General features: G+C 38.2%; 2 long non-coding RNA genes across 2 annotated transcripts; one reads left to right on the forward strand and one right to left on the reverse strand.

Moving 5' to 3' along the window:
• The first annotated feature begins 1,560 nt into the window (after positions 1–1,560).
• LOC108497890 lies at positions 1,561–26,077 on the forward strand. The gene is made up of 3 exons (XR_001874997.1): positions 1,561–2,155; positions 5,044–5,094; positions 25,936–26,077. It is a non-coding gene; the product is annotated as an uncharacterized LOC108497890 (long non-coding RNA).
• LOC108497891 lies at positions 24,713–40,431 on the reverse strand. The gene is made up of 4 exons (XR_001874998.1): positions 40,351–40,431; positions 35,288–35,352; positions 27,108–27,147; positions 24,713–24,729 (listed from the first exon to the last, which is right to left on the reverse strand). It is a non-coding gene; the product is annotated as an uncharacterized LOC108497891 (long non-coding RNA).
• Between the last annotated feature and the right edge of the window lie 31,658 nt (positions 40,432–72,089).

The raw sequence follows: 72,089 nt of genomic DNA on the forward strand, positions 1-72,089 counted from the left end.
TTTTGGTTATATTTCAGCCTATCACCCAGAATGCAAATGTGAATACTTGTAGAAAAAAAGGAAGAACATGTGTCAGTAGTGGAAGATTACTTAAGAAGAGTCTGGTGCAGATCACAAATGAATGGTCTGGCTTTTTCTCTCACCCCAAGGCAATGAAACTGCTCACTGTCCTCTACATTCAACTTTAAAGTCAAAATTAATTTCTGAGGGAAATAGCAAAGCCAGAAGTGGCAAAAATTATTCTTGTCATCTTATCCCTTATTTAAAATGGAATCCTTCTCATAGCTATTCAGAAATCTCTCTCCTGCATGACTCTCACTGCCTTGCTCTTAGGAGAGGGGAAAAAAAAACCACAAAAAAACAACAACCCAAAAAGCATAAGTCCTACTTAACCTTTGCTGAGAACAAAGTGCTTCAAGAGATGTTTTTCCCTCTTTTCATTTCTTACTCATTCTCTAAACGATATGCCATCACTGAGAGGAATAAAAGGGTCATTTTATAAGGACAGTGGTACCTCGATGAAAATGTGTTTTACCACTTGTTTCATGAATAACATTTCCAGCTTGCCAAAAATCTCAGGGAGCTTTTCATAAAAGTCTTAAGGTACTTAAAGCAGAAAAAACTGAAGTCCATTCTAAAAATTTTTCTCCTGAGCATAAGTTTTTTTTTGTTCCATTGGATTTCATCTAAAGCAAATAGTAAAAATTTGGGGGATTTTAAAATTCCTGAGACTAAAATCTTCTGTGAAATACACCTGAAAGAGCACAAATTTGTCTGCTTGATCTGCGACCACTTACGAAGTGAACCACACTGTCATAGTATCCAGGCTCAGCTTTAATACTTTTACATGTCAGAGAGCTAAATGATATGGTAACAAGGATAACAAAATTTTAAATGGGATGGGGGTGTGTGGATCTCTATCAATCTGTAGTAAAGCTAAAGGAGGAAGAAGAAAGTAGTATCAATAAGATGGGAAGCTATTCTTGACTAATTTGATTTGACTGGAAGAAATGGTAATCTGTAACTGATACTTGCAATGATATTCATACTTTATTGCAAATTATTGTAAGATTAAGAAACATATTGAGGAATGTAGCTGTACCTACTCGCCAGTATTCTGAAAAAGTCTCCAAGATTCATGGCAAATAGAAAATAGGTACTACCTCCCATGAAAAGCCCCCAAACTTGATGACACACTTGACTACCAGGGTTAGTAGATAGAACAAAGCTGCAGGTATCTTCTGGTTCATGCTCGACAGATAATTTTTAAATTTTATTCCATGATTGTTTCATACAAAATACGTTCAAATTCTTACTTCACAGGAAGATCTCATAGACCATCCTGGATAGTGTTACCAATCACTTAGAAAGTCATTGAATAATCACCTGAGTGGGGTAAAGGTGAGTCATTACAGGCATTTGATAGACATGTTTCACTAAAACAAATAAATGTTGATAAAAATCAGATAAAGGAGTGACTGGAAAATGGGCAAAAACCTCAACAAATCTGTTGGTTTAAACAGTTTGGACCCTTCACTGTCAGAAACTGTATCACTGACATTTTCAGCAGCTGCAGTAAAAGACAATATCTCTCCCTACAAAACGTACCTCATTTGTGCCATATCACTACTGTATTGTTCACCTTCATCGGAAATCCTGCAAATCATAGTCAGGATGAACAGGCTCCAGTACAGCATCACTGATGTTTCCAATACTCTCTCTCACCAGTAGGCTGAGGGTGGGCAAAGTCCTGAGAGGGGACAGCTGACCTCAGCTGACTAAAGGGGCAATTCCATACAATATGATGTCTGCTCAACAATAAAGTAAACAGAAAGGAGGAGGAAGGTGTGGGGGAGGGAGAGTGTGGGCAGGTGTGGTAGTTTAGTCTAGGCCTTCCTCGGTGACCAGTTTATAACCAAGGAAGTACCCAGATTTATCCTGTATTCCCTATGATTTTTACCTAAGCCACGGTATAAGAAGAAGGGAGGAAAGGCCTTCGCCCTTCTTTCCTTCTGGCGGCTTTGGAGGTGCAGGTTTCCCTGCTGTTGAGTCTGTCGTGTTGGGGAGCGAGGCCTGGTAAGGCCTTGCCGACCCTGGGAGGTGGAGGTTGCCAGCAGTCTTTCCAGCACAACTTTCTGTTGTCCCAAGGAGAGTAGTAAGACATTCTTTTGCTAATTCTTTTAGTTGCTAGATCTTGGGCTATTGATCGTGTATATTTTATTTTGGTTTTGTTCCTTTTTTTCCTTCTCCCTCCCCTTTCCCTTTCCCTTTTCCTTCTGAAATTGTATATATATTTAATTGTATATAACTGTAATATAAGTGTAAATATATTTATATATATTACTTTAGCTATCTCTCGTTTTGGTTCTCTTGGGTTTTTTTCTTTTCCCTTGGTTCAGGAGGCAGGGGCAGTTTTTGTGGCGAGGTTTGGAGACTTGGCAGGGAGCCAGCTTCAAACCATATCAGCAGGGCATTCGTAGTTATGGTGCCCGGCTTCCCGAGCAACCACTATGCACACTAAAATTGCTTCCTGGGAAGTGACCAGGCATTGCCTGCTGATGGGAAGTAGAGAACGAAATCTTTTGTTTTCCTTTCCCTTCACGTATGCAACCTTTGTTTTTGCTTTTTTAACTGCCTTATCTTGATCCCTGGTTGTTTTTTTTTCCTGCTGAGTGATAGAGAGACTTGGTGGGCAACTGGTGTCCAGCCAAGGCCAACCCACTACACAGAAATTTTAAACATTTTCCACTGACTGCTATCAACCCTATTTCTTTTGTCCCTTCTTAACTCCATCCATATCCCTTTGCACTTTCTAACTTCCCATTGTCTAGTAGATGACATTTACATGTAGTAATGTAGAACAATGAAATAGAAATGTAGAAGGAAGCTTTGGCAGCTACTGTTTGAGTTTTCTTCAATATCATTAATATTTTGTGTAGGAATAGCAAAAGAACTTCACATTTTGCTTTCCAATTCAGCTCAGATATTTTTCAATCCATTTTTACTCATATAAAAGAAACTTGAAAGATTTTGAACACAGAATCAAAATGCCTTCTTTTTGTGTTGAACACAAGATCTGTCCAAACTACAGCTGTTTTCCCAAAAATCATGTAACAAAGAGCACACTCTAGAGAGGAAAATGAGAAAAGGAAAAAAAACCCAACTAATTTAGAAGAAGTTTTCTTCATATTTTAACTTGTCTATAATATCTTCTCTTACCTTTATGAAACATTTTGAAATAAGAAATTCAACACACTCAAAAAACCAATAAAGCTGCAATAAGAAATGTGTATCAATTTACCTACTTTGTTTTTATGCTATTAATCACCACAGCATCTAAAAGCAACAAAATTAACACCTATTGAGTACAACACATTCAATTTCTCATGTCTCTAAAGACACAGACTTCTGTGAATAGATCTCTTTCAGGATTTTTGTAGGTATATGTGACGAGCCTTGTTTTTAAATATCCACTCTGCAACTGATGTACCTCAATGGTTATGTTTTAGGCTCTAGTTTAGAAACTGATGATGGATGGAATTTCTTGCAGGAGTTTGTCCTAGATAATATTTTGCAAAAATACATAAAATTTTTGTGTCTTTCTTCTGAGGCTCCTAAGCTACTCTCCAATGTTGAATGACTCTCCGTTATTATATATTAGATAGATATGTAGATGTAATAGCTATCGCATTCTTGACCAGAGAAAATGTGATTTTCCTAGCAAAACATATTAAGTCAATGTCAAAATTGGTCTTAGAAAACTAGAATGGTTGCACTGTGCTCCAAAGGATTATTATAGCTCCTATAGAAGTCCTCTTATTTAGGTAGAGAGCTTCAAGGTCAGATAGTGTGTATGCAAAATACAGCAAAGACCTATTTAGTTATTGGGGCAGATGAGAAATTATGTACCAGCTTTGTGTATACGAGAGTGAAAGAATTGCATACTATGTGTACAGATGCACTGTTAAGCACATTGGTTGAAACTATAATTTTTTTGTGTTCAGACAAGGAAGAACTTTGTCTGAACTCCATGTGCAGAGACAATTACATGAAAAGGATCGTTTCAATATGACAGTTATAGAAATTAATTCCTTGATGCTATTACTAGTTATTTGATAATGATAACTAAGTGCATATAATTTTCTCAGAGCTTTATAACTGTTTGATTTTTTACAATTATTATTTTATTATTAAGAATTTCACATTAGTAATATAAATGTACCACAATTAAAGGCAGCAACAGCAGACTGAAAGTTCCCAAAATCAGGAAGATTGCCATCTACAGATTACATACCTGCAGAGATGTTGCAAGGATCAGAGCTAGGGAATTATTAAAATCTTTTATCAATATGCAGAAGTGAATCTCAAATAAGTGTTGATAAAATGTGTGGATGGCAAAAAGAATAGGTAAGAATATTTTACTGTGTTCTGTGATTTTGTAAGCAAAGAAGTAAGACATAATATCTTGGAGAGGGATTTACCTATGGATACAAAGATAATGAAAATTATAGGAGAATTTTGGACACTAAGCAACTCTTAGCAGAAAAAAAACAAACAAACAAAAATAATCAGGAAGCTAAACTTTACAAATTAACATAGCCAATAGACACACTTTTTAACTGTCAGACACTTGAACAAATGATTAATCATTGCAAAAAAAGGGACCAGTTGGTGCTCTGCTTTTTCATGATGAACTGAAAACACAATTTAGAGAAACGAAGTTTCAGGACTTTAGGAATCTTAGGAATGTAAAACAAACATGGAAGGGTTCAGAAGCTGATCAGATAAACTAATGCTCCTTCTGGTCAAACTGCTGAAAATAAAAAATAAAAAATATCTGTAAATTATATACTCATTTGTTTGATGTACAGTCGCCCAGATTCTGACCTGAATGACACTATGCAAATCAAGTGTTTAGGTAAAGAGTAAATTACAATGTGGTTTTATCCGGATTTAATACAACAGGTTTTTATTCAAGTTTCAAACTACTAGACATGTTAAAATAGCAAATATAACATCCTTTAATCTAAATTTTACTTTCAGAAAAGACTACAAAGCCCTTTGCACAGACCAAGGAAGATCTCCAGAGCCCAGGTGAATTTCAGTTCTTCTCCATCTTAATTTTCTATCATTTGCCTTGGGCCAAAGAAGAATATATTGTCAAAGACTTATATTTTTTTAGTTATATAAACTACCAAAATCACCAGGTTAACATAAATAAATATGTATCTCAATGTGCTAATAATTTAAAAGTGTTACACATAAGCGTGTGACAAAAATTACTTATGTGTCCTATAGGTAAGTACAAGAGAACTAGATTGGCTTCATCTGACTGACATATTTTAAGGCAGTAATCCAAAACACTTTTCTACTGTTCAGTGGCACTGGCTAGAAGACAAAAGATTGCATTGCACAGATGGGTAGAATATGAGTTCATGGGAAATCAGAGGAGAATAAAACCTCTCTCAATAATTAAGGATCACTTCAAATCTACAGTTTCTTTTAATTCCCTTCCCAAACAACGCTGCTTGTCACTAACACAAATCTGAGCAGAGAGAGGTGAGACAGGCTGAATGGGGACCTAACTCAGCACTTTGCTACCAGTTGCAAAATTAACTTTAGTATATCATCAGAAGCAGGAGTTACCTCTGGTTCATAGTTACCTCTGGTTCCACCCCTGAGCTAAAGATCTAGCAGGTCCATGAGGACTAAGTGACACCACTACAGAGAGAGCGAGAGTGCTGAGTACAAACCGATACAAACCCTTCCGCAGCCCTCAGTACTCTGGCATTGTTCCCACTGTCACAGCTCATGCCAAGAAAAGTTTTTAGCTAATAGTGGCCCTGGAAAGCACATATGCTGAGTGACTTCTGCACTACCAGCTCCTAAACTAGTCTGTGCAGCTGTGTTTCTCATAACCTTCACTTTTCTAGGAGAATCATATTAGGCTGGAGAGTGATTCAAGAAGGTTCCAATAACCTAATTTTTAGATTCCCATGCAGAAACTGTCACTCAGTCCAGATGTTAGAGAAATCAAACAAACAAAAAAATTTAATTCAAAAAACTTTAATTCAAAAGAATTGATGAACAAAATACAAAAAAAAATATGGCCAAGAAGGTTCAAAGGCTTCCTAGAATTGTATATAAAAAAAGATAATAAATATATATACTTATTCCCTTAGTTATATCAAGATGAAATCCATCAGGTATTTCTTTCCAGCATTCAGCAAAGAAGTTTGAGATGCTTATTAGCCTACATAGTGAAGGTCTTCGTTATGTTGTTTCACGTCTCACATCTGCAATCGTATTTTGTAAAAGAAAATAAAGGAAGTATGTTGGATTTCATACTTCCCCTACAGCTTAAGGTCTGTTTAGGGGTCCACTACTGTTTAAACTCTCTCCTCCTTTTTCTTTCTTTCTAGCACTGACTAATTCTTAAGGAGGCAGATTCAATCTTCTTCCCCTGAACTTCACCTCTTTGGAGTGAAACTGCTAGTGTTATTTAAGTTCAGTTGTTTCCTCTGCTTGACTAAACTACTAATATCTTGTTAAATTACTTAGATAAAGGCAGAAGGTGCATTTCACAATGCAGACCTGAGAGGATATTGACTTGACTTCAATTTTCCATTACAAGCTAACTTTTAAGTCCCAAATCCCTGCAGAATATTCAAGAGCCAGGAGTCAACTCTGTGCAAGGGAACTGTAGGTTTGAACAAGAAGCAGCTTAGCAAGTTTCTGGCAGTGCTTCTCATGGAACTGCCAAACTCATTTGCAAGAAAATTAAAAAGGCCAAAATACTGAGCTCACCTGGGAAGAATATGAATGAGCGCCTTGAACTTGTGTCTGGAAGAGACTTCTTCAATACTAATGAGGATAGGCAGGGAGGGAGCAGAGACTTCTGTTTTCCAGTAAATCTCAAGTTCATAAAGAACTGATAGGATGATAAGACAAAGTCATCAACAAAATCTTGAAGCATACTGAGTAATGAAGGTATGTCCAGTGGTGATTTACAACTATTAATTGCACTGTGACATACAGTAGAGAAACTTCTAGAGTATCGTTTACAATACTTACGGCCTGCGTTCCAAATGCTGAATTCTGACTGAAGCAGATGCTGAGTGAATACTTTATGCAATATGGAGTTCATCTTGTGATCAAAGAGCTAGAGAATGGACTTGTAAAAATTGACAAAACTAAAAGAGACCCTGAGACTTCAAAATACACTAGAAGACAGGGACTGAAAAGATGGAGAATGGAGAGTAACCTCATGCAAAGATGAAATGTACAGAGAGTTTTCTTAGAAATTCAGCAGAAAATGAAATTTGAATTAATTTTCTGTAGAAATTTAAAGAAAATATCTCAATAGCAAAGAAAAATTTAGGAGGCATGTTCCAATTGCAGTTCTGGGAGAAAAAAAAATCTTGTTTTGAGATGGATCTTGATACATTTATTGCTATACGATACAACTGTGTGAAAGCATCAGAGTGGATGAAGTGGCTCAGGATGTTCCTGCAGCTGAAAATTCTCAAGCAATAAAAAGATTCATTACTTTTAACATATATATCTTGTCTAAAAATTCAATATGAGTATCAGTCTTTAAAATGGGGAGGGGCAGTTAGTTCATAGATGTTGCCCATAGATTGCAAAGTATCCACAAAAGATAGCAGCGTAACAAGGCTTTACCTTCCTTTCACATCCTCCAAGGTGTCGCCTCACAGATGTAACCACTAAGTCTATAATTTAGGCACCTCTTGTTCTCAAAATGGTCATAAATAGGACACCTATGCTATGGCTAGTAGCAGGACTTAGGAAGGTATCTAAAAGCTTCTACTAGTTTATCTACAATGAGCTTCTAAGAGCTCAGGGTCAAGGCATTAACCTACAGACCCGGACACAGGATTTTCAAGTGCTATTTCACCTGATTATGTAGATGTGCTCTGAAGATGCCTAAAGTCCAGTACTTGCCAGACTACAGCAAAGGAAGAAGGGAATAGGATGCTGAAGGAATGGACAGCATAAGCATGTGTCCCTACACGAATAAAGACTATGTAGGAAATGAGACACCTGATTTTGAAAGTCAAAACTGTGATCTAAGCACCAGGTTCTCTCCTTTCCAAAATGGGAAAATTAATTACAGAATCACAGAATATGCTGAGTTGGAAGGGACCCACAAGGATCATCAAGTCCAAGTCTTGGCCCTGCAGAGGACCATCCCCAAGAGTCATACCATGTGCCTGAGAGAATTAAATTCATAATGCCATGCTGGTTTAAAACATCAATTTAAGATAATATTTAATCTATTTTTCCCTATTCTAAGCCAAAAATCCATGCTTTATCACTGAGTATTGTTTGAACTCACTGCCTCTGACTATTGGTATTTTTAGTGAAGACTAGGACAAAACCCAAACACCGAACATTGAGCTGTTCTTGGCATCACTTGTTGATACCTTTCAAACAGCTGAGAAACAAATAAAAATGTCTCTCTCTTCCTACAAGAAGGCATAGAATTATATTACTTATTTTTAGTTTCCCTTGCAAGTTACTTCACAGCCTGTGCTTTGGCCTTTGTAATTTTGTCACTAGAAATTCACACTTCTTTTCCCTGTGTTTGAAGTCAGCTCATGAGTTAGCCAAGTTGGCCCCTTACTGTCCTTGTTTTCCTTACTCTCTGTTGGGATAATTTGCATTGTCATCATATCATTTTCTTAAAGAAACTGCCAGGTCTCTTCATTTCTTTTCCCTTAAACCTACATCCTTGGAGACTGCTTTTATCATTTCTCTGAGAGTGCACAAGGAATATGTACATTGAACATGTACATTGAAGCAACAGCTTCACAACTTAACAAGAAGCTGCTAGTAACAGATAATGTAAGAGAAGCATATTGCTCATAGCAACCTGGGGATGCCTAAGGGAAGAGTAAGTGAGAGAAAAAAGGGAAATCTCAGCAGGCATAAGTGCTATATATAGGTACTCCAATCCTATATATCACATGCTGTACATGTATTAAAGATGGCATGCCAGAATGCTCTTTCCTGTTGTGTGGCAGACATCTCACACCCAAGTTCTCACACTTCCAAGGATCGTACACACTATCTTTACAATAGGTTCATGCTGGCCAGACACACTGACTTTCAGCAGCAGTTGAAAGCTGACATACTCCCCTACTGAGTAGGTTTAAAATGGTGTGTATAAAGAAGGTTTAAAGCCCTACAGGTTGATCTGGACAGAGAGTTGGGAATTATTTATGTGTAGAATTGTGCACTTGCAAAAAGAATATAAATTACCCAAAATATTGAAAAGAAAAACTCTACCAATTTTATTCAGCTCAGCAGAATTACAATTTGGAATGGAAAAGAAAAAGCAATATTTTGTCCAGCACAGATAAGCCGCAAACCATATTTGAAAGAAAAAGAAGGAGCTCAGACCTTCTCTGCACAGCAACCACTTTTGATTTGTGACAAGATTTGCCACAGAAGTATGATCAATACAAATCTTTCATGACAAAGAATGAAAACCAGAGCTTATGCCTAGTGCCTACAATGTGATGAAGACAAAGTTGTTCCTCTCTCCTGCACTAGTTACTGGACCACCTTTAGGACATTATGCATCTACTTGTGTCATCTTCAGGTCCTATGTGGAACCTAGCCCAACACCCTGTTGAAATGCACAAACTGAACCTTAACAGTGCTCCAGATGTAAATGCTCATATTCTGCCCTTTCAGATCAACGAGACCATCATCTAATCACTGGAACATTTGCAACTTTTAAGCTCCATTACAAGTTTACTGTTTTGGTCTGCCCTCCCATCCATCATGGCTTTGTACCTGATAGTTTTTCAGGACAAGCAGGATTACCTGTTTACAGATCATCATCTGGGTGCCCATTATCTGCTCAAATGAGCCTGTTTCCAGAGTTTGACACTGTGCTCCTTTAAAGCCAATATTAGTGGCATTACCTCTCTTCTCATTGAATGGGCCTCACCTGCTAACAACTCCTGCTTTCACAATAGATATAGGACCAATTCACCACACATTAAGTAGGGGCAGTTACTTAAAAATTATTACATGAAGTCACAGGCTCAGCAGAGCACACTGGGGGATGTGTTTCTATTCTCCACACATTTTCTAGATCGGGCTTGTTTAACACAGTGCATCTGATGCCTGCATGAACAAAATGTTAATTTATACTGAGAGTAACTGTACACTTAGCTCTGTGCTCCTATTACTACAATTTTATTTTCAGGCAGCTTACTAACCTAATTGTAATTTATAGACCAAATGTTTCAACTTAACAAAAATAACATTTCTTTATTTTTCTCTGATAAAATATAAAGTTAATTTAGGCTTCTGAGTAATAAGGTACCTCCGATATTAGCATATTCCTAGTTCATTTACTTACATGTAGTATGCTTTTTAGACCTAAATTTTCTCCCGCTTGCTTTTCTAAAAAAATAAAAATCTCAGCACATAACTGCATTGTCTTCATGCTGCAAAATCAAAAATAATTTCTTTGCTTGAAATTTTACTGTAACTCTTTTGGGCTGGAAACTCAGAAATGACAAATTTAATTAAAGCTTTGCTTTAAAATACTTCTCAGAACTTATTGGTAGTGAGAAAGTACTTCCCCTACTGTCTGAGTGTTCTGACAGCTGTGCTTAGTGAAATCAGGTAGTTTTCTATTAACAGTGCAAAAATAAAGATTTCCACTTTTGTTGGAGGTGTAACAAACTAGTGAAAATAACACTGGGCATCAAAACAATTCTAAAGGAACATACAACCTAATAATTTAGTGTCACAAAAAAGGTATTTGTATTGTACTTATATTATTTCACTTTCTGTGGCACATATCCATTCTTTCTACAGTTTTTAAGTTCAGCATGATATATTTTCATACTGAGTATTTTTGATAAAGTAACTAACTGATCTTGGGGACAATGTAAAATAAGCTGAACCTACTTAAGCTGAAGCAATCCCTGAAAAATGCCACATGAAAAATTCCTAATCAATATGAATGGAGGGAATGAAAGCAGACACAAAAAGTAAAGAAGGTTGTGCAACAACGGTGCTGCAAAGCAGGCATTACTGAACATTAGGGCCATTTTACGAGATCTTTGGAGGCACAGGGAATGTTGCACTGCAATTGATGGAAGAGAAGTGTTCAGGCCAAGCAGGTGAATACAAAGTCTATTACAAATAGATATCGCATTAATTTTGGAGCAAACTGACTGATTTAGCAGAGCCATTTGTGTTCTCTACAAAATACCAGACTAACAACAACAGAAAAAAATACAAACTCCAGAGGAGAAGAATGTATTGCAAAGGACAATTTTGGAATAAGTCCCATTTGCTTGAATATTAAAATTTTTTAGCTTTAAGAAGAAGATTATGGAACAAGCCTCCTAAGAATTAGGGGAAGGAACATAAAAAGTATCCAAAAGCGACAGGGTAAATTTACATGTGGAGTCACCTTCTGTATATCCCCAATATAATAGAAAGCTACATCCAGTGACCAGTAAATAATTTCTTACTAATATCTAATCTAAATCTACTTACTTTCATCTTAAATCCATTCTCTCTGTCTAATCACTACAGGCCTTTACTAAAAGTCCTTCTCCAGATTTCTTGTAGGCCTCCTCTCTCGTAGGTGCTGGAAAGAGCTATAAGGTCTCCCCAAAGCCATCTCTTTTGCAGGCTGAACAGCACCAACTCTTTCAGCCTGTCTTCACAGGAGAGGTGTTCCAGACCATTGATCTTCTTAGCTGCCTCTTCTGGACATACTCCAACAGGTCCACATCTTTCTTGTGTTGTGGCCCCCAGAGCTGAATGCAGCACTCCAGGTGGGATCTCATAAGAGAAGAGTAAAGGGGGAGAATCCCCTCCCTTGATCTGCTGGTCACGCCTCTTTTGATGTAGCCCAGGATATGGCTGGCTTTTTCGGCTGCAAGAGCACATTGTCAAGGCATGTCAAGCTTCTCATGCACTAATATCCCCAAATCCTTCTCCCCAGGACTGCTCATCCTTCCAGCCTGCCAAGGTCCTTCTGAATGGCACCACAGCACTTTGGGGTATCAACCACTCCTCCCAGCTCTGTATCATCAGCAAACTTGCTGAAGAGGCATCTACCCCTTCCTACAAGTCATTAATGAATAAGTTAAACAAGGCTGGATCCAGTATCAACCCTTGAGAGACACCAATACTTTCAGGCCTCCAACTAGACCCTCTGTCACTGATCATAATCCTCCAAGCCCTGACGTTCAGCCAATTCTCAATCCACCTGACCATCCACTCATCCAGCCTGCACTTCCTGAAACTGTCTATGAGGATATCATGGTAGACTTCCCAGCATATTTCTCTCATTATTTCCCAGGATATTTCCTTTGTTATAAACTGATTTTAGCTTTGGGTTATTTTCTAATAATGAGGTTGGCCCAGAAATTTACTAAATTCATCATTCAATCTTATTATGCACAATACAATGCTAAAGTTTTTTGATTCACAGATGGCCTTGCTTCCTTTCAGCTGGTTCACTTTTGTATATAGATCAATAGGTACAGTATAAATTTCCTTACTTATTTTGTTAGATCTAGCTATAGACTTTGTCCATAAGCCTAGATGTATGAGAAAAATGGTCATTTTTCAAGTATTGCTGAGGGTTGTTTCAGAGTTTTTTGGGGAGAGGGGGAAATAATAATTGTAATTTTAAAAAATAGAATAGACATATTTTTACTCTTGTGATTTTTAGCTTTAGTTCTCCAGAACTAGAAGACATGCTAAGTATGGTAAAGGCAAACATTTGGGTTATTGAACCATGACTGTATTCAATTTTATTTTGACAAATAATTCAAATGTTCAACCCAGAACTATTCTTATATATCATCATTCACAAAAAATGAGATTGCTGCATCACAAAAAGGCCACTTTTTGAATGACTGCTTCAGGCCACTTAAATTCTTCATCCAGTGAACCAGAAGGCATTTATGTCTTTGTGATATAATTTCCTCAGGACTTCGTTGACATTTACAAGTTGTGAATTTCTGTCAGACATACCTGAGTTGCTTCATAAAAGATAGTCCAACTTATAGTTTTTAGTTTATCCTCAATGGACATGTAAGATTTCCTTTAAATTATAATCATTGTAACTTGAAGATTACAGTATAAACTTACTCAAAAAAGTTAGAAAATTATATTCAGAAAATGAGTTTCTCTTTTGAAATGAAAGGCAAAGGGCAAATTGAATAGAAAAAAATGTTTAGTCTGACTGCTAAAGTCAAAATATGAAAGGAAAGCAGTGGATGGAGACAAAGATAGGAGAGGTTAACAACTCTTATTTGTCATTTTTGGACCCCTTTGAATGAATAAATTTCTGCAGAGTCATGTCCTCCCTAAAATCTGAGAATAGTATGGAAGCAAAAAATCCACTAAACTTGAAAATATTGGAACAAATATCAAGTCTCAACAGTGAAGGGCTCTGGAAGGAGCACAGTCCTGATATTCTTTAGAAAGGATGAGAAGAAGTAATCTAAGAACACTTTTTCTTGTCCCTTGTGCCTTGGAGACCTTTTTTTTTTTTTTTCCTATGAACCCCTCCACATCTGGAAAAGACCCTCTTTACAGGATGGGGTAAAGGATATTTTTCATTTTACTCCTTAGTCCTTAGAATTAATCTGCCATAGACTTCTGTTTCTGAAGGAATTTTATCTCTTCTTAGGATATGAACAAAAAACAAATTTAATTTCCTTTCTTTAAAGAGTAATAGATGTTCAAATGAGGCCCTTATATAATTAGCCAGTGTAGGAGTAATAGTCATGAAGAAATTGGAATCAGATCTCTTGTGAAGGTGTAGTAGTTGATATGACATCTGGCTAAATCGGACACTGAGTTTCCAAATATCTTCCTGATCTTAGTTTCTCTGTCAATGCTTAGATTTTATCTGAATTCACATATAGCTCATTGATTCACTGTTAATGTCAGTTGTAGCTTTGCTAATCCTAGATTTCCAAATTTGCAGTTCCCTCCCTTGCAGCTGCCTTTTTCCTGGTCACTGAATCTCAAGTTCACTCAGAAGCTCTCAGTCCTGAAAGTGAACATGGATATGTTTTGCATCAGAAAAGGACAGTGGCAGAAAGAGGAATGACCTTTGGCCAATACAATTCTATAATCCCATTAATAAAAACCCAGAAGACAAGTAAAAGAAGAAGGGTGTGGCACTCATTTGCATGAATATGTTCTCAGCCATCTGAAAGAATTGTTTGCTTCCAGTTTTCACAGATGCATGCAAAACTACTATACACAAACCTTACACCACAAAAAAGCATAGAAAAATTATAAATATTCTGATCCTTCTCCATGTGCCAGGGCACCAGTGAGAGAGCAGCTCCACCTAACACGAAAAAAAATTAATAGAAGAAATGAAGTATGCATCACTGGTTCAAAACTTATCCAAAGTTCGGCAAAACAAGAAATTTTGCCCTTACTCAGACCAACAGGAAAGACAACTCCAAAGCCAAGTTGTGAGGCAACATTTGTTAGGCAAACATTTGTGAAGTATGCCTTGTTTGTACATACAGACTGGAGAATGAGATGCTGGAAAGCTGTGCCACAGAAAAGGACCTGCGGTCCTGGTAGATGTCAGTTGAGTATGGGTCAGCAGTGCCCTGGCAGCCAGGAAGGCCAACCGTGTCCTGAAGGGCATCAGGCAAAGCATCACCAGCCAGTCAAGGGAGGGGATTGTCCCACTCTGCTCTGCACTGGTGTGGCCTCACCTTGAATACTGTGTGCAGTTTTGGGTACCACAGTATAAGATATTTAGTTATCACAGAGTGTCCAAAGGAGGGCAACAAAGATGATCAAGGGCCTGGAGGGGAAGCCATATGAAGAGTGGCTGAGGTCAGTTGGTTTGTTCAGCCTGGAGAAGAGGAGACTGAGGGGACACTTCTTTGCAGTCTACAACTTTCTCTTGAGGGGAAGAGGCAGGGCAGGCACTGATCTCTTCTCGGTGTTAACCAGTGACAGGACCCAAGAGAATGGTCTGAAGTTGTGTCAGGGGAGGTTTAGGTTGGATATTAGAAAAAGGTTCTTCACTAGTGGTTGGGCACTGGAACAGGTTCCCCAGGGAAGTGGTCACAGCACCAAGCCTGACAGTGTTCAAGAAGAATTTGGACGATACTGTCAGGCACATAGTGTGACTCTTGGGGATGTCCTGTGCAGGGCTAAGAGTTAGACTCAATAATGCTTGTGGGCCCTTTCCAACTCAGCATATTCTGTGACTGTGATTCTGCAGATGTTTTCTGTTTAATACCATAAAGCCGCCTTCTCATCTCTCCTTGCTGCACAGAGGTGTTCAGAAAAAAAAAGGACTTTGTATGCAAATAAACAGGATGACACTAAAAATACCTGACTCATAAAACTAAATTTTTCTCTCTATAAATAGCCTAGAAAAGGCCCAGTTATTAGTTAAGTCCACAGATCAAATGGTAAGTAATGTTCCAGACACTGCCCCTGAGTGCTGAAATTTTCCATGCCTAAGGGCTGATTCAAGTTCAATATTTATGCAGAAAGTTCCACAATTTCCATTGTTTCCAAGGTAAAATACATTGCCTTTGACCAAGTTAAAAAACAAACAAACAAACAAACAAAAAAAAAACATCCTTTTCTCTGAGCAGTCTAGAATCTCTGTTTTAGTATAGCATCTGTTGTGAATTTTGTTCAATGTTGTGCTTGTTGTACATGTGAAGAGGAATTTTTGACCTGATAAAATGGGCTTGAGAATAAGGAAGGGAAAAATTATAATTTGTGTAAAAGGAAACTGAGAGCCAGAGGGTTGAGGGAAATCTTGGATTTCTTAGGTTTCTAAATTGGTGCTCAAAGGTCTGATTTGCAGAGACACTAATACTTCACAGCTGCATTGAGAAAGGTTGGGATCTGTTTTTGACCATAGTGGATACTATAGAGAGCTAAGTACTCTACTTGGGGGACGGGGACTGGGACAGAGGGAAACTAAACCACACTAAACCAAACAAAAAAACCAAACAAAAAAAACCAACCAACCAGCCAAAAACCCCCCAAAAACTCTCCACCAAAACCAACCAATCAACTAAATATTTCTGAAGTCCATGGATACCTCAGCAATGACTGCAGTAGCCAAGATGATGAAAGCATTAATATTATTGTATTCACAGAAGGATTTGAGGAACTTGATTTGAAGATTTGGCTGAAGCAGGATTCCTATGGGCAAAGGGGAAAGTTCATATATATAAAACCCATAGTGCAATCCTAATTCTGTAATTTTCTAGCTTTTAAGTTCTAGGCTTCATAGCCTTGAATATATTCTCTTCTGTTGTTGGGTTTTGTCTGCAATATATATAGAAAAAGACATAATGCACATTGTTTAACTAAAAGCAGGCTTTGTTTTCCCTCCTCTTTGTCTCTGGAGGGATGTCCCTAATGCTTATATAAAGCTAATAAAAAAAGAGAAAACTTGAATCCTTTATTATTCACAGCAGAAAACACAATCATATATTTATATAGCACAAGATATAAATTATTTACCTGATGGACCACAGTGGCCACTGAAGAACAATGTTAGCTATCTTACTAATATACTTTGAACACATACCTGGGGGAAAAAATAATAAAAAATCACACAAAATCTTAATCCAAAGCATGCAATTTAACCATACTTCAAAATAAGCATATAGAAACCTTTGATTTTCCTTAAAAACCCCAAACTAATTAGGTTTTCTTAGATACAGTACAACATTCCAAATACTCATGACACTGAAGTTTGAAATTTACTTGAAATCTTTCCAGGATATTTTTTCCCCATTAAATACTTTCAGCACAAATATTTCTATTCTAAAGGGGTGGTTTTTTTACTTTTATCACTTCCCTGATGCATAATAAGTGCACTATGTTATCAATTTCCACCAGTTCCAATACTGTCATAGGAAGAAAATGTATGATTAAATTTAACAAAGTTTTAAATCTAATTCAGATATTAACTGCTCAGTTTACTTGTGGGAGTTTTGCGATAGGAAAACTTTCTTTCCCAAAAGGGTTGTCAGGCATTGGATCAGGCTGCTCAGGGAAGTGGTTGAGTCAGCATCTGTGGGGTATTTATAAAACATGTAGTTGTTGCACTTGGGGACACGGTTTAGCGGTGGACTTGGCAATGCTGGGTTAAATGTTGGACTTGATGACCTTTTCCAATCTTAATGATTAAAGATATTAAATAGGCCTTGGATACCATGGCTAAAAGTGAACAATTAATCTTATTAATTATTTATGGCTTATTGGTAACATAAAGTAGGTTTTGAAAACTTAGACTATTAAAGCAATACTTGTTAATTCAATAACTGTATAATACTTAAAAAAACCCTACCCATACTTGAAGAGAAATTTCTGGTTTTTGTAAATATTTTTAAGTGTATGAACAAGAAAGCAACAAAATGAGAAGGTATAGTCAACTAGGGACTGCTAGGAAAAATTCTGGAGTCTGGTTTTCTCTTATCTGTATTGTTTTTACAGTGTTACTCCTGGAAGCTTAACTAAACTCTGAAATGTATTTTCAAATAAATAAAATTAATTATCAAGGGAGTAAGAAGTAAGTATAGATAACAGGGTCAATTATAACTTAGGAGAAACAACAAAAAAAAAAAAAGAAGAAATTCACAGATAATGCCAAGACTCAGAGGCTGAAGTATTTTATTTCTTTTAGTAAGTTTCATGTTTGTAATAAATCCTAAAAGATACTGAATTGTTGACACAAACAATAGGGCTGCAGAATTTTAAGGAATTAATAGATCTACCGAATGACTGAATTGGAAAAGGTAGGAAAATTATAATATAATATATAATATATGTATTAGAAAAACTAGTAGTTATCATAAAATGAAGCCAGGATCAACCTTTTGTTAAAATTTTCTTGAATTACAGCAGATAAAAATGGCCTGATTCAGAGGACATGTTCAGTAAGATCTGAAAATTCAAGTACTCCCCAGACAGTCTCTCCAAAATTGTTGCAAACCAAAGTCTTCATTCACTTCTGAAAAATCTTATTTAAACACATTATATATTAAAAAAACCCAATAAACAAACAAAAAGTCTGCAAGGAGAATAATCCTGAAAATGGCAACTCCACTAAAATGAAATAACATCTAAATGAAAGATAAAGAATTTATGGCTGCTGAAACACCTTGATGTTGTTACCTGATGAGGTATGCACCCTACTGGGACTGCTTCATTCTTTCAGCTGCTACTCACTGGCTGACTTATCACACGTAAGTCAGTTCAATCCTCCCCATTTCAGCTCCACCATCAGTAAGTGAGGACTGGTACTTCATCTGTTTTATAGAGTGCTCTAACTTCTAATGGCAGAATTCTTAGCTGGTAGCTCAGCTCTGTGACAAATATGAGATTTTTGGCATACAAAAATGGTTACGCTTTTAATGGAATTACAAAATATAATTAATCCTCAAGCTTGGTATTATGTGATAAAAGTAATCAAAATGTGTGACAAATTATCTGGTTTATTATGTGTTATAACATAATTATGTATTCCTAAACTATGCTTCAAAACTCAAGGATGGTTATCTTACCATTGAAAAGATATATCTCTAGTGGGAATTTTTGTTTGTTGTTTTGATCCAAGCCAAGAAAATGTATTCTACCAGGAAAAGCCATGAGGATCCCTTGAACATGTTGTATAGCACTGTGGAAGTCTTTGAACTGTGAGCAAAGATAAATTATAAATTGTGCAATGCTGTTTAAGAGTACACAAAAGTAAAAATGAAACATGTTCTGATGGCAGCAGAGTGTAATTGGGCAAAAATTAATAATTGCTTTGGTGATTATTTGGATATGCAAACCCCTGGTTTGAATCACGTTAAGTTCTTTACAAAACATTGGTAGTGCAAAGTTAAAGAAAAATAATCTCAGGACAGTCATTAGTTTATGACTCCTCTACTGAGTAGTGTTTATTCTGTCATTAAGGAAAGAAATTCAGAAAGCAAGACATGCATCGCAAATACTGGCTTTCTCACTTACAGTCTTATCCATTTTCTTCTGTACACAGTTTCTTAAAAGTTTCTTAACTTGTATACCAAGTGACAAATGAAGCATACAATCTATATCACTAATGCATGTAACTCATGCCCATTCTAACTGGAGATGACTAAATCCATGCAAGAAAAGAATCCATTGAGTGATACTGCATACCAGGACTCACTGCCACTCTGGAAGTCCCTAACTGTGAGTTTCTGAAGGCTAGAAGGTTCTTCTGGGGAAATGTCATTATGTTGTTCATAAACTCTTCTTTGTGTATCAGCTTTTGATATCTATTTACATATGATATTGACCACATCTCTAACATCAAAATAAATAGTTCTCATATTTGAGCAGTAGATGGTAAGACAGCTGCCTGCTTGTTTTAGAGAACGAGTGCAAGTAGCCTTAAGACATGGAGTACATTCAGAATAGTGAAATGAAGAAACTGAATTAGGCAACATGTCAGAGAACAACAGATTTATTGAGGCTCATCGAGATTAGGTAGAGGTTAAAGTCATCATCATCACGGCTAGGCTTCTTGAACGAAGATTTGGGAAGGGCTCTACCCACGTTTGTTACAAGCACGCTGGTGGCTAAAAAGACCAATATGAGATAGGCACATCCGGTTGCAAAAGGCACAGCAGAAAGACTCCTTAGCTGGTAAATTCTGCAAGACACGTTCTTTCTGCATTGTCTTTTCTCCTCAAGAGTGATCCTGGGAAGGGGGCGGCCCCGCCGCGGGACCAGGGGCAGCCCCGTGCCATAAGGAGGTTCTGGCGGGCGGGCAGGTTAAAGTCAAGTCCACTGATTACAGCTTACCCACTAATCCTCTCTTATTGTAGAAGGCAATATGTTTGTTCAGGCAAAATTTAACTATCATAAATCCTTGCTAGTTTCTCACAGTCATCCTCTAGTCCTTCATATAAGGATTGTCACCATAATCTTCCAAGAGCATGAGATAACATTGACCAGCCTTAGTTCCCTAGGTCTTCTTTCCTGGCCATCCTCAAGATGAGTGTGTTGTTTGTTTTTTCTAGTCATAAGGAACCTCTCTCGACCATCACAATATTTAAAACATTAAAAAAGAGCAGCCATGAAATGCGGGTGATAAAACACCGAAACAGGTTGCTCAGAGAGGTGACAGATGTCCCATCCCTGATAGCAACAATATCCTTCAGCTCCCTTAGATGTATTTAGCAGATGGCAGAGACCTGTGTAGGTGGAGCTTAAGTTCTCCATGATCCTTTCCCCTTCAGAATAATACAGCATGATACCATGTCCATCACATACCTGATCAAGCTGAAGTTCACACTTCAGTGTGAAAGTGAGTGTGTTTAGTTTTCAAGTTTAAAAGTTCTAAAGTTCAGAGCCTTTAGTTATGTACTCACTTTCTTCCCTTTCCTCAGGATCTAAAACTCCAGCATGTCATGGTCAGTAAAACCAGCACTGCCTCTGACCTTCTCAGTCCTTATTGGACCTACAGCTCCATCAGAAAACATATTCTAATCAGCCCATTCAACGCCTGAGTAAACACTAGTATACACTCCAGAAATTTAGATTTCTGGCATTCCAATATATTGCTTTCCAGAAGATGGAGTTTCTAATATCTCCTGTGAGAGCAAAGGACTGCAATCATAAAACTTTTTCCAATTGTTTAAAGAAGAGTTCATTTGCCTCCTCCTCTTGATCAGGTGGTCAATATCAGACACCCACCATAACATCTGTTGGTCTCTCCTTTTAACATGACACAGAAGATACATGTGTCTGACCTGCTTCTTTTTGCAACTACATGACTTTGCCCTTTATCTTCTTTGCCTGTCATTCGAAAGAGACTCTATACACCTGTCACATCACTCCAGTTGTGTAAACTGCATGCACTTAAGCAAAGGCATGTCAAGTGGGCTTTTCCTCACCTCCTTTTCTTCAGAAGAATATAGGAAACTACCAAGTTATGCCTTTCAATGCCTAATTTCTGCCCTTTTCTTTTCACTTAAGCTTTTATGTCTGTCTTCCAGCAAAGCTAATTTAAGATCTCCTCAGCAAATTAAAAAGTCTGTTGGCAAAGTTTTTCTTTTCACATTTCATTGGTGGATTCTGCCTCTTCCCAGAAACTCACATTTTATTGAGAGAATTCCAGTCAAGAAGCCAAACAGACTTTCTGGTAACAGCAGCCAGGAAGGGCAAACCAGATCTGTACCTGGTTTTCTATGCCCTTCACCTATCCCCAAAAATCTTCTAGTCACTCTTGAACTTGCCAAGGTCTTCATGGTAGTATTGTGGTGTTGATATGGGAAACAAAAAAAAAAAAAAAAAGGCAGCAGTCTGGGTGCCAGACTCAATGCTGAGTCAGGTGTACCTTTCATCTGACCAAGTGTAATCAGTCTGTTATTCTTGCCATACAACACTGAAGAAATGTTTGTATGGATTTCCACAAGCAGGTTTTACAATGGCAGCTCCAGCTAGCAGTTGTAGAGCCACATTGACAGATGTTGGGAACAACATATCAAGCTCCATGGGGAGAGAGGTGATATGTTCATGTGTAGGCTCTGAGAAAAGACAAGATGGCTTCAATACCTTCTTTGGTAGTCCCACCAGCATGTGGCTCTAGTCTGGGGACATGGTGACAGAGTAAAGAATGAATTATTGTATTTCCTGACAAGGGCATTCTTAATTTTATATTAATGCTCCATCAACACTTTAAAGTACATTATATTGTTCGTCATTCAGACAAGTATGCACTATAAGACAACGGACTACTTCCTGTCTGTCCTTACAGAAAGATTATGTTTCCCTACTCCCACTGTGCAAAAAAAGTCTTTCATTACTTGCCCTGTCCCCTCACTGATTCCTTAGGTAATTTCACATGATGCTTTTCTTTAATGTAAAAGTGATTATATCAATTTTGTGCTGATTGCATCAAATAAACAATTTTCCAGGAGTTAAATACATTTGATAAGAACAACTGCTAGCCTTCTGCCTTGATCTAGTATTTAAGGATAATCCTTTTACCTGAATTCAATGTAATGGCCAGTTCCATTATTCAAGTTAGTTTGAAATTCACATTCCTATTTTTTTCTGAATTTCCTCCAAAGAATATTCTTTATCCTCAGTAAATAGGGAATAGAATCATAGCTAACCTTTGCCTTGCAGCACTGTAACTTACTTTATTTATTTCTTTTTATCTCAGTTACACTAATGCTCAGCAAAAGCTAAGCAAATCCTGATTTCTCAGTTAATGTGTTTTACTTTAAAATGGGAATTATTAATCATTTAGTTTTCAATCCCACAAGGCTGAGGATGAACATCTGCTGATAACCATCACTGAGCTACTCATCTGCTGCTGATTGTGTTGCTATCACACTCAGAGCCTGATAAACTGCAGCAGATTATTTAGATCCTAAACTCTTTGCAGTGGGGATTATGTCTGCTTTCTCCCATGCCACATCTATTACAGCAGAGAGCTGACTGGTAGCATTTAGCAAATGCTGAGAAATTAACCACTACAGAGCTTTTCAACAGCTGGCTATAAGTGATGCTGATCCATAAAGATTGTCCCTGTCTGGCCACAGGAGAATAACTGGTGTTACCTGTCCCCTGGGAAGTGTGCAGTGCAAAGTGTCCTTTCCAGTACCTCCAGCAACTCCCCCATAAACTACTAACTACCCCATAAACTACTAACCATTTAGTTGTTTTCCTTCTTCTCACAAAGTTACTATCAGCTACCAACACTTGCTGTCATGAAAAGGAACAAAACCAGGTAAACAAATCCAAAACCCAGCAACCAAATCAAGCTCCGTTTCTTCCCGTAGGCAGTCTTAACCTTTTCAGGCACTGGAAAACAGTATCCAAATTGTACAAATTTCCTTGTCCTCTTTCCCATGCCCTGTTGTCATCTTGCTACACCTTAACCCCTACTGTCACCACTCATTTCACCCACAACACATTTGCCTGGAAACCCGGGATGTGGGATTTAGCCTGCCTATACACATGCAGCAGGACAAGCTGGGAGCTCCCAAGATTATGCTCAGCAGTTTATAGCCCCACTGTCCTAATTCAAAAGGTTATCTTGAGGGAAACAGCTCTGTGCCAATATGACCATAAAGCAAAGGCAGATTGAGTCTGCCTGTTCCCATCTGTGCACATATGTCCTGAGAGAGTCCTTGCCTGCGTCAGCCTCTCTTCTGGGAAAAACAGTAACAAGGCTGTGCAAGATCCTAGATTTTTATTCATGGAAAGGCTCATGACAGTGAAAGCTGTATCCATTCATGCTATTAATTAAACGAAGGTAATTCAATATTTCCAAGAAAAAAAAAAAAAGAAAAAAGTGCTAGTAAGAATTTGATTAATCACTCAGAAGCCTGATTTTCGATTTAACTTCTGTGCTTAAAGCATAACATTTTTAACACAAGAGAACACCTCTAAACAAAATTAGTTCTGGAAAAAACTCAAACAAACAAACAAACAAAAATCAACAAAAACTCAACAAAAAATTTAATTTGTTCCATTTTGAGAACATTTTCTGGTTTTTAATCTCTGAATTTTACCTGGATGGACAAGTTACTGGGAAAATATTTGGTTTTGATCAAAATGTAATTTTCTGATGAAATAAATATTCTTATGGAAATTCTCTACTGAAATCCTTAAAATGGCTGCCCCATTCATCAGCTGTATTCACCAGATCATGCCAGACATGCTCGGTTTGATCTCTGTTAGTGTAAGTTGATTCAGTTCTAATGCCTTCTGATGTGTTTGTGATGCTTTCTGTACAGCCTACTTCTGAGTTTGCACACTGAATTTCATTCTGTGATTAACAGAGCTCTGCTACCACAGGGAATAAAAGCTCATCCTCAATGTTTACTATAGGCAATGAAAAGAAAAGCAAATTTCCATTAGACGATTTTGGCTGGGCTTAATCACCCTGTAAAGGAGCTAGTACCCTCCTCTGAATGTAGACAGAAGATGGGGTGACCCTGCTTGGACAGGTAAAAGACTGAAGCTGCTTACAGTCCTCTTTGTACATGATGAATAAATATCTCCATGCCAGCCTCTGGAGACCTTTGTTTTTCAGCCTTTGCAGCATCAAGTATGACGGTGACAAAAAAGAAGACAAAGAAAAATTATGAGGCTGAGTAATACTTCCCTAGAACAGAGCTATCTCTTATGAACAGGTGCATTTTTAACAAGAGGATGGGGAATAGAATTCTATTAGGCAGAGTTTCTGTGGCATTTGTGCTGTAAGTTATGTTACATAGCCATGGCTTTGAAAGTCCTTTTTTCATCCACAGTGTGGATTTGACTGTACTTGACTTTTCTTATTAGGCAAATTCTATGGTTTTGAAATTTATTTATTAATAGTCCAAAGTAGGAGGTAGGTACGTGCATATACAAATGGAAAGATAAAGGATCTTCCCCAAAGAGGTTTTTAGGCCTATTCTGAACAGACATAGTTCAATTCATCCTGTATCCAAAGTCTGTTTCAAAGCATTCCATCAATTTAAATCCCCTAGGTGTGGAATTAATAAGGATTAGATAAATTTAATAAACTATATAATCTTCAGAAAGTGATAACATTGTTTAGCTTTCTCTCTTTATAGCAATAATCTCTTTATCCATATTAATAGAAAATGCCAAAGTTTCTATTACCATATATCTCAGTCTGAAGCCATTACAAAGGCAAAAAAAACCCTGAAAAGAATAACAGAGAAAGGACTTTATGACTAGACCAGTGGGTTACGATTCACTCTAAGTAAAATCTACACCATTTATATACCAAAGTTTTTCAAGCAGTGTTTAAATATTACATAGACTTGTGTTAACTTTCTGCATGGGGAGAAAGGGAAAAATTCACTCTCACGGAATATTCAAGGACAGTGACATAGGAACCCTGAGGATTAAGAACCTTCATAGATTTCTAAAGATATCATATCTTTATTAGTTTTCACTTCAGCCCCAGGGAAGCATTTGACAGTATTCCCAATCAGCAAAGTCCAAAATTAACTTGCTTCAATCAACAGAACTACAAAAAACTTAAAAAGTTCATTAAGAACACAACTAAAGACCCAATCTGAAGAGATTCTCAAGAACTGGAACAGAAAGTTAATTCTATTGAAGTCTGAAGAAAGCTAGCTACTGAACCTAAAATACATGGGGGGGGTGTGCAAGAACATTGCTTATTTAATCAAGACAAACAAAAGCATTTATATGTACATAATGTTATGCTTAATTGTTATTAATACAGTCAGCATTCACCAAAAATATTGGCCTAGTTATGAACCTTCCTATTTTCTTCCATTTCACCATTAACTCAAATCTCCCATCAAATAATTAATTACCATGAAAAGGGTGATGATAATTAGGATGATCATCTAGAGGTCAAGCAATTCAATGAGATTTATTAAAGGCTAAGAGCAGAGTTCTAATCAAAGGAGTGTAATTTCAAATCAAACATTTAGAAGATAATTTTCTTGACTTGAATTTGCAAACATTTAGGTAAGTATGTTAATAAACTTTACTTATGCAAATAACACCACTGAGTGCAATAAAACTAGTCAGAGGTGAAATGATAACAGTTGTAAGTGTAGGGAAGGTGCAGAAATTGAGCAGCAGAGATTTAAACCACAAGGGAGTTCCTTAAGATCTGCCAAAGTCATTGGAGGGTAGTGGAACAGTGGTATATATGTGTCTAATGAGGCACTGAGTGCACATGCATATGTGTGTAATCCTATAGTGTCAGCTACTCAGATGCTGTCTCTAGGTTTCCTATTCTTCTGTTTACACGGAAAGCAAAACTTTTTGCAGGGGCAAATTTGTCCTTTCCTTCTACCTTTTCCACATGCAATCTACACATTTCAAAATAACTGCAAACACCTTTTCCTCTGTTGTTGTTTTAAGGATCATCAGTGGAAGCCAAAGCAGATGTTCAGAAACATGCCATTTCAAGGGCAGGGGCCACACACACTTCAGTTTGTTGTCTTCTTTTGCAATGCTGTTTTGTAAACCAAACTTGGACAACAGCGTGACCAACGGGAATTCTGCAGTCAGGTAAAGTCCCTTTGCTCATACAGGTAGAACAAGTTGTCACTCTTCCTTTCTAAGCTACATTACCACTGTGCTGCAATCAGGAAAAGAAACCTGGTGCAGACAGTAAGGTGAAGAAAAGCGTTAAATAAGAAAGAAGATTCCATTTTATACTTGCTTCTTTCCAGACTGTGGTGGCCTCTTATCTGTCTGTGTTTTACTTAGCAAAATACGCAGAATTATTTGTTTTCCTTTATTAATCACTGCAGAAAAGTGTTAACATAGCTCATATCCATGTTTTCTTTCCTGATTTGAACATCTATGGTTGAAAGCTCCACCTTCTGGCCAGTGAATCTGGGCAGCAAGCAGCTGCAGTTTTTATAGCTATACACTGAAACTCTTCATGCAACTTTACCTAATGTATACTACAGAAAGTCACACATTTCTGTTAATGCATGCTCAATGCATGCTCTTGTGATATAGAAATTATTATGAAATAGGTTAGTCCAAAAAGATAAAGATCCAGTTTTTTGTTATGCCACTGTAACACTAAAATTTATATTTTAAAGACGTGAGAAATCCGGAGTGAAACCTCTCAGTGAAATACCTTGCAAAACAACCATCTTTCCAGTTTGCTTCTAGATATTTGGCCAAAATGGTCCTTCCCACAGTGGGAATGTGTCTGCTTATCTTTATATAGATATAATAGAAATTATTAAGATTATTTTCATGTCTAGAGCATGAAATGTGAATGAAGCTGGTAACAGATGTTACATTTGCAGCGTCTGCATTTACAATAACTGTGTATTCTGCCACATTCCCTATAGCTCTTATACAATCTGAAAAAAGAGATGAACAATTTAAGACCTGTCACAGTATTATTATGAAAGGTAAAATAAGGAGTTATTTAGCAGAAACACATGATGGAGATTAAGGAAACCATTCTGCACCACTCTGACTCATTCAGCTTCTTCCAATTCTTCTCCTGTTATTGTGTTTTTTTGTGTTTGATCTCTCTGTGGACCCAATGAAATTCTCTCACTTACGTTTTTGCTAAAAGATGGATCACACCTCTTCATTCATTTCCTAAGGACAAAAAAAAAAAAGGCAAAAACAACTTCTAACTTAAACTTAACAAGTACATTCTTTTAATTTCTTATTTATGCAGATATTAGGGACATACTTTTTTAATGGTATTATATTGATTAGCTGAAAAAAGCTGATTATCTATTCCCTCAAAGATCACTATCCTTATTTATCTCATATTTGTCTCACAAAAATTAATAATATATACATATATAGAGAGACATCCTACGTTTCCAAGATGTTTTGTAATTGTTCTATAAAGATTAGTATTACTGTGTCAAGAAGCCTGCATGTCAGACACTTGGATCAATACTCTGGCCATTGGACTCCACATCAAAAATTCTCAGTGGCTTTAATTGGGTCAGACTTCTATCCGTGTGTTTCAAAGTGCACAAGCTGACATTGCATGCAGAATTACAACAGAAACTGGAGGGATTTTTTTATTTTTGTAGGCTGTAAGGATTTGGGGAGTTTTGTGCAGCACTTCCCACTTTATACTCCAACCTGCTCATTTTCTAAAGGCGAGAATAGAATGATAAAAATCCAACCAGCAATGGGAGAGCATTAACAAGGAAATAAACAGGAGGTGCACCCTGAGAAATAATTCTTTGCAGCCACCTCTGTTAAATCAAGGCAGGACTTTCAGGGAGTTGTATAGTTACACCTCCTTGCCACTAAGCACCTCAGGGCTTGTTAATATTTTCTTGTTTGCAGCCCCGTTGCCCATTTTATGTCCACCTGGTGATATTTAAAGTAACACTACATTATTTCCACAACAGACAAAGACCAATAAATGAGAAGTACATATTATCTGACAGACCTAAGGGGCAATTCAGATGAGTATGCTAAATACTGAAGGGTGAAGGCCATTCTGCTTAATTAAAGAGGACCAGAAGAGGACTGGTACAGTGAGGGAGACCCAAATCAGGATGAATTGTAATTTACTGGAAGTGCTTGATGCTCCCCCTCGGATATATCTCATTTGTGTCAGGAGAGGAGGATGAGGGGTCCAGCCTGGTGGTACAAGCTCTGAGTGACCCAGGCACAGCTCACCATTACAAGAGGTTACAACCCCAGACCTATAACTGTTCAATTATATAGCTCAGACTCAGACATGCATTTCCTTCAAATTCGCTCCTCCAAGCTCAACAATGTACTGTCAAGTGTATACATTGGATGGTCCGTAATTTCTTCCACTCTCCCCACAATTTAATATCCCCTTTGCTTTCTGAAGTACCGCACTTCTCTGCTATAATGACAGTGTTAAAGTATTGAAAATGCTAAACAAAAGCAGCTTATTCAGTCAGTGATATCTATCCCAGTGATTTCTTATGAGAAACAGGAAGTACTCATCTAAGAGAAACACCGAGCTTTCCTATAAAAGTATGTTATAGAACTAGACCCTAGAGAATTATTGTGCAATATATCTTCTCTAAAGGGGTGATTGATTCATAGTAATTTACCTTGAGTTGTTTGAGAATATCTTTCACAATGGTGAAAGATATAAAAGCTTGACTTCATGTTATTTTTTTGGCTGATTTTTTTTCACTTGGTGCCTGGTTTTGGTTTATATTATAATTTTTGTCCTTTTGTTACTAAGACAAAGAAATCTGTATCTGTGATGAGGTGTTTGACTATGTGTTTTGTTCTTCCAGAACTTAATGTGAGATACATGCTTGGCACAACATTGCCAAACTCTGTGCCTGTGTCTGCTCCTTTCCAGGCACCAGCAAAACTCACTTTTGTTTCCTCCAGTAAAGCAATTTTTATAAGTCAAATGATTTCTAATTTTCACAAGAGGAATTTATAAAACCCAGCTCAGCTCAGTTTTTGCTACAGCTGCCTCCTCCTTATTTATTTATATGGCAATACAGTACAGCAGAGCAGGAATGCGAAAGCTGTGCTGACAGAAAATGAAGATAGCATAAACAATACAGATTACAGCAGTAAAAGCAAAGTCAGATATAAACCACTACAAGTGGAATCAAGAAGGGAGAAAACTATATGAAATATCAGGTTGTTGAGAGCAAGTTAAGCAGCACAGCTGGAGCTGGGAAGTAGAAGCTACAGACATGACTGAGAGTCTGTTGCCTTTTCCTACTTTCTGTTACCCGCCTTTAATAAATATAATGGCCAGTCTTCACGAGCGAAGATGTGGGAAAGGTCATTAACCCTTCGAGCCTGCGCAGTGGATTTTTTAGGTGAGACACAGCGTGCGCTGAACTGAGCCCACCCTTTAATCCTGAGGTTCATCTGCCGGGGCCGAGCAAGCTTGGACAGTGGCAGTGAGGGTCTCAGAACGTAGGTTTGTTTAGAGTGACCTTCTCTTAGATGGATTGCCTTACAGGGCTGACGAGCTCCATCTGCCCGGGGGGCTGGGAATCGAACCCGGGTCGCAGCGGTGAAAGTGCTGCACCCTAACCACTAGACCACCACGGTACCCGCCTTTAATGTTTAGATTATGGTTTCTCTGGGATCAGAAAAGCATTTAGTTATTCATTTAAGCTGCATTTAACCCATCAAGGCCCTGACTTCATAGGATTATTCTAAGCACTGCACCAACAAAATGAACAACTAAATTAAACACAAACAAACAGAAACCCTCAAAAAATAATTCACACACCTGTTCGTTGCTCTTCCTCAGAAAATGAGAGATCATGACATCAAATATTTGTGAGTGACACATCTGACTGGATAGCACTTACACATGGTAGGAAACACCAAAGAACAAACACAGCATTTCTTTTCTATTTCTTCCTTTTTTTCTTTTTTTTAACAGTATGGTCAAGTTCTCTTTGTTTAAAACTAAATATGTTTTAGTCATTCAACGTATCAGATATTCTGATTCTTTAGGTAATAGACAAGCTTTCCCAAAAATGAATATTTTGAATGTCCTGTAATGCACTTGAGTAACCTCATCCGCAGATGTGCTGAGAAATTGTCCAGTGCGAAAGGAAAATCCTTTCTGTGTGTCCACCCAATGTATCACTTTAGAATTGCTGCAACCAGAGACTCAGTTGCTTGGTGAAATTCTTGACCAAGGAGCATGTGAAATCATTACTGCAACAGTAAACAGAAATGGACATTCAGTTGCTCCGTGTTTTCAAAGACATTCACACATCTTTACTGCCCAGAAGATGCTCTTCCAAACTGAGGTGGCTTTTAACAGAGGTCACCTTGAGATGTGGCAACTCTGGAAATGAAGATAAAAGAAGCCAAGAGTATTTTCACTTTGATGGGAAAATGGGTTTCAAATACACACTAAAAGCAAGGTCAGACCACAGACATTTACCTGTCACATACTCATCTCTAGACAGTATGAATAAGCATCTCAAGTGTCTTGCTCAGTCTAACAGTTCTTCATGTGTTAAAGGTCAGGATACAAAGACACTTGCCCAGTACCTTTTGCAGTCACCAACTTATAGTCAAAGGAACAAAGAACAAAACTCTTGGAGCTCAATGCGTTTTGTCATTTTTTATCATATCTAACTGGAAGCAATTCCTCCTTCTCACCTGATACCAGCTGATACCAACTCTTTCACATCAGTGGAGCACTGGCTATTTACAGGATGTATTCCTCCTTAAAGAAATATCAGAGGATGAGATCCTAATGCTTGTGATCATAGCTAATAGACTTAATTAACTGATCATGCTCTCCAGATTACTTTGCATTAATAACCATAATGGATTGTATCCAATCCCTGAGCAAACACTCTTTAGCCTAAAGAAAAAGAGAAGAAGTCAGAATCCCAGCTCTTATAAATACTAGTCTTTTGGAAAAAACACACTAGGATAAGGGGCTACTGGTTTAGAATAACTCTTTAGCACAACTGTCATAGCAAATAAAGCCACTGCATATTGAACAAAAAAATATTGTTTACTATCAACATGCTTATCATTGATATCTTAAATCATCAGAACAATTATTTTGATGTAATCTCTCTCTAATTTGGGAATGAATCTCTGTCAGAAAGGGAAAAAAAATTATTTTTTTCTCTGCTTTAGCTCTACAGCCAGGAGTTGTTCAAGCATTAGAAATGCCTTTGTCAGGGGACTAGTAGTGTCAGTTCATATTTGTGTCTCAAAACTTTACGGAAATGGCTACTTAACCAAACAGGTGTTGAGAGGGAACAGAGAGGATGAGTTCAGAGAAGGAAAGAAAAAAAGAAAAAGCAGATGATAACCAAGAAAAATCAGGATCAGTTTTGTGTGTATATCAGTCAAGAATTAAAACCAAAACCAAACATAAAACACTGAAGAAACAGACCAAAATAAAAAGCCTTTCCTCTTTACTAGGACCAGGAACTGTAAAGCTTTAGCATACAGCACTGTAGCAACCATGTCCTGGGTCATCAGGCAAAGCATCACCAGCCAGTTGAGGGAGGTGATTGTCTCACTCTCCTCTGCGCTGGGGCAGCTTCACCTTGAATATTGTGTGCAGTTTTGGTCACCACAGTATAAGAAAGACACTAAGCAATTAGAGACCATCCAAAGGAGGGCAACAAAGATGGTGAAGTGCCTTGAGAGGAAGCTTTATGAGGAGCAGCTGAAGTCACTCGCTCTGTTCGGCCTGGAGAAGAGGAGACTGAGGGGGAACCTCTTTGCAATCTACAACTTCCTTGTGAGGGGAAGAGGAGGGTCAGTCACTGATCTCTTCTCTGTGGTGACCAGTGACAGGACCCGAGGGAATGGCCTGAAGTTGTGTCAGGGGAGATATTAGGCTGGATATCCCACCAGAGGGTGGGTGGGCACTGGAACAGGCTCCCCAGGGAAGTGGTCACAGCACCAAGCCTGACAGAATTTGAGAAGCATTTGGATGATACCCTCAGGCATATGGTGTGACTCTTGAGGATGGTTCTGTGCAGGCTAAGAGTTGGACTCAATGATCCTTGTGGGTCCCTTCCAACTCAGTATGTTCTGTGATTCTGAGATTAGGTGATTCTATCAACCATACTTCCTCACTACTTATTTGCTCCCACTCTGAGCTAATCAGACATCAATCAGAGCTCAGTTATACAAAAAGTCAAGGAAGGTAAAACAAGAGGAGCTTATGTGTTCAAAAGAAATGAAGGAAACAATAGTTTGTACCTACTTTTTTCATTTATTTTCCTTGGCTTAACTTAGGCTTCTTGTTACTGGTAATCAAATTTGGCTCTCCTGAGCATATTGAAAGACAGAGGAGAGGCTATACCTGTAGCACTCAGGCAGTAGCTACCTGCATTGCAGGAACAGAGGACCCTGTGTGAGCTTACTCGCTCTTTCACAGAATCACAGAATGGTTTGGGTTGGAGGGATCTTCAAAGATCATCTACGTACAACGCATGGCCAGAGACACCTTTCACTAGACTTGGTTGCTCAGAGCCCCATCCAACTTGGCCTTTAACAGTTGCAGGGATGGGGCATCTGCAACTTCTCTAGAAAACCTGTTCCAGATCACAAATTAGATCACAAGTATTCAGATCACAAAATAGTGAAAAGGTTGATTGTTCCTTCATTCAGGTCTTAACACTGAGTAGATGACTATCAAGATGCTGAATACCTTTCATTCTGAATGACATCAATGTAAATCTGATAAGTAAAATTCCAATAGTACATAGACAAACAAGAACAAGTGAGTCCAAGTGTGTTAAAATCTTCATCTACTGCTTCAATAATCTACCTGGTAGCAAATAAATAATTCCAGATTTGTGGTGTTATAAGTAAAAATATCCATGTTGGCACATCAGCTACAAATGAAAAGCAGCAACCAATCTTTTATAAAGAAAGAAGTATTATTTTGTCAAATCGAGCAAGATCTCATTAATAAAATAAGGATTGTGCTCAAAAGACTCTTTGTCATTAAACTGTAAGCCAGTGAGAGAGATCACACTGAGGAAAGCACTGATAAAAATAACTTTAGAAGATGAGTCTTTGCTGCCAGTCGAATCATGCATCAATTATACATTACATGTGAAAGACCTTGCTGGCTGCAACCTCCTCTTGTATTAGCCAAATCTTTCAACCAGGCAACGGGAGAATCCTTTAATTAAAGAATAATCTGGATCACACTGAGTCTTTTATTACCTCACAGTGAAGGTGGTGCCTCAGTACTGCTAAGATAAAAGGGATACAAAAGCAGGTCAACCTCATTGTATGGAATTCCTTTATGCAATCTGATGGTCTGTTTTATGTATCAATATGTTCTATTCCCTTTCAGATAAGATGCTGTAAAAGGGCTGTGCCTCCATAGACACAGCATAATACAAGCAACCAAAAAATCTAAACCACTTTCCAAAAAATAGAGTACCACTTCGGGGAGTTGCAGGGCAGCATAGGTAAAAACCCATCACAATCTATGTGGCAGAAAATAGAAAAAAATTTAGAGCATTAAAACAGATAAATTGCATATAACATCTCTGCTGTAGATGAGGTAATATGTTGGCAGAAAGAAAAAAAAGAATAGTTCCAAAAGAGAGAACTTACATCAGTGGCTATACTCATAACACATCAATTAATCTATCAATCAATATTTTATGGGCAGAACTGTCTTATTACTCAGTCAGGCTTTTTTCTTGATCTGCCTTTAGCTTACAAGAAATACCAGTTCACTTTTGCATTCCCACTACAGTGTTTCTACTTGTATTTAAAACAGACTGTGCCAGGTCAGGTCACTTCTAATAAATTAATTAGAGCAGAGGACTGAACTGCAGTTTCCCACATTCTAACAGGATGTCACATTTGGAGGGTTGCAGAATCAGTAACTTGTCATCTTTCCCCCTGGGTCAAGAAATATGCAATTTCTTCTTTACAAAACAGTACTGCTCCCAGATAGACTCTCAGGCTTCTCTTTCAGGATATGGCAGTCAAATTCATAGCCTGAATTTGGTCTCCAGGGAATACAACAAAAGTCTCCCTCTACCTGAAAGACCTCAGGAGCATTCAGTAAGACTCAGTTCAAGAAGCTCAGCCTGAATGCTGTCACAACGTTTATGTGTGGTACACACGGGTTTGTCGATGTGCACTGGTTCTATGAATTCCTTACACACTAAATGAAGATCCAGACTACAGTTTAGTTGCTTGCACTTAAGTGTCTAATTTCACGTCAGAGACATGAAGGCATCCCACCTGGCCTCCAGACACAAACAGAAATTTTGGAGACCTCCAAAAGTCCCGCTTCACATATGCCAATTGTCAGGAACTCAACTTTTTTAATTGCCATTAAACATTGCTACTGTAACAAGCTGTCCAAAGAAGCCACTGCCAGGAGATTGAAGGTAAGGCTGAGGGGAGGAGGTCATAGCCCACAAACTGATAGATTTGTGAGTCCCTAGGGAAGAAGTCTTGGGGGGTGTGATGCTTGTTTAGAAGTGTGATGTTTATCTAAAGGAAACTAGTGGCACTCTCTGGGTATGTGATGTTTATCTCCTATGAGCCAGCAGCGTCAAAAGGGGCCCTGTATGCACACACCCATTACTACCCTCGGGAAGGCCTCTTAGCAGGGGTGTCTTCAAAGCACCCCCTCCCCAAGCCTAAATGACTTTGCAAAAAGACAGCAGCTCCAGCCTCTGCAAAAACATCATGCCTCTGCAAAAACAGCCCCTCCCCACACACGTGGGAAGGCACCGGGAGAGTTTCTCAGGGTATTTAAACCCATCAAACTTTGTATTTTGAGGGTTTCTCTCCCCCACCACTCCCGGATGGACCGAGTCACCAGGGACAACAACCAAGTTCACCAGAGACCTTTGAGTGGTGACTATAACCTTTATTCTTTTCTCTCTTTCTTTGTCTCTTTTCCTTGGGTACTCTTTCTCTCTTTCTTTCTCTGTTTTCCCTTACACATTTTTCTTGGTGATAACTTTATGTTTTTACATTCCTATATTACAACTAAAATGGCTGTTTTCCTTTGCAATACCTTTATGCTTTATATTGCCATGCTGCTATAGATGGTACATACCTACATGCCTGTTTTCATTTGCAACAAAATTGTTCTAAAATAAATCATACATATATATATCTATCTGTAAATACTGATCATCTACTATCGTTTTACTTTAATTCACTCCAAGGGATTTATTAATAAAACAAAAGTTACTCCTCCCTGGAAGGGCAGGTCATAACACCAGCTTCAGGGGGAGGCTCCAGAAACCTTTGGAAATCTTACCTGGGTCTGAGTGATTGTGTCTCTCATCATCCCAGTTAATGGAACAAAAAAAATTATTTACAAGTCTGTAAAACACAGAATCATAGAATGGTTAGATTGGAAGGGACCTTAAAAGATCATCTAGGTCCAACCCCCCTGCCATGGGCAGGGATGTCACTCACTAGATCAGGTTGCTCAGGGCCCCATCCCATCTGGGCTTGAACACTTCCAGGGCTGGCACATCCACAATTCTCTGGGAAACTAATCTGCAACTGTAAATCTGCTGTATCTACTGCAGTATTAGTCTAACAACAATGTGGACTCTACTGGCTATAGAGCAAGTGGCTCAACAGTGACTGTATGAGAAGTTTTGACACTTTCATATTAAACCCCCAATACGGAGGAACTGAATGCCGAGAGCAGTATTTCATCACTGGACATTCTCTGAAGTAGGTATTTTTCCTTTCTGGCGAACTGGTGTTTCGCTTCTCCAGTATTACCTAGTCTTCAATCACAAGTCAGCAAGCTGTCAGAACCTACGGTGCAATTTTGCTTTGGACCTTCACAGGACTCTCCTGGAAGTCTCTAAATAGCATGTTACGCACAGGCTTCCAGCCTGAAAATATTTGTTCCATACCTCTGACTCATAGTCAGAAAAAGATAGAGATGCCTAACACTGAACTAAGATGCTACATCTTCATTTGTCTGCCAGGAATAATACCAAGATAAGCTCGAAGCCTAATATCAAGGTCAGTAAAAAAGTTTGAGGAGTAGAGGCACACAGTTTATACCAAAGCAGAGGAGTGCCACTCATATAGAAACACTTCTTGTGCAAAGACTTCTTGTCTGTGTCAGTCCAGCTTCTGATTCGAAGCCTGCCTATATATTCTTATTAACACTTCAAGGTAGTGAGACCAACCCTTATTCTGTCAGCCCAAACAATCTGGGATAAGTTGGAACACTTTTGTTGACACTGGATTAATGTCCTGAAATCAATTTAATAACACAAAGAGTAAACTACTCTCCCTTACAAGTAGGGGAACAGAATTGTAACCTTCAAGATCTTGAGGAATATGATGGTAGTGTTGCTGAATTAGAAATCATACCTGAAGAAAAAAAGGGGGGGACACACCTACTTTTTTCTTTTTTTTCAGTAAAGAATTAATAACAAAACATTGCAAGTCTGTAATAAAATCCAGAAAACTGTTCCATTAAGATTGCAGGCTTCTCAAATGATCTTTGGTCTGCTAATGATTTAAATGCATTTTAAAATAAGGATTGCAATCCTAAATTGATACTGCAACAAAGTGTTGTATAGGACCCTCGCAATAAGCATGATAATAAAATCATTAAACATCAGATGCTAAGGGTGTTAATTTGCAATTTTGTTATCTGCTTAAGGTGGGAAAGAAGAAAATATGAATAGACAAAGCAGGACATTTTAGGAACCGTTGACAATCACATCGTTCTGTCATTGAGTTGTATCTTATTTAATTTTATATTGTGGTTTTTTGGTGCACTTGCTACCTGCTAAACTTCAGCTCTTTATTTAAAAACTTAACCCTTCTCTTCCACTTTATTCATATCAAAGACGATGAATTAAGTAGTCATGTGTTATTCAGTCAGAGAAATGTGTGAATTCAGAGACTTGAAGTCCCTGTTCTACCTATGTTGATGTTAGCTTTTAAAATTATTTAAAGTTGAATCGCTATTGAATTCAGCATATGAAGCAAAATTCTTATCAAAAGAAAGCAACCATGTCACAGAATGACCAGAGTAGTGAGTGAGTTTCATTATCTACAATGCATGTTACATTGGTCACACAAGTTTACATCAATCATAAAAGATTGTAAAGCTCAGGACAAACCAGGAATGTGGTTGCAACAAGTTCTTACAGATATAACAGGACACATCTACAGCCAGTTTGCTACTGATCAAACCAATGAATTATTTACAGTTTTACCAACCCAGGTTGTTCCTAAACGTCTCTGTAAAGAAGAAAGAAAATATCTTTCCCATGTTCAGAAATGCTCCCATGCTGGAAAGTAAGCATGAAATCATCTCATCACAGCATTAAATTTCCATCTGCTGCTACTCTGACTCCATCTTATTAGAGACTTAGTATCTTCATTGAGACAGAAGGGATAATCTATTTCTGACAGATTACAGAAGAATTTTAACATAATTACATCTAATTTGAAAAATCTCAATTCTGAGGAATTGCAATGTCACTAATTGTTAGACCTTCTTTCAACAACTAAAGCTAACATCTTCTAAAGCATTTTGTAGCACTTCCCAAGTCCAGATTTTGTTATCTGCCAACACGATAGTGATCCAGTTTGAGGGACTCCCTAGATTACTCTGTGTGAAACAATCCCAAGCTCAATTTTTCATGTAGTTGTTGAAGTGTCTCAGTTCACTCCATTCCTGCCTTCCCTGTTAAACCCAATCAGGAAAAGAAGCTCAGAGAATACAGGCTGTACAACTGATGTTATGGATAGGAGCAATAATACAAAGAGGAGGATTTAACTTCTTTTTCTTGATTCTGTGCTGTTTTCTAAATAGACTAATATTCAGATGGATATGATATGTCTTTCCTTCCAGAAGAGCATCTGCTCTGCTGCTTCTCACCTTATTCCTCTTTGAAATGGAGGAACTTGTACTCCTCTCAGTCTTAGCTGCATCTTGCTAGCATGATTTAAACCTGTGAGGGCACTCTGCATTTTCTTTGACTCCAGCACATTCAGACAGATAGCTAGTTTTCTTTCTCAGTGGAATAGAAAACCTCAGGCAGAATTTGCTTCACCCAGTACGACCTCTAAAAATTATTCAGCTGACTTTCCTCTTGTTGTTCTTCTTCCTTACTATCACGTTTTCTCCCTTTTTTCTTCATAAACTTCTCTTTTGCTCTATTCCCCCCCTTTTTTTTTATTTTTTGTCTTAAAACATTACTGCTGTTGCATTTAAAAAAAACCCAATAGCATTGAAATAACCTCCTTTTTTTCCTAAACTGTTTTTCTGTCATTTTTATTTACATAATTGGTGGAAGACTGCAATGTGGACTAATCATTAGGACAAAAGGTGTAAGTATGACAACTTGTTCCTGCTCTTTATGACACAGAGTAGATTTTGCCAGATTAGGCTGATTGTGTCTAAAACATTTGACCAATTTTATAAAAAGGAGGATCTTCTTAATTCAACCTCACTCACAGATGTTTCTAGTTTCAAATACATGTCAGAAAGACAAAATGTAGTATAAAAAAAATTCTGTCATCATTACATACAGTATTTTCTTTCAGAACTGATCCAGATTCTGATTAGCAAATTGAGGGACAGGTAATCTAAAAAGTGTAAAGAAAGAATGACACTTGCTTTGTTTTACAGTAGACACAGAACTGTCTGCTATACAAAATCAGAGAATCATTAAGGTTGGAAAAGACTTCTAAGATTATCAAGTTCAACCTTCAACCAAATACTACCATGTCAACTAAACCATATAGCAAAGTGCCACATCTACTCATTTTTTGAACACATCTAGGAATGGTGGCTCAACCACATCCTTGGATGGCCCCTTCCAATTCTTAATCACTCTTTCAGTGAAGAAATTTTTCCTAGTATTTAAACTAAACCTCCCCTGCTGAAATTTGAGGCCATTTCCGCTTGTCCTATCACACATTTCTGCATTAAATGGAGTATGGAAATGAGAGCTCTGATCCACATTCCTCACCTTTTATGCTTTATTCCAGGTGGTGTAAGGCATAACAAGGTATGTACAAGGCATGTACAAAGCAATGCAAGATATATGCAAGACATATCTACAAGGGTAAAAGGGGCAGACTGGAGCCAAAGAAAAGAAAATTAGGAAAATAATGTATGCCAAAAAAAGTCTTGCTGAAGTCTGTGATCATTCAAATGGAATGGTGAGGCACAGCTCCTAACTTTCCCATCAAATTTCTATAATATGTACCTCTAAAGCAGCTTGAAAAAGTTAGGGGTCTTCCAGTTCAGCTGAAGTCTTGCTGCCAGCAGTCAATTAGAACACTAGTGAAAGAGATGAAAGCAGAAACAGAAACTCCAGGAGGGTTGCTGTGTCTTACAGGGGGTTACTGAGGCAGCCCACCACTGTGGAGAAACCCAGTCAAGCTGGTGGATGTGGAAGGAACAGACATGTATGAGCACCAGCTGAGACTGAACAATCTCTTCTTTCTTGCTCTCTAAGTCAATGTCCCAGCCCTTTGGAAACCTGTCTATAGACAAGCTTTCCTAAAAGGTACTTCAGAAAAAGAGTCTAAAAAGATTCCTCTGAATCACCCTCAAGGAATTCCATTTTTTCCCTTTGAATAAAGCCAAAACTTAGGGATGCTAGCTAGCTAAGTTAGGTATCTGAATTTCTATACTGTTGCTATCCCTATTATTCTCCGTGCTCTTAGTTTTGTATCTATAAAATGAGAATAGGCACTCTACATGGGTGTCAAAGGAATGTTGTAACGATAAATGTGGTAGAATGATTGCAGGGTTATAGTTGGACAATAGAAAAAATATTATTGTGTTTGTAGATAAATTGCCCTGTAATGCCATTACTGTTCCCTCAGATTTATCATTTTTATTCATAGATAATAACGTGATCTGCCCTCGGCATGTATTAGGAAACAGTTCTGCAAACACTTTACTATGACATATCAAAAAATAGATTTTTCTTGAAGAGTTTTCAACCTAAGATATGATAGTAAGAAACAAAGCATGACAGGATTAAGTTCCAGCTCGGAAAAACAAAGGGCAAAGCATCTCGCCATCATCTAATATGAAGATATGTCCCTGCCTCTCAATAAAACACATAGCAAAAAAACCCCCCAATAAATAAAATACTTCCCTCTGTGTTAAATTCATTGAACTAATCACATATTTTCTCAATCTTGTTGGGATGCAACAACCTGATTTTATAAGATTCTGAGGGACAATAAACAGGTAAACAAGCTGCACTGGCAACAACATGCACACAAAATGCAACACCTGATAAAGCAAGTCAAACAAGCTGTAATGGAAAATGGCAAACAAAGCTGGGAAGGTTAGATGCAATGATAAACCTTGCTCTCAATGCTCCACAAAACCACACTTTCCTTTTGGAGTCTTCTGAGTTACATCCAAGAGCAGGTAGAATGTTCAAGTCCAGGATTATGAGCTCATCCAACGGAATGATCCAAACCTTAAGCAGTCCATGGAAAACTCCCTGCTGACTTTAAAACCTTTTGAATCAGATGTTTGAGGTTGGTTTCGTCTCACCTAACTTTATCCATCAAAAACTTATACATGTAGTCTAAGATAGTTATCATCATACTTTAAATTTTAAATGAAGAAAGAATGACACTTATGGAAAGTAATGCATCTATCACAAATACGTATTTTTTTTGATCAGGAAATTCGTCTATGAATAGGAGCCTAAAACGCTATTTAGATGTACTGAAATATATAGCAAAAATCTCTTCCTCATTTCAAAGAGTCATGAAAGACAGCATAAGGTTATGACTCTACAAAGCTAAAAAATTTAAATTTAAGCTTAACTTAACTACATTCAACTGTCTTCTTGAAAATCCTGCCCTATGGCTTGAAAACACAAGTAGAGATGGCAAACTTGAAATCACAGTCAGAAAAAGATGAGTAGTGATATCGACAGACAGCTTTAAGACTCTAGGATATATGCATGATTTCGAAGGAAACCCATTTGATATGGTTTGAAGCTGGCTCCCTGCCCGAAAAGAGAGAGAGACAGCTAAAGTAATATATATAAATATATTTACACTTATGTTACAGTTATATACAATTGAAATATATATACAATTTCCCAAGGGAAAGGGAAGGGGGAAGGGAAAAGGAACAAAACCAAATATATATATATATATCCCAACCAGTAGCCCGAGATCTAGCAACTAAAAGAAATTAGCAAAAGAAATATCTCACTACTCTCCTTGGGACAACGGAGAGTCACGCTGAAACGATCGCCGGCAACCTCCGTCTCCCAAGGTCGACAAGGCCTTACCAGGCCTCGCTCCCCAACACGACAGACTCAACAGCAGGGAACCTGCACCTCCAAGCCGCCGGAAGGAAAGAGAGCAAAGGCCTCTCCTCCTTTCTTCTTATAGCCTGGCTTACGTAAAAATCGTAGGGAATACTGGGTAAATCTGGACCCTTCCTTGGTTACAAACTGGTCGCCAAGGAAGGCCTAGCCCAAACCACCACACCATTTCATGGTCAAAACTGCAAGAGTATAATATCATCATTCACTATTGACTACATTAGTTGTCAGTGCCTTGGTTGTGTGGATTTGCATAGATTTGTAAGCCAGTATTTTCGTACTTCACTAGAGCAAACTCTTGAAGCTTGAGAACCAGACCTCAATTTTTATGTTTATTTGTTGTTTTTTCAGTGCATTATTTTGCTATATGCTCAGCATAAGGGCATTTGTTATTAGAGCTTCTCTGACACTTTTTGTGAAAGGTGAATGTCCCTGTTCTCAAAACACATGAGAAAAGCACATCATCAGCCAAGCTCCTGTGTAAAGTTCAGTGTGGGAACAATCAGTCAACAAAAGCCTGTAGTTTCCACTTTAGCCCCTTCCTTCTGCTCCTTTATAGAGGACAAAAAATTTTATCTAAAATATGGCTTATGGAGTTGAAGAATTGATTGTAAATTTTCATATGAGATAGATACACTGGGGCTTCAGTGCCACTGTGTGACAGACACCTGCATCCTGCTGATGACCAGAGCAGTGTGCCAGCTTCAGCTGCTGTGTGCCATCACCAACCTGGAGAGAGATGAATGCTTTCAGCATGCTGACCATGTAAGGGAATGAAACAGAAGGGACTTCCACAAACAAGGAACAACTTTTTCAAAGCAAATTGAGTCTCTTTTATTCATTTGACCCATTCCACAGACTGGTGTAACAGAAGAGCAGGACAACAGTTCAGGAAAAGTTGGCTGGGGCAGGTGGGAAAAAGACAATCCTCTCTCTGTCACTATTGTACAGCTCTCCACACAGATTCTCAAACATGATGTTGCTGGCTATGGCAGAAGCTTCCTATTTATCCCACCTTCCAGAGTTCTTGAAAACACTGATAGAACTTTGTGGCAAATTTGCAAACCAAAATGGCAATATATACAGTTCATTCTTGCAATATTTTGATTAATTTGTGCAATTCACATTCATACTTTGTGAGAATAGATTACAAGCTTTTCTTAAGACCTGTACAATCACCCATACGCACCTTGCCAGTGGGAGAGGTAAACAAATGAGAGCACCAATACGTTTCTGCACTTGTATCTCATCAGATCACTTAAAACTTTTCAAAATAGTACAAAAGTAAATTTTCTGATCTGAGAGTCTCTCATACACATGCTGTAAATAATTCTATCGGATGTAGAGCAACAAGAAATCACAGCTACTGCAGATATCAGCATCCATGATGGTATCAGTGTCAGTCACAGGGATAAATCTAAATATTTTAATGTTGCTCATGGAGTCACAATGCTTCATTGCCTTTTTAAAAGCTAGCAAGTAAATAAGATGGATGTACTGTAGCAGCAAGACCCAGAGAACTAGGCAGCCAAGGCTTGCCCCATTCATTTGTAAAGTTTATAGCCTTGGATAATACAAATCATAGAAAGTGTAAATGATCCTCTACCAGAATTTACTGACCTGGAAGGAAAAGGGTGGGAAATAAACACCTACACTGGTAATAAACCTGGGAGCATGGACAGTCTTGTCTGCCAGTTGCCTGAAATATCCTCACTAAGCAATTTATTGTTCTGTGTTGTATAATTAAAAGAATTGTTGGCTAAAAGTTGCGACTTTGCAGTGAAGTCACTGAGTAGATATGGCATTTCTGAAGCATCCTGTGGTGGGCAGGTTAAATCTATTTGCTCATGTAAGAGTGACAGAACAGAATGCAGAAAGGTCATTTTTTTTCGTTTATAGGAGTAAGGAAGCCTACATATTCCTCTGGGAACGGAAGTTCTGTCTAGCTTAGAGTGGTCATCACTTTGTTTCAGATATTAGTCTTGCAAAGCAGAAAAATACAGTAAACCTCTACAAATGTAATGCAAAATGTATTTCAAAAATATCATTAAAAGAGATTGATCCAGGGCCTCAACAAACCCTGGATATCAAGAGTAGCATGAAATATGGTAAGGTAGTCATTTAGACAGTCCTGAGTAATGGATCACACCTGATGCATTAGAAGGAAGTTCAGTAAATAAAAATGTAATCACTGGTGCTTGTCATTTTGCCTGAAATCTGTCCATAGGTTTAATGCCCAACACATGAGCAGATGTCTTGGGGTTCTTTTTATTATTCAGATTGTTCACACCTCCTTTCAAAATTCTTTGTCCACAATTAAATCCTATTTCTCGAACAGCAGAGGAAAAGTTCCTAAAAATACTAATATTTTGTCTCTTAGGATCAATGAAAAATCTCCTTGAATCTTTGTTCCTAAGTATTCCCAGTGTGTCCTTCTGACTATGGTACCTCAACTGTCTGCACAACCTTTCCTTTTCCTACTCTCACTGTAGATTCTTAACGTACTTGCAAGTATCCTTGACATGTGCCAGGCCTTTCCCTTGGTCAAAAATGATGGGAGGCTTGAGGACAAAGTAGTGTGAAAGGAGTGCTCTTTTCACATGTGAAGTTGTTTCAGTAATGAAGTGCTAAGAGCCAGTCTGTGGAAGATGAAAAAAATGACCTAATATATTTTATCTGCTTCTAGGTACTACCTCAAAAAATGTAAGCATATCTGAATTTGATTCAGGCTCTGATTTGCTTATTTTCTCACAGATATTTAAAACCAGATGTTTAAAAAAATAATAATTTCCCTTCCAGAAAGAGTGCCTTTCATCTCCATGAAAGTAAAAATATTTGGCTTTTGGAACAAACACAAAACATCCTCAAAATCCATAAATGCGTTTTTCAATCAGTCTTAGTAGCAATTGTTTATAACATACAATTTATATTCCCTTAAAATCTAGAGAATGAGATGGAAATCAGAATTACCTTTTCCTAGATGCAATACATGCAAACAATTAAAATTCAAGGTAGGAAAAAAAATACAGTTAACCTCTTCCTTTAGAGGAAAGATGACACAGCAAGGTCAAACAGGAAGGACTGTGATAGATCTGGGACATGAAGTTTTCTACAGGCAGTTCACTGCTTCAATAGCAGGGCTATTTTGTTGAAAAATACTAAACAAAAATATATCCAATTTTAAATCTAACTTTTCCAACACAAACATGATAATACTTTAGTTTTATACTCCATGAGCACATTTTGTACTCATTAAGCTGAAGGGCAGAAAGTTAAAATACTCTCCTAATTACCCACCTTTCCAAAAGCATTTAATAAAATTTACTAATTCAATACTTTCAAATAATGAAAAGACTGAAAATTATTTTTCAATTAAAATGTCACAGTCTTCAGAATGTTTATGTTATTTGCATAAACCTCTCTTATTTCCCTTCAACTTAAACAAACTTTTCATATATTAATATTCATGCAGTACTATGAATTATTTCTATGACTACTCTTCTGGAGAGGGAAATTTGATATAATTGCCTTAAATATTTCTTTGCATGACTAAATACATCTTTGGTAGAGTAATGGAGTTTACAGGGCATATAATATGCAGTTAAAGTGATGAAAACCAGTAAATTTAAGGCATTTGTTAACACCAATGAGATTCCATGCTATGTCTGAGGCTGAACATGAAAGCTTTTAGTTTGGTGAACCATATTTAATTTTGAAATATGACAGCCCTTCAGCTGACCGATACCATCCTGCCACAGTCTTGTTTATGCTTCAAAGTAGCATAAAGATTTATCTCTGAAATGGGGTAGTATAAAAACTTACTCAACTTGCCAACAAGCTACCGAAAGAAACAAGTTCTCCTTTTTAGAGAATACACAGCATACCAACACATTAAGCGTTACCACATGCCACGTTCTTCTAATGTAGCTTGTACATAGACAAACTTCATAAATTTCTGGTACCACAAAGCAATAATGATGACATATTGTCTAACACTGCCTGATGCAGTAACTGCCGAGGAGATAAACTGCATTACCGATACTTGATTGAGGTCTGCGGAAGAGAGGTTTCTGCTGAATATTGTCAAAGTAGTTCATATGAACTTTCAATTTCATTTTAGAAGTTTTTCTATAGCCCTTTGGATTTTTTGCCACATCTAGTTTAAAGGTATACTATCCAACATACAGGAGGCAAACTCCTCTCTCCGGAGTTGCTATAGTAGAGCACCAGAATCCTTCCTGTCCCTCTCCAGTAGTACTGTCCCAATTGGTCGACCTGTACATGGCGCATACTCTGTCTGTGACTAGACAGTTCCAGTAGCAAACCCAAAATGATGGCTTCATTAAACTCTCTCCTCACTTGTTTTGTGCAAAGATGGCACCTCTCTCATTCCTAGGGGATGGCATTACAGCTCTCCAGAGTCAAAAACCATGTCTGCTAAGATGTAAACTAAAGTTTTGCAGCTGCTGGAAATTTCTGTTCATAAATTCAGTAGAGCACTCTCCAATCCACCAAAGAATTTGATTTTTGAGATGTGTAAGGATGGAAAAGCTTAACTTCGTGCAGGTCTTAAGAAGAGGGAGAGATGTGATTCTTACAGAGCTGCTGAACACTGGACCTGAAACCTAATTCCTTATACCCTTTCCTGTCACCTTGGATTTTCACCCAAGGAAATTAAGTGTAAAATGCCATCATTTTTAGATAGCATTTCTGACAACTGTTTTGCAGAGATGTAAGTTATTGCTTACTCGTAATGCTAAAAGGCTAGGAACTAGGGCAGGGAGCAACCCTTTATGGCTGCTTCTATTTACCTAAAACAGTTGAATTTTTTTATTTTTTAAGGACAAAAAGAGTCTTGACAGACAGAAAGGTGTCCTTCTTTTTTTTCTTTTTTAAGAAAAATTTCAGAAGATGGTACAAAAGAAGTTATTTGGGATGAGGGTGGATTTGCTAAGGATGGATAGTAGTGAGTCTGACTGGGATTTAAAGGAAATCAGCCTTCATTTGGACAACTCAGGCCCCATATGAAATATCAGTCTTTCTCACTTACAAATCCAACACTGTAATATTTCTTTAATTTGTTTATAAATCTTGAACACCCTCTCCTACACTCCCCAGAAAATTCGGAAGCTGTTGAACTGAAACACTGATTTTTCAAATTCTTTTTGCTTCTTCAAATGATATAAACCACGGAATGTTGTGATTATCACACAGTTTGATGTCACAGTGCACTGAAAATTTCAACAAGATGAAAATGAGAAAGAGTTAGGGGAAAAAAAAAAAAAAGAAAAACAGCATTCCAGATGGCAAAGGTAAAATAATAATTAAAGAGAGGCTGATATCTAAAATCTGAAAGAAAACAGGAAAGGTTAAAAAAATAAACAAAAAAAAATCTATATCACAGGCACACAGGGGTAGAGTATGGTAAGATGAAAGAAGAAAAACTGCAGAGCTTTTATAAGCATAACAAATTAAAATGGTTGATGGGAAAAACATGACTAGCAACTCAGAAGCTGAAAAAGAGACAAACTGTAAAAAGAGCCAGAGAAAAGGAATGAGATGTGTGAAATTAGGTCACTAGACAAGTGAGAAAAGAGGTGAGAACTCGATTATACTATAACAGCCACTAGCTTGTTCAGGTGAGGGCTCCTAAGAGCCTGTGTGGGATACAAGAGGGATGCACTGGACAGCACAGCAGACTGGGGCTGGCGGGTGGGCAGACTGTAGTCAGGGACAGTACACCCCACTGAGCTGGCAGCAGCAGGTTAAATGCTTTCTCCAGTGTGAGGAAAGAGGCCCCCACACCACAGACTGTTTAAGCTAACAGGTGGGGTGAGAAGATTTGACAGATGAAGCTTATTGCAGTCTCCCAGCAGAGCATGGAGAGGGTAGATGCTCCTAATGACTGTATACAAGGTGACTGGCTCACTCCTATCTGTTGAACAGCTTGAAAGGATATTTTACCCTGAGGAAGACTGACCTGTCTTTATGCTTTCTTTTTTTTTTCTTTTCTTTCAGCATTTAATAATGAAAGCTTCCCCTCATGCAGCAGACTGGCTGCTGCCACGATGTCCCCATGACCGTGAAGCCAACAGTGTCCAACAGCTCTAGGTAATCTTTGTCCTGCAGAACCACAGAGAATAGCTCTCTGTAAAGCATTTGGAAGGGCACAAGCTGTACAGAGGAAACCTGAGGGGTTATTACCAGTGTGTTGACCTCTGGTGTAGCTGCCCCACTACATCGCTTGGAAGCTGCAGGACATTAAGTCTCTGCCACAGTTTTTTCTTTTCGTCAGCACTGTTCGTAATAGGACCACTAGATAATATTTTCGTATGCTTTTGCTTGTCTTATCTGATCTATGAACACTGTTGAAACTGGTAATGCATTGCAAACTGCTCTTGGAATAAAACAGGCTAATGTTTAAGGAATAGACAAGCCACAGGGGTTAGGATTAGGGCTGTTTCAGGGAGAGAAAAAGAATGAAATTTTATACAGGTCACAGTGTTTGGTAGGAGGGACGTAGATGTGTCTTCTCACTGTTGCAAATATGCTTTTGTGTGTTCATGACTATGTCTGCCATGGAGACAGAGCAGTACTGACTAAAAGCAAATTTCATCTTGAGTATTTGAGGAGATCTGGGACATCATGAGTGCAGATTGTTGTCTGACATTTCTAATAATTATTCAAATTTGGCCATTTCCACAATGATTGTATTGTGGTTTATTTTTCCCATATGTAAAATAAGCTACAGCCCAACTCATATGCCTAGAGATATTTACTGTAAGCAAACAAGCTATTTCTACTCTCTATAGACAAGACACATTTATTATAATATACAGTATAGCCCAGGGATAGATTCCCTGGTAGGATGCTGGGAGAAGTGCCAGCACTGCTCTGTGTGGAACAAATACTCCTGATTGACCACAGAATTGCCTCCTCATCCATGTCACAGCTTCATCTGCCCTCCTATAACCAATGAGTATTCAGTAGAAATGGTTGTCTGTAGCAAATATTAGATGAGGACTGTGAAGAGAAACATGAAATGGTTCTGGGGGAGAAGCCAGGTAGTGAGAAGAGGTCCATGTATTTATGTTTTCCTATAGGATCAAAGTATTTGTAGCAGAAAAATGGTGGGAATCCTGTGGAGGACTGAGTTTCCCTTCCTTTGCAAATAAGCTCTGAGACTCCAAGGTATGTGATGCCACAGGTGTGGGGAGGAAGGCCTCCCACTGAGGCAAGCACAAACACTGCAGCTCTCAGGAGACAACAGCTGTGGGGGACTGCGTTTCCCAGAGGCATTTTCTAAATGCTATTTCTCCTCAGGCAGAATGAATCACCTCAATGTAGCAGATTCTGCTCAGACTTCTGAGCATTTTGTGTAGCAGTGTACTAAAGCAGACATGTCCATTTGGTGTATATATTAATAGGGATTTATGTCACCTGTCTTTTGATGGGTCAGTCACCAAGGTCCAGCCACAGCAAATGGAGAGAATGAGGCAGTTCCCCTCACCTACTTCAAATATCTGGCTTTAAATAAGATGGCTTCTATCTGTGAAGTGCCTGGTTTTCTCCACTGACTGCAAAGGGATTGATTGTAAACAACAAACTCAGATGTGGATATCTATTCTATAGATGCCTACATTTGGCAGGATGAATCCTTTTCTATTTGTCTGAACCAAATCACAAATTCCATTTTGTCAATGAAAATTGTCTTCCAGCTTCTACTTTAAACTCGTAATTCAGAAGAAATTGTTGAAGATCAAACAATGGCAATCAATCAAGTATCATTAATAAATGAAGAGTAGATGCAAGAAGTAGAAAAGGCCATTCATTCTATTGCATGCCACCAAACAGACTTTATGTCTCATCCTGATCCCCTTACAGCTGATTGAAAAAGCCACTTCCCACATCTAGAGGTATACTATTCAAGGGTTGGTAAAGTCACCCAAACACAAAAAGTGTACCATTTTTTCCACAGTATTTCCTGCATATTTTATGGAAATTCATTACACGGCTTAGTAATTTCAAATGATTGTGTTGACCTTTCATTGGTAGTTTGCTCTAATGTGAGATTTTTTAATAAAGAACCCATTAAACGTACCAAACCTGTCACATCACTTCCTTTTTATAAAATATTTTGTCATGGCTAGAAAATGTTATGCAACATGATATCTTTCTTGACTGATTAGAGAGTTTATTTCTTGGCTGAGAGTTTCACTTCAAATAGAAAAGAAAAAAATAAAAAATATAATACATGTATCTTTTTCTTGCACATATTTCCACCCACTATCTGGAACAATACAAAATAATTTGTTGGACTTCAAAAGATGAACCAGATACTTCAATTTCAGACCTCATGGAGGACTGGTTCATGGAACATATCTGAAATTCTTCATAAACAATAATATGCAGCTCACAAAACATTGTAACTATTTCCTGATCTTGTTTCTTCCAATTATTGGAATGTAGTAGCTCATAACTTGCTAGGCAAGGAAAACATCTACTTATTCTACTTGGTAAAACAAATTCTGGTCTTTATTTAAGGCAGTTATGAGCACTCCAGGTTAGAACTTTTGCACAATTAAAATAACTCACAGAGATCAGTCACAATTCTCCTGATTTTCAAGACACCCAACAGAGTAAGAAAAGCTCATCAATTTTTGTATGTACCTGTAAGACATTTGTTGACAACATAGTGGCTTTTATCTATCAATATAGTCCCCCTGGCGATATATGTCAGTGCATCCTGAGACTTTATGGATTTATCCTTGTAAGGATTTTGACATGAGTTACAGCAGCTTTGCCTCTGTGTACAGACAGCAGAGATGAGGTATTTGTCCAGAATTATAAAAAAAACTATACGTAGTTTTCTTGAAACATATCCTAAAGTTTTAAACACAATGCACCATTATCCCTATCTTGTGTCTTTGGGACATCATTTAAAGACATTCAGGATCCATAGAGGTAGTTTTTTCAGCTCTAAATTGAGCCTTTAGAACAGAAGAAAAGTAGTTTGTGCCAGATGGGCTTTTTTGACTGGTGGAAAATACTGCATCAGGGCATCCAGTGGATGAACTGGATGTTAAAAGCAATAAGTCGTGCTGGACCTGGAAAAAGAATCGTCCTTTCAAAAATACAGTTAAAAAAGAGAACATTTCAAGGATAAATTAGGGCTGTGTGGTCAGAAAAATGTAATATTTTGTGGAAAAGAAATCCTTAGCAAAACTAGTACCCCAATAATGTGCAGTCAGAGCATGGGTTTATATTTCAGATTAATTCTTTCCTGAATTTAATAATTTTTCATCTGAAAGATACCAAATCAGATAAGGGGAAACTTTGATAGAAGTCATTGGTAGGTAAATCTAATTAAACAGTAAGAAAAAGAGTATAATGAAACAAATAATTTTGCTTTGTAACAAAGAAAAAAGAAATAGAATTCAGTGCATTCCTTTCTTCTTTCTTCAGTACAAAGAATAATTAGATCACACTGCAATATTGAAAACAACCATATTAAAACAGATATCTGATTTCATTGGAGTAACAGATGCTCAGCTAATTCAGGATATCAACAAGGATGTGAAAACAGTGGGACATAAAGTCACCCCATGATGTGTCAAAGCTGGGGAAATTTTAAAAGAAGCAATTCACTGAGTCACCAGCTTAATTGTGTGAGCTGCTGCTGCTTTCAAGCCTGATGTTAAAAACATTAGTTTATCACTGTGTCTTGCCCTATACCCATGGCAAGAGAAGCTTTGGTGTTCCTAGTGTCTTCATTAGTGCAATCTTTGACTGTCTAAAACTTCTGGAATTTTGTCAAGAAAGTAAAAAAAAGGTGTTTGTTTGTTAGTTACCTTGTCCTCAGCCTTTACCTTTCCAGACTATGAAGGACCTGTTTTGGGAAAGGCTTCTTGTACATGCATCTTATTTTGATAATATATTTTATGTAGTTGTTCTTGCAATCACAATGGTGGTAGATTTACTTTTCAAAGAAAGAAACAGAAGCATAAAAAAGTGAGATGACAACTCGCAGATAAGATGTCAGGGGCAAAGGAAGGATTTGAGCTTGTGATTCCTTTCCTGGTTTCTTCTTTAATTAGTGAGCTATTTTGCTGATGGGACAGTAGCAGTATAAATGATAAATATTTGTTAGAATGCATTATATAAATGAGCAGCGGGAACATGAGGAATCACAAATATGATGATAGGTAAAGCGATGTGAATTTTCTCTTAATCTTCTGCATTCAGAAGGCTAAGTGTCCCTATCTGGATACAAATTTCTATTCAGCATGGCATGATGGAGTAGAGCATGTAGCACAAAGCCAAGCACACCCATTTTTTCTGGTCCACTGCAGAGAGGAGCTGTTCAAAACAGGGATTTGAAATGCTCAAAATCACTTTTTAAGAATAGATTTGGAGGTGGGCTATGTAGAGTGTGTGTGGCATACAGGACTCTGAAGATGTTTAACCAGGATACACAGATAAAGATCTGGGGAAACACCACAAAAATTATGTGCCAAACAAGTCCACAGTGCTACGCAACATCTTAACATGTTTAAAACTTTTGCATGATAATGAATGCCAAACTTAACTGACCATTGATTTTAAGAAAATCCACAGATACAAGGCTAACGTGTATACTACAGGCTGAGCACCAAATTCCTCTTACAATCTCTTCCCTTCAGCAGCTGCTCACTTTTATACCGGTTCCTATATTCAGAAAACATTTCATTAAATGGATAATATGGAGAAAGAAGCAACAAGATTTGGATATGGAGAGAGCAATCAAAGATTTCACAACTGAAGTTTAGAGTATTGACTAGAATGTGAAACAAAGGAAGGTGGAAAAACATCATGGTCCAGATAACATAATGGTCCATCTTCTTTGAAGACTCATGGCAAAAAATTAACTGGAGCCTGCAGCAAGTTTTCTGCTAGACATTACACCCAGTTCCTGTGGATGACTGCTCCCGCTACAGGAATAAAAACAGCAGGGGAGAAATAGATCTTGTAACCCCCTGATTCAGCTAATCCTCTACAGTGCATCATCCTCTGTCCCAAATCCACTTTCAAGTACCTGATAAGAGCAATCACAGCTAGAAAAACTTCCCTTTCATGTACACATGGAAATCAGAAAGAAAGAGAACTTATGATGTTTCAACAAAACAGGCTAAAATATATAATGGGTATAAAACAACTGAAAGGCATAAAGACAACAAACCTGTCCAGGATCTATGTGAAACAGTCTGATGAATGGGCCAAGGACATACACAAGAGTAATAAATATTTACAGTCAAAGGGGAGAAGAAAAGACACAGTTCCTAGGTTTCTTCAAATCCATTTCCTGTATGATTATGCTTCACTCTTAAGTCATTTAAATATTTCAATTCCGTACTTTTGGTGAGTCTTATGATCAAATTCCATTAACTCTAAAGTCTTGATACTTACAAATTAATACTTCCTGCCTTGTGAATTATGGTACAATTCTCATGTCTGAGAAGACTGATGACATGTAAATGCATGTGATTTACAGCACTTATCACTCTCTGACATTAATTTCTTTATCTCCAAGTTCAAATCCTGGCCTACACCCATCTTCCTCTAACTAAATTCTAATAAGATGAATATCTTATTTCTAGTTTCTCATTGTTTCTTAAAGCTGTTTCCTACCTCTCAATCTTTACTCGATGAATAATAGCTGTCAAAAAACTGGGCATGAACCTAGAAATGAAGTTTTCCTACATTCTTTATGTTACCGATGTTGTTGTTATCTCTTTGCAGTTGTAGTTAACTATTGTGAAGGACAGTATAAGCTGTTTCAAACAAATCATCGTTTGAAGACACATTTTTAAATAGCACAAATCAGTAAAGTTTTATTTGCCACCCATCTGATCTTGTATTTTAGCTTATACGTACACCATGGGCAAACTAGATCATTCTTTGAGAAGAGAAAAATCTACCTTTCAATCTGATATGAAGGTATGCAAACACTGTTTTGGTGAAAGGATACTGCTTCTTAAAATAATCACAATTTACAAGAATACTAATACCTCCACATAATATTTACAAATTTTAAAAGCAAAACAAACATACGAAGCATAGCACTGAGTTTTGGTTGAGACACTTTTGGTTCAGAGAGATGGTCTTTCCTTATGCTTTACAATAACAGAGGGAAGGGCAGATAAAAAGTTAAAGAACCAGATAAAATAAAGGTGAATTGGTCCATAGGACTCAATAAAAGCCATGACATAGATGGAAACACAGGAAAGAAGTAAATTGAATAAAAATAATACACATACAGAGCTAGTATAAAGGTCTATTTACTGCCATATCATGTCTTCAAGTGAAAACAAATCTAAAGAAAAGGGTAAAGAATACAGGAAACAAAGTTTGTACTAATCTGTCCTGGTACACTTCCCTAATTTGTGGAAATCTCAAATTAGTGTCTTCAAACACCTGTAGATACATGTGAAACAGCATCTAGAGACTGATGAATGTATGTCCTGTTCATTTCTCTAGCTGAAAAAGGGAAGATATTTACAGATGTGTTTCAGGGAAAAAATGCATGTTTTAGGGCTTGCAAAGAAAATTCAAAAAATGGAAATGAAATTTAAAAAATCAAGCAATTTAAAAGCTAAGTGAAAAGAGGAAATAAATGAGGAAATCAATACAGAAATGGCAAGCAGGAATACCCTGTTATTATAAAACATTGCACGAACAAGTGGAGCAGAGCTCAGTAGCTGTTAGATATAAGGATTAAAGTACATCCTTCGATTGACAAAAGACTTCATAAACCTGATGCCTTCTCTGTCAATAGATTTGAAATGATGCTCTGTTCTGACTATATTGTAGAACCACTTGGAGGCAATGAACTGAAAATCCAGGGGGTTTGCATGCTTTGTCTGGTTAAATGTGAAGTCAATTCCAAACTCAAGTTAATTTATAAACAAGAGTCTTGGGTGTTGACTTAGGTTTGCTTTACAATGGTGATACTGTCTGGAGCCACTCTAGAAAATTCATGAGTCTGCACATGTTCTGGAATCATAATGTAAGTGAATTGAACACTGGTGGATTAAGGAGGGCTTTTGGAAATGTGAGGTTGGTTTCCCCTTCTGATGTTACAGATTCCTAATATAAGCACTCACCTATGTGCTTCAAACTCTCGGTGTGTCATATATGTCCACTTCTAAAGCTGTGCATCTCACTTATCTTAAATTTATACTGTAAAGTTATTTTATATTGTAAAGTATATTCTGGAGGTACCTAACTCTTTCTATTGATAATTGAGACAGTCAAAATTATCAGTTTAGAATAAACATGTAATTTTATGTGGCCGAAGGTAGATGAGATAAATCCCTCCTTTGTAAGCAGTGTTATAAAAGGCAATATTAACTCAACTTTATTCAAAGATGTGAGGTTTAATTCCAGACCTATCTAGGAAAAAAAAAAGTTATGATTTACTTAAACATATTTCACTGCAAAAAAAGCTTCAAAACAACAAATAATTCAAGCTTATGTTAACTATATTTATTATTTTTCTGGGAAGAACAAAAATGCTTATTTTGATAAAATATGACATGTATCATGCTAATTACCACAGAAAACTGCTATGATATCTCTGTGTGTTCAGCAAGGGCCCAGAAGCATTTCTAGGGACATGGGATTATTTCACTCTTCATTAAACCATTGCTTCTGCTAAATAATGGATATTCCCATGGCATAATCTGGAGTACGGTTAGTGCAACCTTGCCCTGGCACCCCCTTTCTGACCCATTTTCCTGCCTGTAGCTAAGGGATCCATACTGATCAGTAAGTCCAATGGATCTGTTTTGTTCCAGTGTAGTGGAAGAAGGGAAAGGGAGAACTGTTCCAGAAGAAGAGATGGATGTGGGTGAGAGGGTGGAGGAGGCAAAGGACAGTAGCAAATGTGGTGCAGAGATGAGTGTGACATCATAGTAGTACCAGTTCCCTAGCCACTTTAGCAATGTGTCTCATCTTATCACTATACTATATTATATAAAGATTTATGGAGAGAAGTATAGAAAAGAAAATATCAAGTAGAAAAGAAGAACTCAGTGTTACTGACAGGAAGATCTATAAAAGCAATGTAGAAGATTATTTTCCCTAGAACGACGAACTCCATGTACCTGCAATTGGAAAAGCATTAAGAATCTGCCAATAGACAAAGATTGAAAAGTATTACATTTGAAAGACTGTACATATCATGCTAGGGCTGGCATGGCAGTTCCCATAGGATGGCAGCTCTTTGAAAGAGGGACATTCCACTGCACCATCTACCCTGGTGGTGGCCAAGATGGAGCTGCTGAAGGGAGAGGCTACAGTGCAGACTGCAGAAGCACGTGGAACTTTTTTCTGGGGCAGGGAGAAGCAGCAGACCTGCCTGCAAAAAGTGTGTCCAGATGGTAGAGCTGGAGACCATCCAGTGAGGTGGATGAGATGCAGGAAGTGATGAGAAGGCTGCATAACATCAGGGAGGCTGAGAAGGAGTTGGATAGCTGGTTCCGAACACTTGTCTGCAGTGGACCTACATCCCATGGCCAAAAAGCCAAAAAATCCCTCACCATCATACACAGGGCATGGAAGAAGACTGGAAGCATGCAATGGCAAGGAGCAGTGGGTGGAACAGACTTTCCCTGATGCCTGAGGTGCCCTTGCAGAACCACATCAACACTCTCAAACTGAAGAGGAAAGACCCATCACAGCAAAAGAGATGCCGGAGCTGAGTAAGGCAGCCCCATCAGCTCCCTGTATAACAACCAACATAACTAAGAAAACATTGTGGGTGACATTAGTGTGCAATCCTTATCTCAGAAGTGTGGAGGAACCCATTTATTTACCTAATATACTAGATGGACACACTCCAATAATTGTGGTCAATGGCTCAATGGCCAAGTGGAGACCAGTGACAAGTGATGTTCCTCAGGGATCAATGTTGGGATTGGCACTGTTTAACATCTTTGTTGCTGACATGAATGGTGGGATTGAGTGTACCCTCAGCAAATTTCTGATGACACCAAGCTGTATAGTGTGGTCAACACACTGAAGGGAAGGGATGCGATGCCATCCAGAGGGATCTGAACAGGCCTGAGATGTGAGCCAATACAAACCTCATGAAGTTTACCAAGGCCAAGTGCTAGGTCTGCACATGGGTTGGGGCAATACCAAGCACAAATACACTCTGGGAAGAGAATGGATGGAGAGCAGCCCTGAGGAGAAGTACTTAGGGGTGTTGGTTGACAAGAAGCTCAACATGACCCAGCAATGTAAGATTGCAGCCGAGAAAGCCAACTGCATCCAGGGCTGCATCAAAAGGACTGTGGCCAGCAGGTCAAAGGAGATGATTTTCTACCTCTCCTCTGCTCTCAGGAGACCCCACCAGAGTGTTGTGTCTGGCTCTCGGGCCCCCATCTTAGGAATGATGTGGACCTGTTGTCCACATCTGGAGTGCATCCAGAGGAGGGTTGCAAAGATGATCAGAGGGCTGGGGCATCTCTCCCATGAAGCCAGGCTGACAGAGCTGGAGTTGTTCAGCTGGAGAAAAAAAGACTCCCAGGGAGGCCTTACAGCACGTTCCAGTACTCTAATAGAGGCTACAAGGAAGCTGGAGAGGGACTTTTGACAAGACCCTGTAGTGATAGGACAAGGGATAAAGCCTTTAAGCTGAAAAAGGGTAGATTTACATTACATATTAGAAATAAATTCTTACTGTGAGTATGTTGAGACACTGGAACAGGTTGCCTAGAGAAGCTGACTGACATGAAAGTCAGGTTGGATGGGGCTTTGAGTGGTTGATCTAGTGAGCAGCATCCCTGTCCACAGTAGGGGAGTTTGAACTAGATAATTTTTAAAGTCCCTTTCAACCCAAACAATTCTATGTTCTATGACTCTATGTTATATAGAATATGACAAAGAATTATAAAGATTAGATGACTGGAAGTAGAATTAGGTGTTTGGAGGAAAATATTATTACAAGGAAAAATATCTGGTTTGTGTTCAGTTCTAACCATTTAGTAAAGCATTATCTAGTCTGATTCAAAGCCTCGAGATGTCAGTGGTGATGAATTCTAGGGATTAGGGAGGCTTTTTTAGCCTGAAACACTGCAGTGGAGTAACTAAGTTAATGTAATTTTTGACCTAGTTATAAGAATGTGAAGATCTAATAGAGTTACTCATAGTAGTTAAAGCTTCACTTTTATCCAGTGAGCTAAAACTAACCCTTTCAAGTCAATGTAAACACAGTTTTAAAGTGGTTTGATTGTCCAAGGATACACACTGTGTAACCCAATTGCCTTAGTTACACTAGGACAACTTGTATAACAAATCCAGTGAATTATATGTGCATCCAGACAAATATGGCTTTACCTTGGGGTGGAAACATCATCATGTTTCAGTGAGCAGCCACCCATTGGTAATTCTGTTGACTTTTAGAAAGGAGGCTGAAAAAGAGATTAAACTCCAGTGGGTCAAGGAATACTTTCAGATTTATTTAATTAGCAGAAATAAAGAGCTTTCTGAAATATATTTTTCATGAGAGGATCCCTCCTTCCAGATGTCTGCTTTCTTTAAAGCCCACAGCCGTCCTCCACAGGTCTTCCCCACAACCTGAGCTGGCCTGTGGGTCTTCTAGGCCTGAGGCGGGGGCGGGGGGCTCTCTTGGTGCTTCTTAAGTCTCTTGAAATCTTGCATAAACAAAAATATTTGCAATTTTTTTAGGATACAAGGACCTAATCTAAACTGAGGCAGACTTGGCAGAATTTATTGTTCATACTTGAATTCATTTGTATCTAGATTAAGCTTCGTAGCTAAGAGGTGGGAATTAACCAAAAAAAGTTATAAACTAGTGCATAGTTAATCAGATTGTCTTGATTATCCAGATGCAGCATCAGAAGGCAGGAGTGGCTTTACAGAAACAATTAAGTTGTATTGCCTTGACACCTATGGAAGTGAGGAAAACGATTGAGGTCATTTGAGATGCATTGAAAGACACTCTTTCCTGCATATGCCAAAGTCAATAACAAGGAGGCAGGACATATTTCCACCCATACAAAACATTTTTCCTGTCAAGAACAGAGATGATGAAGTTCATAATGTCTCACAAGATGACAAAGCTGTGTGGCAAGCCACAAACATGAAGGAGGGCAAGAAGTATCAGCATTTTCCTTATCACTATTAGTCTCTAACCTACTCCCTGCACATGGCCATTTTGTTACTGACCAACTAATGCTGGTCAAAACATCTGTGGCAGAGTCTAAGACCGAACTGAAAAGCATAGTAGCACCACCAACAACCCCAACAATCATGTCCCTGCCTACAAAATTACTTCAAGCATCTTTCTCTGCAAACCCACATAGTGTCTCTGCCTCTTCAGGATGTCGGACTATGGTCCAACCAAGAGCAATTGTTCTCCTATTGCACCACTCTCTGCTGTCCACGACTGCTGGAATATCAGAGGATGCATTTACTGTTGAGCCTCTTTTGTTGTTCAGCAAGAGCGTTGCTGAAACCATAATGAGATTGTGGGGTTTTATTACAAGGACAACTGCAATGGTCGACATCAAGTGGGAAGAAAAATTACTGTCATCACCATGCAGCGCCTGCCAATGAGGTTTTCATACCAGGAAAACATAATCAAGTTTTTAAGGCAGAACCACAAAGCAAGCTCAGCAGTTTTGCAATTACTGGAGCTACTGACAACAATTACTCTCCTGATGGCAGGGACAGGGACAAGAGTCTTCTCTCTCTTTTGATTTTGACCTTTTTAAATCTTTTGGCATAGATGAAGCAATCGCTGCTTAAACCCATTACAGGCAGAGAGACGGAGTTATCATCAATCATTGCTTTTTGATGACCAGCATCCTGTTGTGCTATACACTGCATGAACACCAAACAAAAGACTCTTTTCTTGTTTAAAATCAAGGGGGAATCAGCTGCCTGGGAATCAGACCAACATGTTAAATCTAAAGATACATAATTTCTGGCTCTATGATGACCTTCCAACATCTGTTTGGTTGTCTGTTTAAAGTTCGTACCACTTGTATAACTGCATTAGGAGAGCACTGGCTTTTTTTTAATAGTTGGTTAATGGTCAAGCAGGCAATAATCTAGCAGAAAAACAACAATTTCTTTATACCTACTCAATGTAGTAAAAACAGGCCAGAAATCTTTTTCTTTGTTTTAATTTATAAAAACACACAAGGTGAAGCATACTCTAGTAAGATCTGTAGCAAGCTGCTGCTGTACAGTTACAGTGACTGCTGCCACAAAGGTGCAAAACGGGTGCTGGAGTTACTACATGAGTTGCAGGCAATTAATTAATTAAACACGTGAAAGCTGGACGGAACTGCTGAACAGGCTTCCTGAAAGCATAGGAAAAAAGGCCAGATGTCAAGTGAAGTCAGATAACGTTTCATCTGGACCATTTATTGGTTGGAGCTGGTTTATTATTATATACAGAAGGAAATGACTTTTGTCTAATTTTAAAGCCTCTGTGTGTGGAGATATCTCTCTCTCTCTCTAAATATATATATGTAAAAAAACTTCCATAAGTATAGGCTTATAAGCTTATATACATATACAATGTTCGTATGTGTGTACTCCTATAAGTAAGTATTTTTTAAATCTATTATTTGTTACTTGCAAAGTTCTTTTCTTTAGTGAGAGGTTCAAGGTAAATTTCTAATTTGGGGAAAAATAGAAATTGTATAGGTGTTTATGAAGGTGATCAGCTTCTTCTAGAACGTATTTGTGATGAATATAGTTCCACAGGATGTTGCAGTCATACAGAAATTGGGCATGCAAGTTCAGAAGGCATAAATCTTACTGTTTCCAATGCCTTGGCTTCAACCTCTGGTACAGACTGAAATCCCTAAGCAAAAGGTCTTTTCTCCACGAAAGTGAGATAGCTGCAAGAAGAGACACAGAAAGATGTGAAAGATGTGTTTCCTATAAATGAGCATATAAAATCTCCTTGTCCAAAAGATAGGTGGTTTTAACCAGTGATACCTTGTAGGTTTTTTCTTCCCAGAATTGTGTGAGTTTCATGTGTCTCTGCTGCATAAAATCACAAGAGCATGGAGAGGCAGAGACCCTAAGGTGCAGATTGTGTCCTGAATCGGTCGGAAATGAGGGGACTCGGTTGTGTCCGTGCTGGTAAATCAGACACTGGAATCTGACTCCTGCAAGGGCTAAGGCTGGCAGCATGGGAAAGCTCACACACATACCTCCACAGGAAGTGTCAGCCCCTGGACTTTGAAGCTTGCAGGAGGAAAAGAGATTTACAGATGTTTTTGGGAGGGGGAAGAATGAGCCATTTATTAGTTGAATATTTGGGAGGCATCCAGGGAAGGTGAATAAATGTCTGGCATAGTACAAACAGCTTTTTCATGGGATACTTGAAGCCAGAGAGTTATGAGAGGTAATCTGGGATGGAAAACATAGCGACTGAGTGTGCTTGTTAATGAGGTCTGGCACTTTCTGACAGCAGTTTTACAGACATTCAGCACTTCAAAGGACCCACCAAGATAAAAATCTTCAGCCTCCTTATGTCTGTCAAACATGCACATGATTCATCTGTTGCAGAGGGACATGGGTGCCCAGAGCTAAAAAAAGGAAAAGATAATAAGAACTCACAGCAAAATTGCACTTGGTGACCCATCTCATGCCTTCCATCAAAGGCTCTGTGCAGCACATTCTCCACTAGGCTACGGCAAAATCCCGAGACCTCAGAGTGTCAATGCCCAACTGTTCTACATACAGCTTTCTACATACAGCCCAGCTGTTCTACATACAGCTTTGGTACTAAATGTATGATACAAAAGCATTGCTCCCTCAGCTTTTGGCCTTCTCCATGTTGCCTATATGAGAATGTCTCTAACACTGTCAGGAAAGTTAGTTTTCTCTTCCCGGCTTAGTTATTAAGTGGGTATTGTAAGCTGTCCAGTGAAAGGCAGCTGGGAAAATTGCCTAATTTGCTAAGAGAACTGCAGCTTCAATTTGCAGTTTTTGTAACTACAGACCTGAGTTCAATTCTAATACAAGAATCTATTAAAATATCCAAAGGCAAAAGAATAATCTGAGAGGTCTCCAAACTACCTGTAGGCAGTGACAGCTCAAAAATATTTGATTCATCCCCTAAAGCATATTTGTCAAGAAGAAAAATCTCTGATGATATTTCCAAGGGAACTGGGCATGAGAGATGATCTTCATAAATAAAAGCAGCAGACCCACAGAAGTGCAATGTATACATCTATTATGGCTCTGTCTGTCTCTTTCCTCCTATTAAAAGAGAACAGAAAAAGACTGAGAAGAACCTTCTATTCAATGTGGTCGTAACTTTGAAGCCTTAACCTTTTTTACTGATTCTGAATTTGCACCAGGGACATCAACAAGTCCAAATTAAACCTTTTTTTCTGTTTTCCACTCCCCTTTATAAACCAGATTACAAGACACAGCAACTGAAAAAGGTCTGCAAAAATTAGACCAGTACACTGAAGGAAATCAATCGTTTCTGAAAACAGTCATGTGATATGACAGAAACATCAAAGACTGTTAAAACAGCTTGGGGCTGTATTCTCTCCCTCCAGTCTATAGAGTTAGGAACCGTTGAACTCTCAGCATAATTTAGAGCAGCTCCTGAAGCTTTTATACCTCTGACCAATAATGACCACAGGTGCACCAGCAGGACCACTGACATTCTGCAATACCTTTGTCCATAATGTGCTTCCAGCATATCTCCTTCCTTGAGGCATCTAGGAGGGATCAACGCAGTCATTCACCTTAGGTCATCACTGACTTCATGGCAGAAGGGAAATCCTCAGCTCTTCATTTAGGGAATACAAGGAATAATAAGGGCAGGACCAGATGTGGTTGAGACATAGCTTACATATAAACACTATCAGAATACAGAGAAATTACTTGGAGGTGTTAATGTGCAGCAAAACAGAGTTCATCTCATCAAAAGAGGCAGTACAAAGTCAAGGATCTCATGGCTGAAAACTCAAGTTACCTTTCCAAGCTGTGGACAAGATGTTGTTGCCTGGATATAAAACTATTCAGAAGACCTTGCACAGAGAGAGATTATCCGTCATTCTGTGTTGCTGTGGAAAGACTAAGAAGGACCTCAGGTCCTGCAAGTGTATGTTCTGGGTGTGGTTGTCCTCATCAATCTATTCATCTACGACTGCAGTGGTGGAGCACAGGATTTATTAGTTCACAGAGGATGATGACCCTTGAGTGTCTGGGCATGAACAGTAAATATCTTGGAGAACAGATTTCTTCACAACTTTAAAATATGAACTAGAAAAATATGAAAAAAATCAACAGAGCCAGACGTAAAAGATTGCAGGTAGCTAGAAATAATCAACTAGACTTGGTGGAAAGAACTGTGAGATAACAATTGTTGTCTGGAGGTGTCTATCTCCCTTTAATGGTTAAAAAATGAATATATGTAGGGTGTTTAGGATATTAATATTTGCACTTTATGTACATAACATTAAGAGAAAGAGAAATAAGAAATAAGTCACTGTGTATTAACTCTTTATTAATAAACTCTTGTAGTCACATGCCTCATCGCTTTTTTTTAAAAAAAAAGAAGGTCCTTACCTTAGTACACCAGATATTCAAGGGCATATAGTTCCTTACTTTAATACATTGTAAAGAACAGACAGGAGAAATATTGCAGTATTGTCCCTATTCTTTCATGATCTAAATTAATTCCAGAATCTGCGCTTGAAACATAGGAATTTTATTGGTGTCTGATAGCTACAAAGTGCCCCAGACAAAACACCACAAATATAGAAGATATGGGATAATGGTTACAACCCATGCCAGGAAGAGGAAGGATCATATTGCACCTGAGAAAGAGAGTGTCTAAGTAAAACTGCGAGGAACTTGAGCTCTTCTGGGAATATACAGTTCTGCACTGTCTGTGGCCTTCTGTATTGTCTGTGGCCATACTGAATTTCAACATGAAATTAAGGTGAAATAAATTAAGGAAAAAGAGTGCAATACTTATAAAAAATATTTCTTTGGTAAGTCATAACCAGTACATAAAAATCACAAGATTATTTGCAATAGTGATAAATTGTTCCTAAATACAGATTAACAGAATAAAGGAAGAAAAATGAAAAACTGTGTCGTATGTTATCTTTGGCCTTTCTTTCCACAATGCTAAAAAGTATTTATGTGTCTTTAGTCAGAGTCCTGTTCCCTGGATTTAAATCCTCCAACATGTGCCAAACAATCAGAGGGAGCTTCTCCATGCTGACTGGGTCCCTTCTGACAAACTCTCAAATTAACCTAAAAGTGAAGATCTAGAAAAATGATGTATTGTGCAGCAGCAGTAAGTTTTTTGTCCAAGGAGGTTTTTCTTTAAATTGTCAAACATCTATTTTAATGGCTGGAAGTCACTAGTTTTTGTCTTCTAACTGACTTGTTAGTGCACTCTTTCTTCTAAATCAGAATGAAGACTAATGACAAGTTAAATGACAGGAACAGTCTGAGAGGCTAAATTAAGCTCATGCCTTCATCTAAACACAAGAAAAAAATTGTGATTTCAGATGAAACTCATGGGTTGCATACATATAAGTCCCCTGAAACATCACAGATTCCAGTTAATAGCTGCTGCCAAATTTTGCACTGATTTACACCATCTGCCACCACATTAGAGCCACTCACTAAAATCTGTGGCAGATTTGGCTCATTACACAGAGATTCATTTATTTGGTATCACGTACTGCAAAGGAACAGGAAAAAACTTCGTGGTGTAAAAACCTCTAATCCTTTTTTATAACAGCAAGGCTTAAACACTTGCTTTCATTTGTGCTGACAGAATTGTCATTACACAGGCAATCATTTAGAATGATTTGTTTCACTCATTTTTAACTTTTAAATTGAATGTTTACACTTACACCTTAAACACTTGAGAATGTCTTAGTCTCTATTTTATTTTTGTCTTTTGAGTCACTATTGTCAGACAGATGTGGGTTATTCTATATAAAAGAGATGTTAAAGACTTTCTCCTTATTTTTTATATGAACACACTGCTGTGTTTTCATTGCTGGAAAACACTTTAGTAATATTATGATTCATAGTAGTAGACATTCATTGTAAAAATTTTTGTCCTTTTATGCCAACCGACTTGCAGCGATAGTGGCAGATACCAGGTGCTGCAGTTGTGGTGGTTGTTCTGAGGTATGTGATTCAGTTTAACTGGGTACTTTATCCACTGGTATCTTACTCTTTTATTGCTCTACCATTGTCCCTCCACCAGCATCCTCCAAAACTGTTTTGTCAACTGCAGAAATCAAACCATCCACTTCAATTCTCCCTAAGAAAGCAGGGCAACTTAGCACCAGTCTCTTTTCCTCCTGCTGTCTTTCCAGAAAACTCTGAATATGTAGCACGTACTGTTAATGCACTGAATCATTATCTTCCATGTAATTCCAACATTATTTTGTCAGTCCTGAATGTTAATGTTCATCCTGATCCAAGATGAACAGTTTCAGATTTTTAAAAAATTTGGAACTTTTCACCTATGGTAAACTTCATCCTCTGTCCTTTTTCTAGGTTCTAGAGGGATCTTATATCACCTTGAGTAACATTCAGACTGCCTACAAAGGTCTCTAAAATCAATATTGTTATGGATTGTTCAGTCCCTACTCTTCAGAAGCACCAGCTTCTGACTTCACACAGAAACAAAAGAGTTGAAGGTGGATGCCATATCCAAATCTCCTCTTACAAGCTTCGTTTGGTCTGTGCTTACCAATTTCCACTGAATACACAGACAAGCGGTATCAAAGAAGTGTAGAGCATTGACCGAAGATGGTATGGATCACACACAGCTCTCATACATACAGATTTGGAGACACTAGTCCGAAGCTACATGTAGAAGAGATCAGAACATGGAAAAAGATGTGATTTGGTCTGATGGAGATGAGATGACAGAGTCTATACCAATGCAATATATGCTTGAATAGTAAACCATAGCAAAGAGAGTAGTCTTTTTCCCCATTTCACACATGCAGGGTCACAAGCTGATCCTAGACGAAGGCAACCCAGTGCTCTGAAGCAATGTGTGACATTGTTTGATCCATATCATTGGAATTGTTTATGCATACAGAAAACAAACCAGAAGAGTCAGAGGTCAAGAATGATGCTTTCAGATAGGATGAAGAATGTTTAACAGCCACTTTGCCTAGACATTCCTAGACATACACTTTCACTGAACATGCCTAGAAACAGAGCAGATATTCAAAGAAAAAAGAAAAAAAATTGTGACTCAACCTCCCCCTCCCTGATTAATTTTATGTAAGTCCTCCTAAAAGGTAAAGACCTACGTTCTTCAAACAAGATCCATTCCTTACAGAAGATGATTGGCAAGGCTTGTGAATACCTGCCAAACTGAGGTACTTCCATTTTGGGGTACCCATCTTTAGCACATTTAGTTGTTTCAAAAACACTACTAGTTCTTTCAAAAACAGTGATTTGGGTTACATAACGGTGTCACCCTTCCCTTGGAAACCACAACTGTGTTTTGAACACTGATGCTTTTGGCTTACATTTTAATTTGGAGAGAATATGAGCCAAAGTACAAATAAGGCAGAAAAGGAAAAATATAAATGAAAAATATAATGAACTATAAAAAGGATACAAAACTCCATTTCTGTCATGGTTCAGAATGGCTTTCAGAGGGAAAACTGAAGGGTTTTTCTTTCAATGGCTTCACTTAATCCAAAAAAGGTATTTACAAGAGAAACCAAGAAACATTGCGATGACAGGGGATGGTCATTCTAGCTAGTCTTGGGAAACGTGAGTTGCAAAATAATTCAACAGATTTCTGGATGTTTATGCTCCATAATTTCTTCCCATCCACTTAGTTCCATTTAAATCCTTCTACTCTCCAAGATTTCTGAAACTGTCAGCTAGTAACCAGCGTGCTATAAAAGACCTTCATTTGTATCTTTGGCTTTGGCACTGTACAGTCTGCCTCTTGTTCCTGTGATGAACACCTGCACTGACATTCTTTCTCAGCAAATAGATTTTGTTACAAACTATCCCATTATTGATTTTGTAGTAAGTTGAGTAAATCCTAAACCTCAAATACGGTATGGTGGTTATGTTTCACAGCTCTCAGTACCTTATTGGCATTCAAGTTGTGCCAGCCTCTACTAAAATCATTCCATTGTGGCATGAAGCACAAGTACATTTTACTGTTACACTTGCTGTAGTGCAGCCAGTTATTTTAATGCTGCCATATGAGAAATAAATGAATGCTTAGATGTTTGTTTCAGCAGCTGATTTTTAAGCAAAATCATACTCTACGTTCTTTGCAAAATGTGCTTTGATCATGACCAATTCTGGATCACGGAATCTAGCCAACTTCTTGTGAGAGAGGCAAGCCTGCCATTTATAGGCAGACACAACATAGATGCCTCTTCTTATTATTTTTGAGTAAATGTGGCATATTGTTGCATTTAATACATTAAAATTAGCAAACCTTGAAGCAGCAGATTGCAAAACAGATCTCATCACATTTTAACCACTACTGCTTTCTTTGTCCATAGCAGCCATTAGAACTAGGAATGAGGCTTTTTTAAAACTAAAAAAAATTAATCATCCTTGCTCTGCCCCTACCCGCCTTCCACCAAATGATTTCTTTCTGGTCTCAAAGGGTGCTTGCTTGCATTTGAGTGACAGACCTTCGGTTTGACACGTCACTAATTCCTATGTTCAATAGTAATGAGGCCTGTCAAGTTACAGTTTGCTGATAAAAGGCTAAACAGGATCGACAGGTAAATCTAAGGAAATTCAGAGGTCAAGAGGTTAGAAAACCTCCCTGTGCACCTATTGAATCTCAGAGATCAATCTAACATTTTTTAAGTCACCAAATATAGTGAAATACAGCTTAGCCTCTCTGAATATGGTAGAAGGACACAACTGCCAGACGATTTAATGTGCTCTTTTCCCTGCACGTGGTGAGGTGTTGGAACTAGATAATCTTTAAGGTCCCTTTCAAACCAAACCATCCTGTGATCCTATGATTTGAGAGCACCCATTTCTTTCCATTCCTGTGAGGAAGCCTGGGACCCAGAAAACATGTTAAATCAACTTGCTGGGCCAGACATCCTCTGCTGATGTGTGCCACCACCCCAAGATCGATATCTGAGTGCTGACCCTGCTGACAGTGCTGGATGCATTCTGTCACGCAGAAAAGGACAATTATGGGTGACTTGGAAGAAAATATGACATTAACCCTTCAGCAGCTGCGCCCAGGTCCTGATTGTATGCACATGGGATTTTAAGATTTCGCTTACTTATGCACAGATAACTCAAAATCAAAGAGGTTTTTTTCTGTTGAGGATGTGGTTGGCAGGTAGGTAGGCAGACAGAGACAAAAGAAGCTTTGCAGCTTGAGATGTGTTCTCATCAAATTACTGCACACAGAGCAAAAGAGACAAAGGGGTGAAGACCTGTCTCTAATAAGTTTATCTCACTGACATCTTGTGAAGATGTTCATAGATAAGTTGTGCAGGTTACAAAAAATCAAGACCCGGGAAAGAACTTGTCCCATTCCTTTTAGATATCTGTGCTGTGAATATCCCAAATATTCATTCTGATGTATGGCCAGTGGAATCAAAAAGACTTGCCTTGTGAGCACTTCACCTGACAATGACATCAGTATTCGGGACTCAGACCTTTCTGAGAAAAATCCTGTTGTCGATGGCATTTGATGACTGGTAGCAGAACCTCAGTGTAAGAAGAAGCTTTTTGGCATCAGACACAACAAAATCACACCCTGATTTGTGTCTGTTTCTTAAGGGCAGAAGCCACAATGAGTAGAAAGAAGCTATCCAGAAAGTTTTCTTTACCCTGTATATTTCAGTTGCTTCCTAGGGCGGTATTAATGACAGCTGCACTTGCTGACAGCCAGGGCTGTTCATTTTTGTTACACACATATGCTGTCTTCTTTAAATGCTTTCTCTGTAATATGGATTTTTGTCCAGGATTTAGACTCCATTTCTAGGTAGCTGGGGAAAGGGAGCGGAAGATTATTTACAGCCTGCAGAAGTGGAGAAAGGTTCTGTGCAGAAGTGAAATGAAGAAACTGCTTGGCACAAAATCATCCTGCCACAGTGTGTTGTGCTTGCCTCTTTGCCCCAGAGCCTGTCAGGGTACACTGTGCAAATGAGTGTAGGTACTTCAAAGAGCTACTTCAGTTTACTCCAGCTGAGAATTTGCCCCCCGGGCTACAAAGTAATTACCAGGGACATGATACATGTCTTTACCCGCTTTTTGCTCGTAGGTTATACTCCTTCTTTGTGATGTAGCATTATTATTAAATGACACAATGAAAGTTTGAAGAAGAAAAGCCTACTATATTGTGACGTCCCACCCATGTATTCACCAAAAAACCTTTTTTATTAGTTAAATTGGAGATAAACACTACAGTATTTCTGACTTCAATACTGTGCTTTGCATCTGGATTTAAAAAGACAAAAAAGACAGAATTATGTGAGGTGCATTCAAAGGAAAAGGAGTCTACTTGTTGATATTTGTTCTGGCACAGTGCATGCTCCATGTTGACATGTTTTTCCTCAATTGCACAAGATGATGCTTATAAAGCACATCAGAATAAAAGTGACACAGCTCAAATCAATCATTACCATAGGACTACAAAGCTGTTCCACTGCTGACCCAAAGAGTAGGTATGATTAGGTAAACAGTTTATTTTTCCTTGAAAAATTTCTTTTTTTTTCTTTCTTATTTTTCCTTGAAAAGGTGATAAATAATTTCATGTAGAAATTATAATCACAAGACAAATGACAGTGTTCAAAGGCACTTAGTCCACAGCTTACTAGTTTAAGGCCTCTAGAAAATCCTTCTGCCAAGCAGCCAAGAGATGAACTATTTATCAAGGCAATGAAGTTTAGCTTTATGATCACAGTAGGCATCACCTTGCAATGGATGGTAAATGCATGTATTTCCATCAAAATGACATTTACTGCTTAAAAACAGAACCTTTTTGAGCAAAAGACTTTTTGAGCAAAACCTAAATTGCTAAAAAAATCCCAAAACAAAACTAAACAACCAAAACAGACTGTTACAAATGCAACTTTAAAGATAGCTAATAAACATTTGGTGCTAAATGGAAATGCAATGCTAAGCAGCTAAGAGAAGGGACTCTCCTAAGAGCTCTCTATGAACTAAGTCTCTAAACTGCTTTGGTGGCAATCACAGTTTACCAGTTTCATCACCTCTCTTGCGTCTTGTCCCTACCACAGGACACTCTCCCTTTACTTGTCCTGTAACAGCCATTCATGGGGTTGATTAGTCAAACTGATATAGCTAAAAAACCAAAAAAGTTTGCTGCTAAGGTCAGAGCACAGTCACTTGAGCAAGAAAGCGTGTCTTGACCGAGTTGTGGGATTGTGAAGTGGTATGAGCAGGTGCAGCTTAATGTGATACCAATACAGAGGTCTTCATAGCTGTGCTGGTTTTGACTGGGGTAGAGTTTACTTCCTTCACAGTGGCTAGTATAGGGCAATGTTTTGAACTTGTGCTGAACACAGGGTTGATAATAGGGAGGTGGTGGTGTTGTTGCTTATCGGTACTTACACAAAGCCAAGGCCTTTTCTGTTTTTCGTACTGCTATGGTGGCAGGGGGGCTGGGGTGTAAGGGATGCTGGGAGGACACACGGCCGGGACAGGTGACCCAAACTGACCAAAGGGGTATTCTATGCCACGTGACATTATGCTCAGTATATGAAGTGGTAGGAAGGAGGGGATGTTTGGAGTGATGGCTTTTGTCTTCCCAAGTAATTGTTACATGTTGATGGGGCCCTGCACTCCTGGAAGTGGCCAAACACCTGCCTGCTCATGGGAAGCAGTGAATTAATTCCTTGTTTTGCTTTGCCTGTGTGTGTGGCTTTTTCTTTCTCTATTAAACTGTCTTTATTTCAACCCATGGGTTTTCTGTCTTTTACTCCTCCGATTCTCTCCCTGATCCTGCCAGTGAGAGAGTGTGGCTGTGTGGGGCTTTGTTGCTGGCTGGGGTTAAACCACTACAATAGCACATAATCACAGCCTAAAGCTAATCATCAGGGTCCCTATGAAGTCCTTTCAGATATGAGACCTTCACCCAGACTCATCAATATTGTCTACAGAAGTGTTTTTGGAGACGTATATATCTGACCCAAGGTAGATGCATTCAACCTAGACATTTACATCTGAACTCACTGCCCTAAGCTCTCCGTGTAGTCAGCAGAGAGACAGTTGCATTCAGAATGAGATTCATATGATATTTTTTATGGCTTCTCCAGGATTAGATGAATTGAACAGTAAAATGGACAATCTGTCTTCACTGCCTGCAAAGAGAGCCTGGGGTAATTAGCACAGATAAAGACTGGAGATACCTTTTGTATCACTTGTGCTTTCCACACCTGCTGCTGCACCTGATTCAGTTCATAGTCTGCTGACTGAATTCAGAAAGTCAGATCAGCGATTTTATATATGTCAGATATGATTTTACATAGCAAGTCAGTAGAAAGAACAAAGAGAGAGTGTGTGCGTGTGTGTGTGTGTGTATGCACAAAAAGAGACAAGAGAGAAAAGTCTTGATGAATACTGGAAACTACATGGCAGCAGCTGGAAATCAAAGCTAACCCTGAAGAAACAAGTAATGACCCCATAAACAAGACTCTTCAAACAGTCTGTGTCTAGGCTTGCCCATCCCAGCACATTCAGACCCAAGATAGGACTTTGCTATACTGACTCTACTTTTATCTAATAAGCTTATGAATATCCAGAAGAGTGATCAGAGCTTAAATATATAACATTGTAAATGGTTAATGAAATGTAGGCACAGCATAGGCATAGGGCAAGGGTTACTGTTCAGCATGAGTTTTTCTTTACCACTTCAGGATGCACCAAACTGCAATCCGTAGAACTAGCGTGTCTCCATTAACGAGGGAGGTAGCACAGATTAATAGATTAGATTGGATGCTTTATTTTCAGACAAGAAAGTGAGATTAAATGAAACTCACCACTAAATGAATCTCACAATTAATTTGCTGCAAGTTATTAGGAAACCTCCAGAAGGAAGTTGCAAGATGGACCTTTACTCTTCTATGATGCATCCAGATAAGTTGGAATCAAGAACAGTCATTTTTTAATGAGTATCTTCTTTTTAAAATGAAAACCTTTTGTGATGGAACTTACTAAAAAAAGATACACAACCCACACACTCACACCAAATAAGAAATCAAATTAATCAATTCATATATTACTACAGAAATAATAAAATTAGAGTCAGATACACAACACTTTCTTGTTAGAAGAGCATTAATTAAGTTCATAAGTGTTTCATTAATGACATGAAGGAAAATAAAAAACTCTGTTCATAACTTCTCTGTTCAACCAGCCATAGAAGGAACTAATAATTTTGCTGCTGCTTTTTTGCTGTAATCTCAGGTGGTGTTTTTAACTGCAAGACAAAAATTGACTAGGATATTCTTGCTGTCAAAGAGAAGCAAAAAAATATCCTTTTATTTATAGAAAAAAAGAAAACGTTTCTGCTGCATATTTCAAAACCCTGCTTAACACAGACAGTTTTGTTCCTGATTGTTTCCACAAAAGAGAAGGATTAGGTGGGCTCCAACATACTTCAAGACTACTTCATAAAGACATTCTAATTTAGCTCTGAGGTTGTCAGCCTTTTCTGAGAGAATGATCTAGCAC

The sequence above is a fragment of the Lepidothrix coronata genome, unplaced genomic scaffold (assembly GCF_001604755.1).
Source record: "Lepidothrix coronata isolate B3197 unplaced genomic scaffold, Lepidothrix_coronata-1.0 Scaffold53, whole genome shotgun sequence".
NCBI classification, from domain to species: domain Eukaryota; kingdom Metazoa; phylum Chordata; class Aves; order Passeriformes; family Pipridae; genus Lepidothrix; species Lepidothrix coronata.